The following is a 72,089-nucleotide window of genomic DNA, read 5'->3' as shown; positions in this document are numbered from 1 at the left end:
CTATTTGGAGTTCTGTAGGCTTCTTGTATGCCTATGGGTATCTCTTTTTTTAGGTTAGGGAAGTTTTCTTCTATGATTTTGTTGAAGATATTTACTGGTCCTTTGATCTGGGAGTCTTCACTCTCTTCTATACCTATTATCCTTAGGTTTGATCTTCTCATTGAGTCCTGGATTTCCTGTATGTTTTGGACCAGTAGCTTTTTCTGCTTTACATTATCTTTGACAGTTGAGTCAATGATTTCTATGGAATCTTCTGCTCCCGAGATTCTCTCTTCCATCTCTTGTATTCTGTTGGTGAAGCTTGTATCTACAGCTCCTTGTCTTTTCTTTTGATTTTCTATGTCCAGGGTTGTTTCCATGTGTTCTTTCTTGATTGCTTCTATTTCCATTTTTAATTCCTTCAACTGTTTGATTGTGTTTTCCTGGAATTCTTTCAGGGATTTTTGCGATTCCTCTCTGTAGGCTTCTACTTGTTCTCTAAGGGAGTTCTTTATGTCTTTCTTGAAGTCCTCCAGCATCATGATCAAATATGATTTTGAAACTAGATCTTGCTTTTCTGGTGTGTTTGGATATTCCTTGTTTGCTTTGGTGGGAGAATTGGGCTCCGATGATGCCATGTAGTCTTGGTTTCTGTTGCTTGGGTTCCTGTGCTTGCCTCTAGCCATCAGATTATCTCTAGTGTTACTTTGTTCTGCTATTTCTGACCGTGGCTAGACTGTCCTATAAGCCTGTGTGTCAGGAGTGCTGTAGACCTGTTTTCCTGTTTTCTTTCAGCCAGTTATGGGGACAGAGTGTTCTGCTTTCGGGCGTGTAGTTTTTCCTATCTACAGGTCTTCAGCTGTTCCTGTGGGCCTGTGTCTTGAGTTCACCAGGCAGGTTTCTTGCAGGGGAAAAGTTGGTCCTACCTGCGGTTCCAAGGCTCAAGTTTGCTCGTGGGGTACTGCCTAAGTCCTCTCCACTGTGGCAGCAACCAGGAAGATCTGCGCTGCTCTTTCCAGGAGCCTCCGTGCACCAGGGTTCCAGATGACGTTTGGTGTTTTCCTCTGGCGTCTGGATGTGCACAGAGTGCAGTCTCTTCTGGTTTCCCAGGCGTGTCCGCCTCTCTGAAGGTTTAGCTCTCCCTCCCAGGAGATTTGGGTGCAGAGAACTGTTTATCCGGTCCGTTTCCTTCAGGTTCTGGCGGTGTCTCAGGCGCAGGGGTCCTGCCACTCCCGGGCCCTCCCCTATGGGAACCCAGAGGCCTTATACAGTTGCCTCTTGGGCCAGGGATGTGGGCAGGGGTGGGCAGTGTTGGTGGTCTCCTCCGCTCTGCAGCCTCAGGAGTGCCCACCTGATCAGGCAGTGAGGTCTCTCCGGCATTGTTGTTCTTAATGGGGTTGCAAGCCCCTTCAGCTCTTTCAATGGTTTTTCTAATTCCTCCAACGGGGGTCTCATTCTCATTCAGTAGTTTGCTGCTAGCAATCGACATGGCTCTTTTCATACCCATAGTATGGTGCTGCTTTTAGTCAGGGTTGATGAAACTTTGTTTTCAATGGTCAAGAGTTATTTCAGAAACTCAAAATTAGTCAAATACTGGGAATAACTGACTGCTTACTGCAGTGCCTTAAGTGGGAAATCAATATCACCACATCTATTATTCTGAGTGAAATTTTCCAGAATCATCACTGAAAGAGAGTCTGATAAAACCAATTTCTTGTCCTCTTTCTACTGTCACTTGAGTGCCTCCCCATTCCTTGCTCAATCATCCTAACAGCGTATCTTAATTCTTTGTAACAGTCTCCTATCTTCACCATACAGAGCTCTTGAAAGGAATGAATTGGCCTGAAAAAGGCTGACTCCATGACTGGCTGCAAATTAGTAGTTCAGAAAACCAGGCCTGAGGTTCTACTTTCCAGATCTGGGCAAGTCAGACCAAACTGCAGGATTATGTAAGACAGACCCCCTCCTTAGCTTGTTGGCCAAACTTCTTACCAGTTTGCAAAAGAACAGATAGCTAAGCTTGCTACCAAGATGTCAAGGGCTACCACTCCTTGGCACTAAGCAAGAATACTTAGTCTGAATCATAGTGTCTCACCCACCCTCTCTCACCTACAACTCCCTAACGTTCCTCTTTGTGGCTTTAAAACAGAATTAGTGAATTCTGTTGGGGTCTTTTCAACTTTTTGTAATTCGGCCTCTGCATGCAGGAATTTGCTCAATAAACACTCCTTGCTTTTGCATATTGTTTGAGTCTGGGGTATCATTCTTCAGCGATTCATGGACCCTAAGACTCTTAGCTCTTCTTCACCAGTAAGCAGATCTGACTGAGCAGTGGGAGACTTGCATGTGGGAGGAAGATTCTTCAGAAAGCACTTGGAACCCATCATGGAACAATCAGGAATGATGATCACACTCGCCAAAAGGATAAACATGAAGGAAAGAGAAAATATCATGACAAATATCTATTTTTCTTTATTTTAGGAGAAATAAAGAAAGGATTAATAAAGAAATAAAGGAGAGGATTTAACTTTATTCTAGGAGATGTGAAATTCATTCACACACAGTTCACACACACACATGCAGAGTTGTTTTCCCAGGATCCCTATGGAGGAGCAAAGAAGACTGCAAGAAAACTATTCTGTTCCATACAATCCATACTTCTCCAGCAGGAGGTCTCTAAAATATAAAATCCCTGACTGTAGGGTCTAGGCATTCCCATACTTACAAGAAGTCCATGATCACAGAAACTACTAATAAACTCACAAACAAAAACCAACAGTTTGGTCAAATGATCATGGAGACAGTGCTTTTCTTGAACAAAGGAGACATTTTCCTGAAATAAATCAGCAATCATAATTATTTGAAAGGTGGTTTCTTATTTTGTTTTAATCTATACTGAGTTTTTTTATCTTTCAAATAGTGTGACTTGCTATCTTCCTTTCACAGCATGCATACTGGGTTGGCCTGTACATTGTTAGGTCTCAGAGAAACTCAAGAGGAATGGCTGAGGTGCCTATTAACATAGCAAAGTTGACATCTTTGGTTAGGTGCTTTTCTAGCTCCTGCTTCCCCTCTCCTTCTCTCCCCCTATTTTCTTCTTTTCTCCACACCCACCCCTCCTCAAATGGCCCAGTTCAGTCCTACCCTTTCCAGATGTCTCTGGCTGTATTTTCACTCATAGCCTGGTTCCTATAAGCAATCACCACCAATCCAAGAGCCAGGTGACTTCCTGGAATGCTGAGAGTTCTAGTGCTAGGGAAAATAGCAATGCCTCATGAGAAAATATAGTGATCTATAGGTTTGTCTTTATAAACTCCTGTAACATGGGACCAGAGTCTATCTCTTGGTCAGTATTTAACATTTAATAACCCTCACTCAAATGGTGGAATTGGCTTTCCTCCAGCAAACCTGAGCATTATTCTGACCTACAATAAGCCTCTTCAGACACATCTTGGCACAGTCATCTTTTCATTTTCACTCAGCCCTAAGGTGTAAAGTTAATAACTAAGCATATGAAGACACATGTCTGAATGCTGAATTTGCATCAAAGAGAGCATGAGTCTAAGATGGAAATCTAATAGAGAGTAAAACTTTTTTCAGTAAAAGTTAATGTTTACAGCCACAACTATGGTGTTTTACAATGTTTATATTCTGATTTAGTCAAATGTGCCCTGGTTCCTCATATGACTAATATCTACAAAGCTCTCTTACATTGGCCACTCTCATGAAGACGCAAATGGTGGGAAAGGGGAGTTAAGAAAGCATGGATGTATTTAAGATCGAGGAGCTTTGTGACTGCTGTAGCAAAGAGAACCCCATGTACAAACTGCACATACTGCAAATGATTACTTCAGGAAAATATTCTGGTAACCATTAAGAAATGAAAAAAAAAGTGCATTAAATCATAGAATCTCAAACTACCCCACAATGATAGATATCCACACCAGACCTGTGAGAGCAACATCCTTAAGACCTGCTGAGGAATACACACCCCTGCTCCACTTCAATCCATTTCCTAGCCCTGTAGCTTGTCTGGCCTGGGAGGTTCCAGGGCAATCAGGCTGGGGTTCTGACCACTGAGCAGCTGACTACTGACTCTCTCAAGCCTGCAGACAGAAACTACCTCTTAAAATAGTTTTCAGATTCCTAGAGAACCAGGCCTGGGTAACTCACCTGCAGTTGGGGGACCACTTGGCTCCTCAGGTAGAGAAGCAAATGGTGGATTTTCCTGTCAATCGGGCCTGTATCTTAGGAGTAGCTGTCCTAGACTCACCCACTACACCTCTGTTCCTGAAACATGTTAGTTCTAAACTTTTACAAGCCAAGTGCTTTCTCTTCCTTAATTACTTTCAAAAGTCCATCCTGCTACTTTCTTTTCCACTTCTCTCTCCTGGTCCTGTGAGAATCCTTCCCCAGCAGAGACTAGTCCCTCATACTCACCCTCGGGCTTCCTGCCACACAGCTCCAGCTGCCACACTGCCCTGTACCTTGCCTGCACAGCCTCCCCACATGCCTTTCATAGCCTAGACCTCAACTGGATATAGTAGCATGCTGATATCTGAGACTCATAGTGAATTCTGAACCCATCAGATAAAAGATAGGCAGCTTGGAAGACAAGCCTACTGGGCTACAGAGGCACAAAAGACAACCAACTAAACTCTGAGTTCTTTTCATATCATTCCCAACACAAAATACTAAAAATAAGTCAAAATGCATTGAACTCAGATCACAGTCATAGCTGTATCCCCTAAAATTAGCAATTTAAATAGTATCCCATTCAAAACTCAGAGTCCTGAAGGGCCTAATTATAGGTGAAGTGATTGATGTGCAATAAAACATGAACAAACAGCTGAATGAAATGAGCACAGGGTAGGATAAGAAAACTGAAATGAAATAGGAACAGCATAGAACACAAACTGAGATGGAGCAAGAAATTAAAAAGATGCAATAAGCCTAAAACTCAGAGACAGAATGTCAAGCTTGAAGACAAGATAAAAGAGGAGGATGATTCAAAGAAAATGTTTAATTTCAGTAAAATGCTCCACACATTTATTGCTTTGATTATTATGTGGCAGGAGGATTTTCCTTTTACTTCAATGTATTTGCTATCCTGTAAGCCTCTTGCATGTTTACAGGCGTGTCTTTCCTTAGGTTGGAAATTTTTCTTCTGTGATTTTGTTGAAAATATTTTCTGGGTCTTGGAGATGAGAGATTCATCCTATTCCTATTTGTCATAAGTTTGGTCTTTTCATACTGTTCCAGATTTTTTTGGATGTTTCCTGTCAGGAACATTTTAGATTTAACATTTTCTTTAACTAATGTATCAATTTCTCCAATTGCATCTTCTATGATTGAGATTCTCTCTTCCATCTTCTTTATTATGTTGGTGATACTTGTGTCTGTAGTTCCTGTTCTCTTCTCTAGGTTTTCCATGTCCAGGATTTTGCAGTTTATGTTTTCTCTATTGCTTCTATTTTCATATTCAGGTCTTGGACAGTTCCCTTCATTTCTTCCACCTGTTTCATTTTCCTGTAGTTCTTTAAGGGATTTATTAATTTCCTCTTTAAAGACCTCTATCATTTTTGTAAGAGTGGACTTAAGGTCATTTTTTTCTACTGTGGTTATGTTAGGATATCTAGGCCTTTCTGTAGTGGGATAGCTGAGCTCTGATGGTGTCATATTGCCCTGGTTTTTGTTGTCTTCTCACACAGTCCTTTAGCCATCCAATGGTCCCCAGCGTTGACTGGATATTCTTGATGTCAAAAGAGCTCCTATAGGAGACAGGAAGACCCGTGAAGCTGGACAGTAGAACTCAGGGTACAGCTTATGATCACCACTGCTTGCTGTACCCAGATGGAAATGAATGTTCCTGTTTTCACACAGGTGTCCTAGGTAATTGGTGTAGAGCCCTGACACTGGTAATGGAGATTATGGGACAGAATGCAGCTCACAACTGTTGCTTGTGCCCCAGGAGGATCAGGAAGGCAGGGATAGGATAGGTGTTCCTGGAACCTGGCATGCAGGAGATAATATCTGCATTAACAAAATCATTTTAAAAGGCAATATAACACCAGACACCGAGCAATCATTAGATCTTACTTCAAACGGCTCTAGTCCAGCAAATTGGAACATAGATTTAATTTACCAAAGTTATGTCAAGATCACATAAACAATATAAATAGTCCTATAACCTCTAAAGAAGCCCAACACATAACAAAGACACATGCTCCACTATGTTCGTAGCAGGCTTATTTATAATAGCCTGAAGCTGGAAAGAACCCAGATGCCCTTCAACAAAGGAATGGACACAGAAAATGTGGTACATCTACACAATGGAATATTGCTCAGCTATCAAAAACAATGACTTTATGAAATTCATAGGCAAATAGATGGAACTGGAGAATATCATCCTGAGTGAGGTAACCCAATCACAGAAAAACACACATGGTATGTACTCAATGATAAGTGGATACTAGCCCAAACACTCGAATTACCCTAGATGCACAGAACACGTGAAACTCAAGAAGGATGACCAAAATGTGAACGTTTCACTCCTTCTTTAAAAGGGGAACAAGAATACCCTTGGGAGGGAATAGGGAGGCAAAGTTTAGAACAGAGGCAGAAGGAACACCCATTCAGAGCCTGCCGCACATGTGACCCATACATATACAGCCACCAAACTAGGTAAGATGGATGAAGCAAAGAAGTGCAGGCTGACAGGAACTGGATGTAGATCTCTCCTGAGAGACACAGCCAGAATACAGCAGATACATAGGCGAATGCCAGCAGCAAACCACTGAACTGTGAACGTGACCCCCATTGAAGGAATCTTAGAAAGAACTGAAAGAGCTTGAAGGGGCTTAAGACCTCATATGAACAAAAATGCCAACCAACCAGAGCTTCCAGGGACTAAGCCACTACCCAAAGACTATACATGGACTGACCCTGGGCTCCAACCTCATAAGTAGCAATGAATAGCCTAGTAAGAGCACCAGTGGAAGGGGAAGCCCTTGGTCCTGCCAAAACTGAACCCCCAGTGAACGTGATTGTTGGGGGCAGGGCAGTAATTGGAGAAGCATGTGGAGGGGAACACCCACAGAGAAGGAGAGGGGGAGAGGTTAGGGGGATGTTGGCCCGGAAACCGGGAAAGGGAATAACAATCGAAATGTAAATAAGAAATACCCAAGTTAATAATGATGAAAAAAAAAAAAAAGAAGAAGAAGAAGTAGAACCAGTCAATAAAAGTCTTCCAACCAAAAAAAGCCAAGAGCCAGAAGGTTTTAGTGTAGAGTTCTACCAAACTTTCAAAGAAAAGCTAATATGATTATTCCTCAAAATATTTTTTAAAAATTTTATGAGGCCACAATCACCGTGATAACTAAACCACACGAAAACTCAGAAATAAAGTGATTTTCAGACGAATTTACCTTATGAACAATGATGCAAAAATACTCAACAAAATACTTTTGAGCTGTTTAAAAACAAGACATCATGAAACTTGCAAGCAAATGGATGGAACTAGAAATTATCATCCCGAATGAGGTTTCAGAAAGACAAACATGGTATGTACTCACTTATAAGTGGATATTAGCCATAAGGTACAGGATAACTGAAAGACCCTGGAGTGGGGAGACCCTCGCTCAAGTCTTGGGATGATGCGACCCCCCAAGAACTCACACAAAACTATCCTTGCTGTAATCACATGACGTTTATGGATAGGAACCAGTGCACTGGGGTGGAGACTCATATCTCACACAGGGGCAGTGGAGTTCGACCCTGAGAGGCTGGGAGAAAGGGTATTTAAAGGGAGAAACCACAACCCAACCTGGGCAGGGATGGCCTCATTGGAAAGTGCTGAGAAAACCAGTGAAAAATCACGAGGAGCTTCCTGTTTCTCAAGATTGTTCTCTAAGATTTTAATTTAACTTTATGGTCCGCTATTTCCTGGGAGAAGCTTCCTGTTATCTTTACTAGGTCAGGAATCGCATATCTAAGGGCCTTATCTTAAGTCCTTTCATCTAGTTCCTGGGAGAGCAGGCTCAAGAAATGTGACCTTTTACCTACTTTCAGGATAGAGGACAGGGTCTGGAATTTGAGGTATTTAAGGCTTCTTAGGGGTGAGATAGCATTTTTAAACTTCTAACTTCTTAGCTGTATTTTTTTTATTCTTTCATAACCAAGCTACAATCCACAGACCCAAAGAAGCTAAGTTACCAGGAAGGCTCAAGGGAGGATGCTTGCATCTCACTAAGCAGAGGAAAGAAAATAGATATGGAAATGGATGGAAAGAGGGAACTGGTGGGAGAGGTAGTGGGACTGGTAATAGAGGAGGAAGGGTACCTAGATCTGAAGGTAAAGTGAGTAAAAAAAGAAATTAGTGGGGTAGTACTAATTAAGGGAAAAGTGCTATTCCTCCTGCATAGTATATACTTATATAAAATATTTCAAATTTCTGACAGGGTAAGTCTTTTTGGAGAGATTTAGTGGGAAGGTGAATAAAACCATTTTCTACACTATAAAAATTAAGTGGCATCCTTTATCCTTTCCTTATGTATTATATTATATATTACAAGTAAGATATGTAGAATTACACTATTAGCAATATTGACTTGAGGGAAGACATTTCACAAACTCATGATTTTGAAAGGATTTAGCTTTCTCATAATATCAGTTGTCGGTCAGTCCATTGCTACCAACCTAATGATGAATTCATCCTGTCCTATCATGCTTTCACTGCTAGATGGAGATATTGTGATTTTCCTAAGTCAGAAACAAGTTTGTCTCCTGGGAAATATGCCAAATATGAGGAACAGAAAATTCCTGTTGAAGCTTGGGGCTGTCTAAGATGTGGAAATAACCAGTGTGTTTTCATGCAGCATTAAAAAATTCAGTTATCACCAACCACTGAGTACACATGAAGGGACCCCATGACTCCAGCCACATATGTAGCAGAGGATGTCATTGTCAATATCAATAGGAGGAAAATACCTTAGCCTTGTGAAGGCTCAGTTCCCCATGTAGAGTAATGCCAGCTGGGTGTTGAGGTTGGAGTGGGTGGGTAGAAGTGGGAGCATCCTCTTAGAAGCAGGGAGGTGGGAGAAGGGGTATGGAAGAAGGTAGAAAGGGGATAACATTTGAACATATAAAGACATAAAATGGCCAAGAAAAATAAAATTAAAACAATTCAGTTACATCATGCTCACAGACATATGGATAGTGAACACCTCTATATTGAATTAAAACTAGGCCAAGACAGAAATATAAAAACAAACTAAAACTGAAGAGATGTCATGCTAGCAACTGATTAGCACAAATGAAACTTTCACACACGGAAAAGTAGTCACACACAAAAGGAAGGGACATAATAACAGACATTAAGAAAATCCAGAGATTTGTAAGACATACTTTAAAAACCTCTACCTCAACAAATTGGAAAAATCAAAAGGAAATGATGATTTTTGTTGATAGGTACCCTATTCCAAAGTGAAAAACAACACATTAGGTAAACAAATAGGCCTACTTAACCCATAGTGAAATAAAAGTAGTCATTGAAAGTCTTCCAATCACAAAATCCAATGGTCACATAGTCTTAGTACAGAATTCTACAACTTTCTAAGAATACTTAAAATTAATATTCCTCAAATAGTTCCACAAAACATTAACAGAAATAACATCACCCAATTTATTTTATGAGACCTTAGTTACTCAGATACCAAACCACAAAATGCTGTTATAGAGAATTATAGAACCTTATGAATATACATGCAAAAATACTTATAAAATACTTCCAAGAACACATGAAAAAAGATCACCAAACATGATCAAGCAGGCTTTGTATCATAGATGAAGGGATACGTCAATCTACAAAAAACAATAAACATAATCCACCGTACTGAAAAAAAACTGAAAAATAGACATGATCATCTCAATATATGCAGAAATGTCCTCTGACAAAATCAAACACACCTTTTCTCCACAAACGTGCTGTAGAGATAAAATATTCAAGGGATATAACTGAACATAATAAGGACAGCATACAGAAAGCCTAGAAGCAAGATCAAATTAAATGGAAAGGAACTCAAACAATTCCAATAAAATCATGAACAAGCTGAGGATATCCACACTCTGCACATTTCTTCCACATAGAACTTGAAGTCTTAGCTAGAGCAATGTAACAGCTGAAGATCAAGGAGATATAAATTGGATAGCAAGGAAAGAAGTAAAGATACCCTATTTGCAATTGATATGATAGTATATATAAGTATCCCAAGAATTTCTACCAAGTAACTTCTATAACTCATAAATACTTTCCCTAAAGTAGCTAAATACAAAACGAATGCACCAAAATCAATAACCTTCTAATATACAAATGACAACCTGAACAAATGGGAAAAAAAAATCAGGAAAACAACACCTTTCACCATAGCCTGAAAAATTATAAATCATGTTGGTGTTAAATTTATGCTATTGAGGTTCTATCTTTTGCTTATATCGTAATGCTAAGTAGTGGCTCCAAGGCCTGGTTGCCCACCTACAGATCAGAGTCTGCAGGTACCCAGGTGATGCTCTTTAACCTTGCCCCACAGTATACCCTTGGTTGATAAATAAAGATACCTACAGCCAATAGATGGGCAGAAGACAGATAGGCTTCGGGGGTGTGTGTCAGAGAAGAGCCATGGTGAGAAAGAAGAATGTAGAAGCTTAGGAAGCCACCATGGGCTGAGAGTCTTAGGATAATGTCGTCTCTGTCTCTGACTCACAGAAAAAAGCAACACCACGACGTTCTTCTCAAAGTGGTTTATTCAGGAACCTTACAACATGCAAACAGGAATCTTTCTTTTCTTTTCTTCTCTCTCCCCTCCTCAGCCCCCGAGCACACTCCATTATATCCTCCCTCAACTCCGTCTCCTCAGTCCAGACTGCTTAATCTCAGTTCATAGGTCCACGTCACATGGCCTGATCTTGCATCATGGTGTGCCTGCGCAGCTCTCACAATGGACGTGGCTAGTTTCAGGTGTGTGAGGAAGTCAGGTGCTAGTCATGAGACTTAGCTGCAGTCCCGGGCGCCATCTTGGGATTGCTGCCACACCCGCTCCCCACAAGATAATGGTTATGTTTGCTGGCTAGTTGGAGTTAAAAGCAGCCCAGATATAACATAGCAAAATATAATAGGATTAATAGTTGGGAATTAGACATAATAATAGCATAAAGGATAGATATCTTCCTAAATCTAGTGCTGATAAAGGCTTGTTATAAAGATCGTGTGTGTGTGTGTGTGTGTGTGTGTGTGTGTTTCCTTGGAAGTGAATAATGAAAAGCTGGGTAGACACAATACTTGGGATTAAATATTTTCCACAACACATTGCAAGCAAATGAAAGTCTTTTCTTTGAAGAAAGAAATTGAAGAAGGTATTAGAATGTGAACAGATCTCCCATGTTCATGAATCAGGAGGATTAAGATGGTGAAATTGGCCATCCTACCAAAAGATATATCCATACTCAATGCGTTCTTTATCAAAATATCAGCATGCATGTTACAGGGCAGAGTAATAAAGTGACGTGCTGGCACAAATGCACTTTTCTTTCAAATTGCATGCACTACTATATCCATTATCCTTACCATCCTTATCTTGTCCATAAGTCCCCTGGGCATGGAATTTTAAGTACTATAAATCACAACAACTGAAAGACCCCTGGAGTGGGGAGACCCTCACTCAAGTCTCAGGATGACGTGACCCCCCAAGAATACACACAGGACGGTCCTTGCTGTAATCACATGAAGTTTATCGATAAGAACCAGGGCACTGGGATCAAGACTCGTATCCCACGCAGGGGCACAGGCGTTGGACCCTGAAGCTCAGAAACTTAGGGTTTATATAGGCAGAGGTTTGGGGGGGTACGGGGGTTCCTAGCGCTGGCCATGACACTATCAGCTTATTGTGCAAACAGGAAGCAGATCTGGGGGTCTGGGGGGAGGTCAGGCTTAATCTCCTGGGAACAGTCCTTGGTTCCTGTTCTCTATGGTGGATGTTTATCTGAGTTGATGAAACATCTGGTTAAACTCCAATCTTGGTTTCCTGGAACATTACCTGTAGGACACAATGAGGGCTTAAGCAAATATCATAAGATCAGGGGCAGGGGTCTGGACTCATTACTCACTTGAACATGTCCGGTGAATGTCTTTCTCAGGAATTTGCCGTGCTTGCCATTGTGTGTCCTCCCTATCTTCAATGGCCTGCTGGTCCCTGGAATATCTCCTTCTTTCCCCAGCCCATCTGAAGCCCTGGGGCCTAGGGATAATGAGTCAACCTGCCCTCCTGCATTTTTAACTGTTTGTGCTCATGAGTCAGACTCTGCTGCTATAAGTTTTAAACTACTCTAAAATCCCCTCTCTGAGATCACATATCTAGGGGCCTTATCTTAAGCCCTTTTATCTAGTTTCTGGGAGAGCAGGCTCAAGAAATGTGACCTTTAACCTACTTACAGGTAGAGAGCAGGGTCTGGAATTTGAGGAATTTCGGGCTTCTTAGGGGTGAGATAGCATTTCTAAACTTCTGACTGGCTGTATTTTTTTATTCTTTCACAGCATTTTATTTTTCCTGGCTATTGAAATTCTGTTGTGCTATCACTATATTTTCACTTACATGACCTGGGGCTTAAGCTGATGTTTTCATTGATGTTATGGTTATCCGACTATTTACAGGAAAATATTCATTCAAAATATTTGCATTATCTATTTTCTTTATTATTGTGACCATGATAAATCTGGTGGAGTTTAACTTCATCCTTGCTTTCCAACTGCCCTGTTCTACTGTTTGTTGTTTCTGAGTGATCTTTGTCCCTGGTGTTCCCTAGAGTTGGCACAGCTCCCCTCTCATCATTCTCTGTCCCACCCCTTTTTATCCACATTTTCATCTCAGTGGTCCTTTTCATATTTCATGTATGTTTTGACACATGCATTGGAAGGGAGCCAAACTTTTTGACTCATTTTTAGTATTGGAATCCTGGGTGTTGGCTGTATTTTGCTGTGAGTTTGTAGCCCAGGAGGCTTGTATTCCAATCTAAGAAGTTAGGCTGCCTACCTATTATCTGAGGGTTTCAGAACTCAGTATCAGATATCAGAGTGCAGTGTCTTCCCAGAACAGTTTCAGTCTAGGTTGTCAGAAAGCATGTAGGGAGGTTGTGCAAGCAGTTCCAGGGAAGCCTAACATCTGGAGCCCTGTGGCAGGAAGCCTAAGACTGAGAGGGAGGGAACAAAGTCCCTGGTACTGGCAGGAGCAGGACCTTGACAGCAACAGGAAAAACAGGGAGGAGTCTGCAGGAGTAATTATGGAGGAGAAAGTTTTTGAGCATAAAGTATTTAGGAGAACCACGTGACCAAAGCAATGGTTTGGTGGGCGGATCTAGGCGACCAACTCAAGAGATCCAGGCCAGAGTGACAGGAGCATCTACCAATCGTCTTGCTACTTTCCGGTTTGTACGTCCTAATTCTCTCTGGACCCGGAAAAGTTTCCTCAGACACAGTTCCTTGGTTGTGGGCTTGGTAGTGTCAGCAGTCTGCAGAATTGCAGCGGGAACCGCGGCCTGGAGTCCCTGGAACCTCCCAGGTCAGAGGAGCTGCGGGGCTGGGACACGGGAGGGAGCAAGCAGGGGGGTGTTTTCCGCAGCTGCTCTTAAGCAAGCCACTCTCACCACTCTGTGGGTATCTTAGGTTGTTGGGAAGATTCAGAGGAGCAGAGCAGTGGGATGTTTTCCGCAGCTGCTCTTAAGCACGCAGCTCTCACTATTCCGTTTTGGGTATCTTCCATTGTTGGGAAGATTGAGAGGAGCAGAGCAGTGGGGTGTTTTCCAAAGCTGCTCTTAAGCACGCTGCTCTCACTATTCCGTTTTGGGTATCTTACATTGTTGGGAAGATTGAGATTCTGTGAACTGGGAATTTATCGTGACTCTTTTTTTTCTTTTATCCTGCATTTACCAGAATACTCAGTCATAACATCACTTATAAAAAAGCAGTTTCATTATCTCCTATTTCCTAATGTGTCAGTGACAAAGATCATGGAAAGTAAATTCATTCTTGCTTTCTCACTGCCTTGCTTTACTAATTGCTTATTCAGGAGAATGAATACCTTTGGCCCTGGTTAATAGGCATCCCCAGAGAGCTTTGTATATAGTATTATATGATGAACCAGTGTAGATTTACTGAACCAGAAAACACACTTAATCGAGCACTACTGTTTATGGGTATAAACACTAATATTTACTAAGCAGACTTTTTAGTTGGTATGAAGGTTTCCTTTGAGTTCTGTGCAGTTTAGGATGTACGTAAAACATTCAGAAATGTGTCTTCATATGCTGTTTTTATGTTACACTTTAAGTCCAGGCCAGTATTGCTGTGTGACTGTGTCACACCACACTATTTGTATATTTAGAAAACTCACTGTAGATTAAAATAAAGTTTTAGAAAGCATCTTTTGAATAATTATGATCGCTCCCTTGTATCAGAACATCATATCCTTGGTTGAAGAAAACCACTCTGCTCTTACACATGTGACCAAATTGTTTTTTATTTTAACGTTTGTTTACATTCAGTGCTTTACATTTGGACGTATTGTATGAGCAGTGGGAATGCCTAGACCCTGCTGACAGGGCTTGCTTTATTAATTAATTAATTAATTAATTAATTAATTAATTTCGCGGAGATCTCCCTTTGGACAAGTGCAGTAGTCTCGTTTCTGTGGGTGATCATAGTTTGCTTGCAGTCTCCCTAGCTCCTCTTCAGGGCTGGAGGGAGAATGGCTATGCATGTGTCTGAGCATACGTGCTTAGGGCAAAAGGGACATTGTTATTTGTGATAGTTTCTCTCTCTTTCTTGTTTACCCTTTTGGAGGCATCATTTATTTTTGTTCCATGACAAGTTTTGGGTGCTTTCTGAAGACTCTTTCCCATATGCAGGGGTCATGCTCCTCAGCCAGTTCTGAGAGCTCTGGATGGTGATTCTGAGAGCCCTGGATGGTGATTCTGAGAGCCCTGGATGGTGAAGACAGGAAACTGTAGCAACTTATCCAGGTATATTAGAGGGATTGAAGAAGGGATGGGGAGGGGCTCAAGTCACAGTAGAAAGAGTATATGAGATTTGTTTTGCCAGATTCTATTTCCTTTAAAATATTTCTAGACAACTGCAGTGATCTTAACATCAGAATATTCCCATTGTTGGTATTAGAAGACTGTCTTTGCAAGAATTTATGTGTTCTTGTGTCTTCTATTGATGTCAGGATCCAGGTTCTTAGAGAAGAATTTTTTAAATTTTTAAAATTTGTATTGTTGTTATTCTTTAGGCTTTTTTCACAGTCCAGTCGCCATCTCCTTCATGGGCCATCCTCAGATGCTTCCGGTCCCCCTCCCCTTCCCCAGTCTCCAAGAGGATATTCCCACCCCCACCCCACCCTACCCCATTAGACTTTCCCACTCTCTGAGGCCTCAAGTCTCATGAGAGTTAGTTATGGAGAAGACATTTTTAAATCTGTAATCTTTAGTAGGTTTTAAGAATTTTTTCTTTGTTATCTAATTTAATTAGTTTTGAATGTGAGGGTTGCTGTCCCCCTCCCATTCACATCACTTATCATAACTTCTTACCAATATTAAGTAATTTCTTTGTTATCATTTTAATATGTTGTTTAGTCAGAACAGTTGATGCCTCTTAGTTTTTTCTCCTCATAAAGTTTTGGAGCATTTTGTAGTTCCTTTAAATTGTCTTATCTTTTATGGTTAATTTATCTCTTTCCCTAAAATAATGCCAGTAGGATTTTGATAAGATTTGTTTAATATCTTTGCATAGTATTAACCTCCGTATTACCTTCCCACTGATACCTGCTATTGTCTGTCTTCCTGTCAACTGTGTAAGATTTGTACTGCTATAATTTTAATATATTTTGAAATCATCCTTGGGTTTCATCCTTCTCATATATTTAAAAATATTTTTGGTTTCTCATTTTTTTTTTAATTTTTGGAATGATTTCTCTATATTTAAAAATGTCTGTATATTTTGGTATATTCAATCTTTGAAACATCCATCTATATTTATTTACATGTTTGAATGAGAACATGTTAGCAGTGACTCAGTATTCACGTCTTTTATGTGTTCTTGTGTCTTCTATTGATGTCAGCATCCAGGTTCTTAGAGAAGACATTTCTTTTCAATTTGTAAAATTTACATTATTGCTATTCCTTACGTTTTTTTCACAGTCTACTTGCCATCTCCTTCCTGGTCCGCCCTCAGACTGCTCCCAGTACCCCTCCCCTTCCACAGTTTCCAAGAGGACATTCCCACCCCCACCCCCACCTTATTAGACTTCCCCACTCTCTGAGGCCTCAAGTCTCATGAGAGTTACTTGTGGAGAAGACATTTTTAAATCTGTAATCTTTAGTAGGTTTGAAGAATTTTTTTCTTTGATATTTTTATTTTTTGAGACAGTCTTGATAGTCTTGGCAGTTTTGGAACTCTGTAGATAAGCCTACCCTAAGGCTATCCTCGAACTGAAAAATCTGCTGTCCCATCCTCTCCAGTGATGGGGTAAAGGCCTCCACCACCTGGCCTTGCTGACTTTTTCTGATATGGCCACACTCGAGAATTCTGCATGAAGTTTGAGAAGACTGTGTATCTTCTGCTGTTGTGTTTATGGTTTTCTGGAGGCCTCCACCTCATTAGTGGTTTTCAGTAGTGTTCATTGTTGTCTTTCTAAATGGTGGATATTGAAACTTATCTGTATCACCATCTCTCTGCTTCCTCTAGTCATGCCATGATTGTTTAATGCATTTGGAAACTTTTGTGAAATGCATTCAGGTTGATCATATAGTTTTCTGGAAATAAACCATCTGATCATTTGTTAATATTCTTTGTTTTTTCAGTTCATAGAGTTTGCTTTTCCTCTTACCTACCATACTTGTTTCCAACTCTCTTGACAGCAAATGCTTAAAAAACTTCATTGAGTCTTAGCAATTAGTATTCTTTTTTTAAAAATGTTTTTATTGGTTATTTTATTTATTTACATTTCAAATGTTATTCCCCTTCCTGGTTTCCCCTCCAAAAACACCCTATGTCACCTGCCCTCCTTTATACTTCTATGAGGGTGCTCCTCTAACCACCTACCCACTCCTGCCTTACTCTTCTAGTAAGTGTTCCCCTACACTGGGGCATCAAGCCTTCACAGAACCAAAGGCCTCCCCTCCCACTGATGCCAGATAAGGTCATCCTACTACATATACAGCTGGAGCCATGGGTCCCTCAATGTGTATTCTTCGGTTAATGATTCAGTCCCTGGGAACTCTGGAGGTCAGCAAGCACTTCTTGGTCTCTGTGATAGTGTCTGTGATTGGTGTCTGTATATGAGATTGAGCCCTAGGTGGGGCAGTTTCTGAATAGCCTTTCCTTCAGTTTTTGCTCCACCCTTTATCCCTGTATTTCCTTTAGACAAGAGCAATTCTGGATTAAAAAATTGGAGATGAGTGGTTGATCCCATCCCCCAACTGGGGGCCCTTGCCACTTTTGGTGGCCACCCCCCAGTTCCCCATGCCCCAATCTTATAATCCTTTGTTCAATTTCCTGACCCTCTATGTATCATCTGTGTCTCCTCCCATACCTGATCCTGCTCCCCCCTTTTTTTGACTTCCCTCCTCTTTTCCTCTCAAGTCTCTCTCACCCTCTATGTCCTGTGAGTATTTTGTTCCCCCTTCTTAGAAGGGCTGAAGCATCCACACTTTGGTCTTCCTTCCTGAGGTTCATATGGTCTGTGAGTTGTATCATGGGTATTCCCAGCTTTTTGCTTAATATCTTACTTATCAGTGAGTATATACCATATATGTTCTTTTGTGACTGGGTCAACTCAAACACGATGATATTTTCTAATTCAATCTATTCGCGTATGAATTTCATGAAGTCATTGTTTTTAATAGCTGTGTAGTACTCAATTGTGGTCTAATTTACCACATTTTCTGTATCCATTCCTCTATTGAAGGGCATCTGGGTTCTTTCCAGCTTCTGTCTGTTATAAATAAGGCTGTTATTAGCATAGTAGAGCATGTGTCTTTGGTGTATGTTGGAGCATCTTTTGGGTATATGCATAGCTGGGTTTTCAGGTAGTACTATGTCCATTTTTGTGAGGAACTGACATAGTGATTTCTAGAGTGGTTGTACCAGCTTTCAATCCCACTAACAATGGAGGACAGTTCCTCTTTCTCCACATCCTCAGCAGCATCTACTGTCACCTGAGTTTGTTTTATCTTAGCCATTCTGACTGGTGTGAGGTGAAATCTCAGGGTTCTTTTGATTTGCATTTCCCTGATGACTAAGGATGTTGAACATTTCTTTAGATACTTCTCAGCCATTCAGTATTCCTCAGCTGAGAATTCTTTGTTTATCTCTGTACCCTATTTTCAATAGGGTTATTTGGTTCTCTGAACTCTCTTGAGTTCTTTGTATATATTGGATCTTAGCCCTCTATCTGATGTAGGATTGGTAAGTTCTTTTCTCAATCGGTTGCTTACTGTTTTGTCCTAATGACAGTGTCCTTTGCCTTATAGAAATTTTAGATGCTTTGGTTTTGTATATGGGTTGGATTCCTTGTGGTCTCTGTTGGTCTGGGCATAACAATAAGCATGGATCCATTCTCATTCCTCTGGATGCAAACATCCAGTTAGACCAGCAGTATTTGTTGAAGATTTTTTTCAATTTGTATTTTTGTTTTATCAAAAATCAGGTGGCCATATATATTTATGTCTAGGTCTTCAATTCTTATTCACTGATTAGTGTATCTTTTTCTGCCAGTATTTTTTGAGGATTTTTAATATCGTAGTTTTGTAGAAAATTTAAATTAGGAATGTTGAGAGATCTCTAGAAGTTCTTTTATTGTTCAGGATTATTTTAGCAATTGTGCATTTTTTGTTTATGTATAAGAAAGTAGAATTGCCCATTTAAAATCCACAAAGAATCATGTTAAAATTTTAATGAGGAATACCTTGAATCGGAAAATTGCTTTTGGTAGGATGACCTTTTTTAGTATCTTAAGCCGCTTGATCCATGAGCATGGAGGATCTTTCCATCTCTTAATGTTTTTTTCAATTTCTCCAAAAATTGAAGGTTTTATTATGCAAGCCATTCACTTGCTTGTGGAAACATTTTCCATGATATTTTCTCTTCATGTTTATCCTTTTGGCAAATGTGTGCTTCTTTCATTTTGGTTCCATGAAAAGTTCCAGGTACTTTCTGAAGTATCTCCTTCCCATATGCAGATCTCCCACTGCCCAACCAGATCTGCTCACCTGAGAATCAGAACTAAGAGCCGTGGTCGGTGAAGACAGAGGATAACGTTGCCAAGGATACAGGTATGTTAGAATTCAGAGAGAGGTGGGGCTGAAGTGACAGTAGAAAGTGGATATGAAATTAGATTTTCCACTTTTTTTTCATTAATGGTTCTAGAAAATTTCATTGAGAATAATATTGTGTGTGGTAATACAGATTTCCAGTTGTAGGCTATACAGGAAACAGTCAGGCATTCTCAGTATTTGATTAGTTTGCAGGCTCTGAAACGACTGCTGCCTATTAGGTAAAGTGTCTTTTACCCAGACTGAAATCAGCACCAGACTGTGGTTGTGAACAGAAACATATGAACATGTACAAAGATCAGTAATGATTCCTTTGACATTTTTGACCTATGATATTGTTGACTTTTGGCCTGGTTTCTGAATAGGTCACACTTTTTTTTTCTGTACAGCTAACTTCAGATTGCACAAGAAAACTGTCTGTTACACACAAAATAATCTGACACCACTATTCCACCATCGGGTAGGCCTTGCCTGGTAGATTGGGATTGTAGCACACAGGATCCAAATCTGGGTATGGTCATTGATACCTCTGCCCCCTGCCCGGGTCTGCATAGCAGTTTTTTTGAGGCTTTGAATGTTATGAACAGTGAGTACTAGGTATTTGTAGACTGCGGGAGTGGTCTGATCTGAGTTGTGGTTGTTGTTTTTGTTGTTTTCTCAAGAAGTTTCAAATATTGACTTTCAATATTGTCCTCTTTAGCGTATTCTCTGTCTTTGAATTGTGTACTAATTGATGCACAGTGTTGAGTTAGGACGAGTTAGAATGGATTATTTTGTAATGTTCGCTTTGTCTCTTTGTCTTTATTATTCTGAGGTGTGTTCCTTCTGTTGTCACATTTTATCTTTATTATTCTGAGTTATGTTCCTTCTGTTCTCAATTTTTTATCTTTATTATTCTGAGATATGTTCCTTCTGTCCTCACATTCTTAAGAGCTTTCGTACTGTGCCAATGCCATAGTTTAGCACAGGGCTCTCATGTATCTCTTGTCATAGTCCCTTTTCTTCTTCTCTCACTGAGTCTATGTATTTGATATCTGACATTGATTTGTTTGTAAGTATTGAAACAGTATTTCAGTCTTGGTGTTAACTCAGCTTTCCTTCTATTTCAGTGTAGTTTAGACCAATCTCTGTGTCTGTAAATCATGGCAACTGGTGTGTGATTTTTCTCTCCATATGTTTGTTTGGGGTCACCTGTGTTGCCTGTCCAGATAACACCAGCTTTGTATGATGAGTTTCTAATGGTTCTCTCTGTGTTTATGGCATTATTCTCCTTTTGCCTTTAATATAAGCTTTGTCTAAGGAAAAGAGAATTCCATGCTAATCTGTCCAGTCCTCTGACACTTGGAGGAAACTCTTCCTGGTTCACTCTGAGCACTGCTTGATGCAATTCCACATTTTATACTGTAGGAGGTTGATTTATTCACTTATTTCTAGGAACTTTTCAATTGTGATTCACTTGTATATGATCTTCTTCTGTGCTGCATATGATATGGTAACACTGATGTCATTGTCATATATTGCACTGTTCTACTTTTAGCTCTAGTTCTAATACAGAGTGTCACTCTTTCAGTTTCCAGTAGATGAGCATTGCTTTGTCAGTAGTATAATCTCTGCCGAGACACACATCTATTGTATTGTATTATTTTTGAGTCAATTTCATTAATTCCCATATAACCCTATGGCTCCTTGTCTCTTCTTTTGGTTTTCTATATCCAGGGTTGTTTCCATGTGTTCTTTCTTGATTGCTTCTGTTTCCATTTTTAATTCCTTCAACTGTTTGATTGTGTTTTCCTGGAATTCTTTCAGGGATTTTTGTGACTCCTCTCTATGGGCTTCTACTTGTTTATTTATGTTTTCCTGGAATTCTTTCAGGGATTTTTGCAATTCCTCTCTGTAGGCTTCTACTTGTTTATTAATGTTTTCCTGTGTTTCTCTAAGGGAGTTCTCGTCTTTCTTGAAGTCCTCCAGCATCATGATCAAATATGATTTTGAAACTAGATCTTGCTTTTCTGGTGTGTTTGGATATTCCGTGTTTGCTTTGGTGGGAGAATTGGGCTCCGATGATGCCATGTAGTCTTGGTTTCTGTTGCTTGGATTCCTGCACTTGCCTCTCGCAATCAGATTATCTCTAATGTTAGTTTGTTCTTTTATTTCTGACAGTGGCTAGATTGTCCTATAAGCCTGTGTGTCAGGGGTGCTGTAGACCTGTTTTCCTGTTTTCTGTCAGCCAGTTATAGGAACAGAGTGTTCTGCTTTCAGGCGTGTGGTTTTTCCTATCTACAGGTCTTCAGCTGTTCCTGTGGGCCTGTGTCTTGAGTTCACCAGGCAGGTCGCTTGGAGCAGAAAAGTTGGTCTTACCTGTGGTCCTGAGGCTCAAGTTTGCTCGTGGGGTGTTGCTTATGAGCTCTCCGTCGGGGCAGCAACCAGGAAGATCTATGCCGCCCTTTCCCGGAGCTTCCATGCACCAGGGTTCCAGATGGCCTTTGGTGTTTTCCTCTGGAATCAGTAATGTGTGCAAAATGCAGTCTCTTCTGGTTTCCCAGGCGTGTCTGCCTCTCTGAAGGTTTAGCTCTCCCTCCCACGGGATTTGGGTGCAGAGAACTGTTTATCTGGTCGGTCCCTTCAGGTTCCGGCCATGTCTCAGACGCAGGGGACCCGCTACTGCTGTGCCTCTCTCTGCAGCTCTCTTATCTTCTCCCTCGGTGAAGCATATTCAAACCACTACCCTTGGTTCAGGCTGCTATAATCTTGCTCTCAGCATGCAAGTCTGGACATGCTGCCAAATTTTTTAAGCCTGCATAGGCTCTGCTTCATTTCTCTCTCCTTACTCTGAAAAATTGATTGTCCCTGTCCCACTGGTACCCATCAGTCTAGTGTAAACAGGGCACTTTCCACACAGCTCCAGCTGTCAGGCTGACGTGGACTTGCTCCACATAGACGTCTCATGCCTGCTGCCATCAGAGACCAGAATTGTATATGACATTAGTACTTGAAGTGTACAATGTGAACTGTCTTTTCGTTGTCCATGTTCACAAATTTGTGAATGTCTGTGAATAATTAGGAAAGTCATATAAATGTCATCAAGCAGAAGAGCCTCAATTCATGGAATACCTGAAATTGGCATCTTAGGAGTCTTTTCAGTGGGTTTCAATCTCCAGATACTTTGGGATTTTTTTAAATATTTATTTACATATCAAATGTTTTCCCTTTTACTGGTTTCCCCTGCACAACCGTCCTATCCCATCCTCCCTCCCCCTGCTTCTATGAGGGTACTTCCCTACCCACCCACCAACTCCTGCCTCACCACCCTCTCATTCCCTTATACTGGGTCATCGAGCCTTTCCAGAACCAATGACCACTCCTCCCATTAATGTCCAACAAGGCCATTCTCTGCTACATATGCATCTGGAGCCATGGCTCCCTCCATGTATACTCTTTGGTTGGTGGTTTAGTCCCTGGGAGCTCTGGGGGGTCCGGTTGGTTGATATTGTTGTTCTTCCTGTGGGTTGCAAACCCCTTCAGCTCCTTCAGTCCTTTTTCTTACTCCTCCATTGGGAACCCTGTGCTCAGTCCAATGGTTGGCTGTGAGCATCCACCTCTGAATTTGTCATGTCCTGTTGGAGCTTCTCAGAAGACAGCTATGTCAGCATCTTGTCAGGAAGCACTTCTTGGCATTTGCAATAGTAAGCCTATATTCAACAAAACTGGAAAATGTCGATGAGATGGACAATTTTCTAGACAGCTCCCAGGTACCAAAGTTAAATCAGGAACAGGTAAACCATCTAGGCAGTCCAATCTCCAGGCTCTTAAGGGGCAGTCCAGATACCTAGGTTTCCACAGTTTCTTGTCTCACGTTCATTATTCTTGCTTCAGCAGCAATTGATACATATTGCTATGTGATCATTGTATCATTGATAATATTTTAAGTTCATGTTTCAACAAACTCTTATACTAAGAATACCTTAATATTTGCAAATGGTATTTTCTTATTGCAGGGCTTTTGGGATCCACCTTGGATTTTACTAATAAAGAAATGGAGGCATCTGTATATTACGGGATTGATGTCCTTAACCTGCCATTGTATCTCTCCATGTGGCTCTCACTGCTCTACCTCCCTGCTCTTCTTCTCTGCTTCTGTCCAACTCTCTCTCATTCTTCCTTTCTTTCAGCCATCCCTAGCTCCAGCCTACAGCCTTTCTTACTCTAATGCAACACTTCTCCCACAAAACAGCTATTAGAAGAGTTGAAGAGATTCTTCCTCCATAGCAGATTGCCTTTCTTTTGGGCGGGTGAGAAAGTAGCAAACATTTACATACCCTGTTACCGTCGCACCCCCAGCACAGCAATTAACAGTTGAGAACACAGTGAGTGATACACTTTCATAGCCAGTTGATAAGATGTGTGGGTTTTCACAACCTTTTCCTATTTGTTGAATATGACTGTCTTCCTGCACTGAAATCCCTGAGAAATTTATGTAATGATATGGTTTCATTCTTTGTAGCACACCACCCCTTCTAATCCCACTATTTTTAGTATCAATATTCTAATTTGGTGTTTGAATAAATATTTCCTGAACATTTCTCAGTATGTCAAAATGATCTTCACATACTCTTGAGTAGTTCTAACCTTTGCATGCGCATGTATGCAATGTCTTATTCATATGTTATCTCTTAACATTACATGCTTTCTTAATATTTGTATAATGGACTCACAAGGAATTAAGTTGAAGATAATATTCTTAAAACATTTGTGTAAGTTTTATTTCATTTTGAATTTTCCGGTATGCTATAATACTAGTTTTGTTTAAAGAACTTAAGAATCATTTGAAATTTAATTGTTTTTGAGGGACTTGTAGGTTGGAATTTCTGAGATAACACAAGCCATAAGGACATCATAAGGTGTTCAGTATTTGCCTGTGGGCAGCAGTGTTCAGAGATTCAAAGGAGTATGACTCCATCATTGGGTCTTAGGTTTAGTTCAGAGGCATGAATACACATAGCTGATGTCTCTCACTGACAGTTTTGTGGGCATAGTTTCATTCATTTCCCTGTACTCTGCCATCTCTCCTCCTTGAATACAACAAAGAAGCCAGCCTCCTCTCTAAGGCCCCCTAAGCCTATACATTCTGTTTGTTTTGAGCCCCTATAACAGGACCAGGTACTATTATGGCACTAAGCCTGGAACAGTGAGCACTAACACTCTTCTCTAATTTAGTTGACATAGTTTCTATAATACCAATATTTTGGTGTACATGAAATTCAAGGAAAAATATAAATGTGATCATCACATGTTACATGAGGGTCATTTCCTGGGAAGAGGCAAAATGCATACTCATTCAGTATTGGAATTGACAACAGAACCAAATATGCATGCCACTGAAGTCCATCTTTTTGAACCAATGAGTTTTATTGGGGTTACATAACAATATTATGGGGGAGGAGCCATGTTCAAGAACAAAAGGGACTCAACAGATAATTGCCATCATGAAACTCTAAGCTACCACTGGATATAGCCTATGTACAGTGGAATCCTGGAGCACATTGCTCATCTGAAGTCATACCCACAATTTAAATGGTATCCTATCTTCCTGGCTTCAGGTCCTAAAAGCCACATCTAGTCAGCTTGACTAGTGTGAGTTTCTTCATGGCAGTTAAACATAGTGAATCTTGTCAGATTGAGAGATTTCATTGAAGCTATGTTTGGTGGGCTTTTTTTTTAACCTATCTTAATCAGCTTCCTATCAGGAGGGAATATTTCAGTCTCCAGGAAATTGCTACACAACAGCACATTCTTCAGATTCTCCATTTTTTATTCATCCTGATATATTTAATGTTGGAAAAATAAATTAGGAAATTTATTCCACATTGTCATATTTTTGTGCCAAAGGCCAGCTTCAAAACCACAGGGTAAACTGAGAAGTGCTGACTGTGGAGTAAGCAATTGATCACTCTGCAGACTTTTCTCTGAGGGAGTAAAGCTTGATTTACTGGGGCGTTCCCTGAAACCTGCAAGAAGTTGACTAGACTCTTTAAAATCTTTGGAGGCCAAAGATAATGAAAAGAGAAAAACTCCAAAAATTATAAGCACATACACAAACACACAGGCACACACACACACACACACACACACACACACACACACACACACATACACTCACACACAACACACATACACATTGAGTGAATGAAGTAAGATAAGCTCCAGTAACTTTACACATACATACTTGTACAGACAGACAGGCAGGCATATTGGATGGATAGAGTAAAGTTCCAACAAGCTGGCTCCAACCGTTTTACACATATACACGTATACATACATACATTTGGTGGATGGAGCAAACTCTAAAGAGCTGGCTCCAACAACTATATTTTTGTTAGCTTTGTAACCACCTAAGACTCTTTTTAAGCAAAATTAGTTCCTTATTGCCACAAGCTACATGTTCTTTAAAAACAATCACCACTGGGCTGGAGAGATGGCTCAGCGGTTAAGAGCACCCGACTGCTCTTCCAGAGGTCATGAGTTCAATTCCCAGCAACCACATGGTGGCTCACAACCATCTGTAAAGAGATCTGATGCCCTCTTCTGGTGTATCTGAAGACAGCTACAGTGTACTTATATAATAAATAAAATAAATCTTTAAAAAAAAAAATCACCACAAAACATATTCTTCAAAAACAGCTTTAAATCATTACAACAGAATTATGGATTATGTATTCTTCATTTGAACCTCATACCTAACTAGTCATTTTCCACCTATGTTTCTTTCCATAAGTTCATTGTAACCCTAAAACAGTAATTCTTTTGTCATTGATTAACAAAGTTTAAGCAAGCCAGTCTATAGTACCAAGTTTTTTCCTAAGCTTACTGGAAAACAATTGGTATTTATTTACCAACAATCAGATCATTATCTATCTTATAACATATTTTTGAAGTCCAGTTCAGCTAGCCTGGCCAATCCTCTATTGTCTACTCTTATTCTCAGAATGTATTGCTTTTAATTCATAACCCGGTCCTTTCCTGGTACACACTAAAACCTAGGGCCATATCCCTGTATCACAAGATCCATGTACTCATACTCACATTTTTCTAATCCAAGTATAGTTCCATGCTTGTAACTCATGAAAGTTCACTGTACTCCTATTCTAAATAATTCAGCCTTCACTACAAAGGAGGGGGCACACTCTTTTCTTAATTCTAAGTTTATTGTAATTTAAGCCAGCTCCTTAAACTTTATCAGTTACTCCCAACTTTCAAAAAGTATTTAAATCAAATGAGGAATTTCGTAAAATCATTAATTGTTCTAAACAATATTTTAATGAAAGTTTATTTTCATATTGATCTATAGAAAAATTGTCTAATAGAGTGGGCTGTCTCCCAAAAAGCTCACTTGCCCACTGCAGTTCTTCCTGCATGGCATCTGTTTTCAGAACTTTTCACAGTGTGAACTTTTGATATTTCCTAAGATTTGATCATTACATAAAAGGTTTGCACAAGTTTCTTATGTTCACAATGATTCTCTAGTGTGAAGCCTCTAGTGGTCCATAAGTTCATGGTTTGGATGAGCTCATGCCACATTATTTACTATGGATACTTTTCTTCATGGTATAAGTTTTTTTGATGTTTCCATAGGCATAAATATTAGCTCAACATTTTGTCATATGCCATACATTTATATGTGTTCTCACCTCTATGATTTTTCTCATGCAATCTAAGACAAGGCAGAGATAAAGGATTTCGCACATTCTCTACCTTTGTAAGATTTCTCTCCTGTTACAAATATCTGATCTTTTTAATAGATGATGGATTGTTAAACAATTTGTCACATTCCCTGATTTTCTAAGGCTTTTCTTCTGGGTGAATATCCTGATGGCTTCTAAGAGCTGAACCAACTGAAAGGACTTCTCACATCCAGTATATTTATAAAGTTTATCTCTTGAATGAATTGTCTGATGTGTCCTAAGATAATTCTCTCTAAATTTTACTTCATTTATTATTTTTAACCTATCCACTTTATATCTTGCTCACTGTCTCCCACCCAGTCACCCTCTCCGACAATTCTTTCCATGTCCTCTTTCCCCTTCTCTGAGCAGGTGGGGACCACACTGGGTATTCCCCTACTCTAGTACTTCAAGTCTCTGCAAGTCTAGGAGCGTCCTCTCCCACTGAGACCAGACAAGGCAACCCAGCTAGAAGAATATATCCCACGCACAGGCAATAGCTTTCTGGGCAGCTTCTGTTCCAGTTGTTTGTTACACACATGACATCTGCTACATGTGAGTGAGGATGCCTATGTCCAGCCTGTGTATATTCTTTTGTTGGTGGTTCACACTCTGAGACTAACAAGGTCCCAAGTTTCTCTCCACTTAATTTGAAGTTTGGTATTGGCTTGCTGTATATTTCTTTGATTATGTTTAGGTATATGCCCTGTATCCCTTATTTTTCTAATACCTTTAACATGAACAGGTGTTACATTTTATCAAAGGCTTTTTCAGCATCTAGTAAAATAATCATGTGATTGTTTTTCTTTCAGTTTGCTTATATAGTGGTTTACGTTGATGAATTTCCGTATATTTTACCATCCATGCATCCCTGGGATGAAGCCTAGTTGATCTTGAGGGATGATGTCTTTGATGTGTTCATGGATTCAGTTTGTGAGTATTAATGTTCATAAGAGAAATCAATCTGAACTTCCCCTTCTTTGTTGATCCTTTGTGTGGTTTAGGTATCAAGGTGACTTTGGCCTCATAGAATGAGTTTGGCAGTGTTCCTTTGCTTTCTATTATATGGAGTAGTTTGAGAACTCTCAGTATTAACACTTCTTTGCAAGTCTGATAGAATTCTGCACTAAAACCATCTGGCCCTGGGCCTTGTATTTTGGCTAGGAAAAATTTAATGACTACTTCTCTCTTTTTTTTCTGGGTTTATTGGACTGTTTAAGTAGTTTACCTGATCTTGATTTTACTTTGGTAAGTGATACCTGTCTAGAAAAATTACCGATTTCATTAAGATTTTCCAGTTTTGTGGATGACTGGTATTTGAAGTAAGACCTAATGATTCTTTGAATTTCCTCAGTGTCTATTGTTGTGGCTCCCTTTTCACTACTGATTTTGTTTATTTGGACACTGACACTCTGTCTCTTGTTAGGTTAGCTATGGATTTGTCCATCTTGGTGATTTTCTCAGAGAACCCACTCTTAGTTTTATTGATTCTTTGTATTGTTTTCATCGTTTCTATCTGATTGATTACAGCCCTGATTTTTTCCTGTCCTCTACTCCTCTTTGTTTTCCTTGCTTGTATTTTTAATTTTCTGTAGCTTTCAGGTTGTTCTTTAAAATTGTTCCTATAAGAACTTTCTAATTTCTTTATGGAGACACTTAGTACTTTGAATTTTGCTCTTAGCAGTGCTTTCATTGTGTCCCATTAGTATGGGTATGCTGTGCCTCTGGCGTTTTTGTTGTTGTTGAAGTCCAGCTTTAATGAATGGTGTTCTGATAAGATGCAAGGCATTATTTCAATTTTCTTGTATTTGTTGAGGCTGGCTTTGTGACCTATTCTATGGTGAATTTTGGAGAAAGATCCATGAGGTACTGAGAAGAAGGTGTTTTTTGTGTATGTGTGTGTTTGGGTAAAATATTCTATAGATGTCTGTTTAGTCCCTTTCATTTATGATGTCTGTTAGTTTCATTATTTCTCTGTTTAGGTTTTGTGTTGACGACCTGTCAGATGTTGAAGTCTCCCACTATTAATGTGTGGGATTCCATGTGCTCTTTAAGCTTTAGCAATTTTTTTTTGTATATATTTCTTTATTTACATTTCAAATGTTACTCCCTTTCCTGGTGTTCCTGTCCATAAGCTCCATATCCCCTCCCCTTTCCCCATAAGGGTGTTCCCCGCTCCATCCATCCACACTTACCACCACCCCATATATTCCCCTGCACTGGGCGTCCAACCTTGGTAAGACCAAGAGCTTCCCCTTCCACTGGTGCCCAACAAGGCTATTCTCTGCTACATATGCAGTTGGTGCCCTGGGTCAGTCCATGTGTAGTCTTTCCGTAGTGGTTTAGTCCCCAAAAGCTCTGTTTGGTTGGCATTGTTGTTCTTATGGGGTTGCAAGCCCCTTCACCTCTTTCAATCCTTTCTCTAATTATCCCAAAGGGGATCATGTTTTCAATTCAGTGATTTCCTGCTAGCATTTGCCTCTTTATTTGACATGGTCTGGTTATGTCTCTCACGAGAGATCTATATCCAGTTCCTGTCAGCATGTGCTTCTTAGCTTAATCAATCTTATCTAGTTTTGGTGGCTGTATATATATGGTTCACATGTGGGGCAGGCTCTGAATGGCCATTCCTTCAGTCTCTACTATAAACTTGACCTCCATATCCCCTCCTATGAATATTTTTGTTTCCCCTTTTCAGAAGGAGTGGAAGCATCCTTTAAAAATGTTTCTTTTACAAATGTGGGTACCTTGTGTTTGGAGCATATATGTTCAGGATTGAGAAATCATCTTGGTAGATTTTTCTTCTGATATGTATGAAGTGTTGTTCCCTGTCTCTTTTGATTAATTTTGGTTGAAATTCTATTTTATTACATATTAAAAATGGCTACTTCACAGAGAATAGCCTTGTTGGGGCACCAGTGGAAAGGGAAGCCCTTGGTCCTGCCAAGATTGAACTCCCAGTGCAGGGGAATATTGGGGGGCAGTAAGGGGAATGTATAGGGGACGGGAAGGGGAGGCAATGGGGGCTTATTTAAAAGGAAACTGGGATATGTAATAACATTTGAAATGTAAGTAAAGAAATATATTTAAAAAAATTCCTACTTCAGCTTTCTTCTTGGGTCCATTTGGTTGGAAACCTTTTTGTCCAGCCCTTTACACTGAGGTTATGCTTATTTTTTATTGCTGAGATGTGTTTCTTGTGTTGAGCAGAATAATGTATACTGTTTTCACATCCATTCTGTTGGCTTGTCTATTTTTATTAGGATATTGAGTTTATTGATGTTGAAAGTCTATTAGTGACCAGTGCCTGTTATTTCCTGTTATTTTGGTGTCGGTGCTATTAATGTGTGTGTGTGTGTGTGTGTGTGTGTGTGTGTGTGTGTGTGTGTGTTCCTTTCTATGTGGTTTCCTTGGTTTTGCTTGTATGGAATTACTTATTTCCTGTGTTTTCCTTTTGGGTTGAGGTTTTCCTTCTAGTATTTCCAATTGATCTGGATATGTTTGAATTTGGATTTGTGTTGAAGTAGTTTGTTTTCTACATCCAAGGTGATTGAGAGTTTTTCTGGGTCTAGTAGTCTAGGTTGGCACCTATTGTTTTTTAGAGATTGCAAGATACCTCTCCAGGCCCTAATGGCTTCTAGAGTCTCTGTCAAGAAGTGGGGTGTAATTCTGATAGGTCTGCCTTTTTATTTTACCTGGTCTATTCCCCTTGAAGCTTTTAATATTTTTTTATCCTATATGTGTTGTTCTTTGATTATTATGTGGCAGGAGGATTTTCTTTTCTGGTACAGTCTAATTAGTGCTCTATAAGCTTCCCATAAGTTTATAGGCATTGCTTTCTTTAGGTTGTGAAAGTTTTTTCCTATGATTTTTTTGATAATATTTTCTGTGTTTTGGAGCTGGGAGTCTGCAATTTCTTTTATTCCAATTTTTCTTAGGTTAGGTCTTTTTATGGTAGCCCAAATTTCCTTGATTTTTTTGGCCAGAATTTTTAGAATTAACATTTTGTTTGACTAATGTATCAATTTTTTCTATTGTATCTTTTCCAGGAGAGTCTCTTTTCCATCTCCTGTATTCTGTTGGTGATGCTTACATCTGTTGTTCCTGTTCTCTTCCCTAGGTTTTCCACCTCCAGGATTTCCTCATTTTGTGTTTTCTTTATTGCTTATATTTTCACTTTCAGATCTTGCAGTTTTACTTATTTCTTTTACCTGGTTAATTGTAGTTTCATTTCTTCCTTTAAGGTATTTATTTGTTGCCTCTTTAAAGACCTATATGTGCTTGATTGTATTTTCCTGTATTTCTTTAAAGTTTTTTTTTTTTTTCATTTCTTCTTTACAGGCCTCTATCATCTTTCTAAGATTAGATTTTAGGTCATTTCCTTGGTTTTGGTTATGTTGTTTATCCAAGGCTTGCTGTACTGGTTTAATTATACTTTTTAGGTATTTTTATTGCCCTGGCTTTTACTGATTGTGTTCATAAGAGGGCCTTTAGCTTTTAGGATAGTTTTGCTCACTAGATGTTCTTGTAGTAGGTACTGGGATGTGGTGAATCTTGATGGTCCTGGTATGGCAAGCCTCTGATGGGTATCCTTGATCTGTGTATTTCAGGAAGTGTCCCCTGTGCCAGCAAGCTGCTCAGGACAGCTTGGCATGACTAGGATGGCTCATAGAGCAGGGAAGATGGATGGGGGAAGGGAACTTACCTGTGTGGTTCAGGAGACTCAGATCTGATGAAGATGGGGGTGAGATGTAATGGAAGAATGGATATTTTCCTGGAATAGCAGGATACTCTGGGCGGTTTGGCTAGGCCCAGAGGGCTCAGCAAGGAGGGAAGATGAAAGGAGAAAGGGAAGCTTACCTGTATGGATCAGGATGTTCAGGTTTGTGGAAGATGTGGGGAGAGGCTTAGAGCATCTTAGCTTGGCCCCGAGGGCTCGGTGAATAGATAAGAAGGGCGGAGTAAGGGAAGCTTACCTGTATGTTGAAAGAGTCTCATGAGGATAGAGCAGAGGTGGTGGGAGAATGGAGGACCTTCTGGGATAACAGGCTGCTAAGGGCATCTTGGCTTGGCTGAGAGGGCTCAGCCAACATGGAACATGGGCACGGGAAAGGAAGCTTACATGTATGGTTCAGGATCTGCAGGTCTAATGCAAGTAGGGGTAGCAGAATTGAGGTCTCCCTGAGATTGCTCAGGGCAGCTTGTCTTGGCCCAGAAGGCTCAGGGTGAAAGCAGAGAACATAGGTGGAGGCAGATGTTTCCTGTTGTTGCCTCATCGTTGCATTTGTAAAGTTTCTCATTTGTATGAATGTTTTGGTGTAATCTAAGAGCTGAGTTAATAGTAAAGGATTTCTCATTCATAGCATTTATAAGGCTTCTCTCCTGTATAGATTGTCTAATGTCTCCTAAATTGTTTCTGGATAAATCCTCTGGAATATTTATTACAAAAGAATATACCTTCTTCTCAGCACCTCATGGTAACTTCTCCAAAACTGACCATATAATTGGTCACAAAACAGGCCTCAACAGATACAAGAAGACTGAAATAATCCCATGCATATAATCTCATGGACTAAGTCTAGACTTCAATAAGAACAATAACAAAAGAAAGCCCATATATTCATGGAAGCTGAACAACTCTCTACTCCGTGATAAATTGGTCAAAGAAGAAATAAAGAAAGAAATTAAAGATTCATTGAGAAAATATCTTTGCCAATCCTACTTACGATAGAGGGCTAATATCTGACATATACAAAGAATTCAAGAAGTTAGACTCCAGAGAATCAAATAATCCCATTTAAAAATAGGGCACAGAGCTAAAAAAAGAATTCTCAGCTAAAGAATAGCAAATGTACAACATCCTTAGTCATCAGGGAAATACAAATGAAAATAACCCTGAGATACTACCTCACAACAGTCAGAATGGCTAAGATCAAAAACTTGGATGACAATACATGGTAGTGGGGTTGTAAAGAAAGAGGAACACTCCTCCATTGTTGGTGGAATTGCAAGCTGGACATCGTTCTGGTGGTTCGTCAGAAAACTGAACCTAGTACTACCTGAGAATCCAGCTATGAAACTCCTGGACATACACCCAAAAGAAGCTCCAACATATAATAAGGACTCATGTTCCACTATGTTTTTAGCAGCCTTCTTTATAATAGCCAGAAGCTGGAAAGAATCCGGATGTCCTTCAACAGAGGATTGGATTCAGAAAATGTGGTACATTTATACAATGGAGTAGTTTTCAGCTATTAAAAACAATACCTTCATGAAATTCATAGGCAGATAGATGGACCTAGAAAATATCATGACTGAGGAAACCTAGTCACAAAGGATCACACATGGAATGCACTCACTGTTAAGTGGCTATTAGCCCAAAAGCTTGGAATACCTAAGAAAAAATTCATAGATCATATGAAGCTTAAGAATAAGGAAGGCCAAAATGTGGTTGTTTGATTTTTTCTTAGAAGCAAAAACAAAATATCCATGGGAGGAAATACAGGGACAAAGAGTGAAGGAGGGACTGAAGAAAAGGTTACCCAGAGACTGCCCCACCTGGGGATCCATTCTGTATGTAGCCACCAAACCCAATCATTGTTTTTGATGCCAAGACTTGCTTACTGACAGGAGTCAGGCATGGGTGTCTCCTGAGAGGCTCTGCCAGAGCCCTACTGATACAGATGAGTATGCTTGCAGCTAACCATTGACTGAACAAGGGGACCCCAATGGAGGAGTTAGAGGAAAGACTGAAGGAGCTGAAGGGGTTTTACGACACCATAGGAAGAACAACATCAACCAACCAAACCCCACCAGAGTTCCCAGGGACTAAAGCAACCAAAGAGTACACATTGAGGAACCCATGACTTCAATCACATATGTAGCAGAGGATGACATTGTCCAGCATCAATAGGATGAAAAGCCCTTGGCTTTGTAAAGGCTTCTTTCCCTAATGTAGGGAAATGCCAGGGTGTTGAAGTAAGAGTGGGTGGGTGGGAGTGGAAGCATCCTCATAGAAGTAGGGGGAGGAGGAGCAGGAGAGATTATGAGAGGGGGAGGGTGTATGGGAGAGGGAAGAAAGGTGATAACATTTGAAATGTAAATAAATAAAATATTCAAGAAAAATAAAATTTAGAAAAGAGTATTATCAGATTGGAGATACCTTGGGGGATGTTTGTAGTTGTTGAATTGAAAAATCATGTTTCAGAAATTATAATTTCAGAAAACATGCATCCTTGTTTTCTTATTCATGCAAAATGTTCTAAGTCTTACTTGCTCTTGATAAACACTGATACACTGTTATGAGTTAGTTTAAAGGCATTGCACATTCTTTTCTTTTGAGTACAGAAGAATGATGGAGGTTGTCTTTAAATTATGTAGTGATGGGTTAGGATGTTGGCTACTATCTAATTATGCTGAGGTCTGTTCCTTCTGTTTTCATATTCTTCAGTGCTTTCATAGTGAGCCAATGTGACGTTTTGCCTTGGGTCTTTCATGAATATGTTGACAGGGTTGGCTGTCTTCTCTCAATGATTATATGTATTTTGTGTCTTGAATTTTTTCTTTTGGTCTTGAAACACTCTTACATCATTGGCATGAAATCAACTTGTCCCCTTTCTCTATCCATTAAAGAGAATCTTTTTCGTCAGTGTACACCCTTTTAACTGGTCTATGATTTTGTTCCTTCATAAGTTTTTTTTTATTCATCTGGTTTTTTTAAGTCAGGGTAAAGTCAGCTTTGTGTGACGGCTGTCTAACATCTCTTTTCTTTCAGTGTTCTGCAGTATCCTCTGTGCAAGATAATTATAGATTTTTCCAAAAGTATTGGAGAATTCATTTCTCAGTTTGTACAGTCTTCAAACATTGTTAGTGTGGAGATGCTGTGTCAACACTTGCTCTTGTCTGGCCTAGTTTTATGACATAAAAGATTGATACCCACTTGCTCCTAGAAAAATCATCATTTTTCTCCTCAATGTTCATTAATATGGTTTGACTTTCCACAGTATGCTAACCACCTACTCTTTACCACTGTCACACTAAACTACCTGGGCATTGGCATAGAAAGATACCATCCAAGTGTCTGTTAAATGTCTAGAGAATTATTTGACATGAGAGAAACTTAAGAATACATAAAAAGAGTTGCATATATGCTAGTATAATGGTCATGATCATTTTTTGAAATAATATTTTAACATTCAGAATGAGTTCCTATTTTGGGGACATACATAAACATATGTATATATGTATGTATTTATACGTGTATTTTTATGCCTGTGTGTGAATGCATATGTATAGGTATACATGACAGGAGATCTATGTCATACATTTTTGCTTTCATGTGGAATTAACAGCCAGGTACTGAAGGGTCTCAATTGAGTCATATTTATTAATTAATAATTGAGGACCTAAGAGCTGCCTAGAACAATACTAATATACAGATTTATGCATATTGAGGAAGATGTTTTCATCCATTGTAGAATTTTGATAGATCTGACATAATGAATGAATCCTCCCAAGAACATACCCTGAAGTGATTCACTTTATCTCTATGCATATCCTCTTATGAGTAGCAACCATCAGAGAGTTTCTACCATGCCTGCTTCTTGATAATGCTCCCTTGGCATTGTCTAGAACAGTTCTCAACGTGACGATCGTGACCCCTTGGAGGGTCAATTGACTCTTTCACAGGGGTCACCTAAGACCACTGTTAATCATGTATTTCTAATAGTCTTAGGATGCGCCACTGCTACATCAACCTACATGTGTGTCTGCCACATGTACAAATATCAATTCATGAGTTCCTTGTACTGTATTAAAAGGTTGCAGCATTAGAAAGGCCTAGACCACTGGCTTAGAACATTTAGCACATGGACATTCCATTTAAATACAGATGTGTCCTGAATTGTAATATTCTACTTATAACTGCGTTCACATGGATTTAGTGATCAATATTCTCACACAAAAGTGTGCATGCATCTTAGAAAAGAATTCCTCATTGAAAGGAAGAGTAATTGAAAAGGTACATTTGACCTCAGGAACAATGTAAAGCCTTTGTAGATGATGAAGAAAATGACTGTAATTTGACGTGGTGATGATTTATCAGTTTGAAAAATCAATATATTTGGTGGACTGAATCTGTGTCTGTACAGCAAGACAGCAGGACACACATGGAAAATAGAGGTACTGTGTCTGCAAGGTAGAAAGAAATGAAATGTGCCCTAAGGGTCAGATACTATATTTTAGTTTGATGACTAATGAACCTCCATTTACTGCTAGGCATCCATTTGAGTCCCCAGTAGCCATTTGCCTCCGACTCTAGACCTTCAAAAGTTTACAAAAATAATTCTGAGCAGTAATGTTTTATAACAGGTATGTATGTGCTCTGTGTTTCTGCCTGGTGCCTGTTGAGGTTAGAAAAAGCCTCAGATTGTAGTCATTTTCATTGCCATATTGCATACATCATTCCATGCTCTCCTTTATGTAGGAATGTAGGAAGTTCTCTGGTATCATTTTCATTTTTCTGTCTTTTAAGTGGTTTAGTATTATTTATAATAGAGTTGTATTTATTTTAGCTTTGAATTTTTCAGAGAAAAGTAACAAGAAGAATGAATGCTTCTCTTGAAAATGCTCCTCAGGTCAGTGTCCTGTCCACATTTCTTTGAAATTCCTATTATTACTTAAACCATTTGAGACTTTAGCTGTCTACCTCTGGTAAAGTTATTGAAAGTATTTGGTGTCTGTAATTCATCTCTTTTCTTCTCCAGTGATCAAACTTAATCCTTTAGATCTTTTACATCAAATGGGATAAGCACATACTTGTCCTATTGTATTTTTACTGGATTTTATACTGTGAGGACATGAGTTTCCAAGGATTAAAGAGCTGCAGTTCTGATAGAGAATGTATTGTAGATGGTGCTCAAATAATATCTTGATGACTAATTTCTACACTGCATGGACCTGTGTCCTTTAATATTAGTGGGAAAGGAAGGTTTCCTATGCCACATAAATTGCATTTCCGGAATAGTCAGGTTTGCAGAAACAACTTTATGAATGTTGATCTGCAAATACATGGACACTGACATCATTGAGCAATGTATGGAAGTATAGAGCATATGGAAGAGAAGAATTAGAATACACACCCGGTCTTGAATCCAAATAACTATTTCAGTTCCTTTGAGGCATAGATGATGTAAAGAATATGTGGCTTTTTCTCACCATAACATCGATGGGTTTGTGAGGAGATGCAGATTGCAGTATTCTGGTATCTCTTTTTGGCATTTTATGTCACAGAGTGATCATGGGTGTGTCAACACGTGAAATTTGTTGGAAAAGTCTGCCCAGTGCTCAGTGGCGTCAGTTCTCAATATGCAGATGATTATTTCCTTTTTGTCCTTTGTTCAATTTTTTAGAAGTAGTATAAACATTGCAATATGGACCTTTGTACTGAAGCACATGGAATATATTAGTAAAATTCTTCTGGAGAGTATTGTCCTGGCATTTTATAAGCCATGAAATTTCAAGTATTTGTGAATGTCCCTCTTAATTTGTTTCTTCTGTTCTTTAATGGGAAGAATGCTCCATCCTTCCTGTGTTTTTCTTCTCTTGTAAGCTATGTATTATATAGGGAAAAACTGTGAAGGGTCGTAGTGCTGCTTTTTGTACAATATATTTTATTTTGTGATTAAGTATATAAGTGATCATCTGCATGTTTTTATAAATGACATGTTATACCCCTGAATCCATGAATTCAGCATCAAGCTCTTGGGACTGAAGTCAGGCCTGGTAGTTAGCAGCGATGGGCATAGAAAGAAAAGACAAGAAAGTTAAAATTAGAAGGTTTAAATATTCACTTAAGTCAATCTCACAAGCAATAATATATTTTAAAAAGTTAGTTTAATTACATCAACTTAAAACACAATTTGATCAATGGAAATTGTTGTACTTCATCTGAGTGCATTGTTACATATACCAGTTATTTACACATACATGTCTAATTATTCTGTAGTAAAAGACCATATGAAAGTTATGGAATTGTTATTATGTGTATTGGATATGTCCACTTTGAAAAACCTTTAAATAATTTTAATACTCTTTAATACAGTTTTTGTTTACTCATTTTACTGGTGTGAATATAATCTCATAAAACATCTTTACAAAGTACTTGATTGTGTTTCCTTTGGAATGTTAAGTGTGTTCATTAATATTGCACTCTTTTTCTGTTTAAAGAAAAAGCTGTGGTTTTAATTCATCCAACAATCCTGCATTTCACATTCTACCTCTTTGATCTGGACATGGTGCAGCATTGTACATAGGCCTCAGGATGTCAACTAAGTATTTTAGGATAGACTCCGATGAGATCCAGCTGCAGACAGGATTGATACCATGTCCATAGTAGAGCAAGGCTGACAGCTATACAATTTTAAAGCACAGTCTTACTCGTTATGTCTTGACCATCTGTGCTATGACACTAGAATCCTGTTTAATAACAGCCCTATACTTCATAATGGAACATTCCTGCATCTAGACCTTACACGGTGTGTTATGTTCCCTGAAAGTTTGATGTTTATGATTCTATTATGTAATCCTGTTGCAGAGAAAAGGGAAATAAAGACTATGACTATTTTAGGTAACATACTTTATTAAAATTAAATTTCAGTTTTTCTTCATATATGTTTGTACATTTGCCTGAATGTATGTATGTGTGCTGTATATTCCTCCAGCCTATAGAAATTAGAAGAGAGAATTAGATTTTAAAGGACTAGAAATAAAACTCTATTGTTTAATTCATGTGGGTGCTGGTAGATAATTAAGGATTACAGAATCCAAACCACAAAAATTTTTAAAATGAAGTGATGGTGGCATGTTTATTGGTTGCTAAGATCTTAGAAAACGTCAGAAAATTCATGATGGAGAGAGACTTTAGGAATGTACGTAATATAGTATGTCATTCTGTGCACTATCTAATAACTCCAGCAATGCTTAACTTCTCACACATTTCTATAGCACCTATAGATGTTTGTCCTTGAATATTTGCTATGACTTATACTTATTATGAAAAGAGAATTATACGAATTCTAGGTTTAGAAATATAAAATTAAAAGAGTTAGCCCCAAAAGCCACAAACTCAGGGCTAAGCCCTGCCGCCAGGAAGAGCAGGCCATAAAGATAAAGAAAAGGAATGCAAAAACCAGCTCAGGCTATCGAGGACTGACCCATAAACCATCCAGAGACATCCCCCCAGCTTACTCAGAGTCATACTTTAACCAGATGTCCTCCAGACCCTGATAAGCCCCTACTTGTGCTTTCTAGCCATTGTGTCCTACAGAGAGCATTCCAGGAAACCTGGCAGCCCAAGCCTAACCAGAGGTGTTTCAAATACAAATGCTCCATCAATTTTGACAAACTTTTAAAAATAATGAGGACCTGAAGACCCTACCCTTCTCCTGATTTAGTAGCTCTGTTCCAGGAACCAGGGGGCCATAAAACCTTCTGGCGTCCCCTTATCTCCTAGAGCCATAAAACAATCTTGTAACTTGTGGTGCATTCCCCTTTGACATCCCCCATCCCCTGGTGCTCACAGCCTCTGCCTTTAAATACTCTTTTTCCCAGCCTCTCGGGGTCGATACCTCTGTCTCCTGCGTGGGATATGTGTCGGCCCGGAGATCTCTGTAATAGGTCTCCGTAATAAACCTCACCTTTGCTTATTACATCCAAAATGGTCTCTCTGTGTCTGGGGTCCGCGATTTCCCAAGACTTGAGTAAGGGTCTCTCTGCGTGGGATCTTTCAATTACATGTCTCCTACTCTTTAGTTCTTTTTTCCCTAGGAAAACACTTTCATCCAGAAGCACATGGTAAATGGATAGTTTTTCATTACAGGGTCAGATAACATTCAAGGATGTGGCTGTGGACTTCTCACTGGAAGAATGGGAACGTCTTGACTATGCTCAGAGGGTGTTGTACATGGATGTGATGTTGGAGAATTACAAAAATCTGGGTTTTGTGGGTAAGAACATTTTTTTTTAAGAATTCCTGACTCATTATTTGAAATTACTTACTGTGTGCTTATATAAACACTCAGACATATCTAGAGACTCCCAGAATAAGGGAAATTCTGGCTACCAACATAAGTTCTTCATTATGTTTCCTTTATATTTCTCTCCATTCTTTGGAAGAGGATCTAGTGTTGTATTCTGTGTTCTCTCTTAAAATATCATATAGACTTTTAATCAAACTTCAAAGTTCAAAAACAATTGAATATTCAGAGCAAGAAAACATATTGCCATACCTGTGATAATTGGTCTTGAATTGCTTATGAATTTTTAAAATGCAGGAGGTTCTAAATAGAGAATTTTCTTCTTGCATATTTATTTAATTTTGACCTATTGTTTCTATGTTTAATTTGGTACAGCATGGCTTTCGTATCATGAGTTCCATGCCAATGTGGATTTCATAATGAGTTCCTAGCTGACCAAAGGCACACTATACTACTCTGTCACAAAATATAATCAAGAGAATAGAGAAACATTTCTTTACAGGATCCTTTAGAGAGATACGTTCTCAGAGCCCTTTACTCCTCTATCACCTACTCTTTAGCTTCTGCAAAGCACAGTGTTTAAATAAGAAATAGAAGGCTACTGTTTTCCTATCATTCGATGAGATTTGAGGTTGTTCTAAGAATCTATGTGGTGATTGTGAAACCAGAAAGACGACTTTTGAGAGCTCTATCCTTGAGAATCACTAATTTACATTAGAAATTTTCAGAGAACATGGGATATTGTCTTACTTATCCGCTAATTCCTGCCAACTCTAATTGTACTTTCTTTTTAGAGAATCATTTCAGGTGTCAAAAATATGAGAACATCTTGGATCGAGACACACAGCATATTGTCCAGAAGCATGTAAATATCCAAGGGAAGTCTTATAAATGTCATGAGCTTGGCAAAATCATTCATGAATCCATCCAAAGTACACCTTATAAAACTAACCTCAGGGATACATCGGTTGAATCATCAAACCTAAGCAGAAATGAAACTGGAAACAACAGAGAACCTTGCAAATGTAAAAACTGTGTAAACTGTTTAACTTCATGCTCTACCATGGGCTTAACTCAGCGAAACCTCAGAGGAAAGAAAGAATACAATGGTACAGAGCTTGATAAAGTTTTTGACTCTAAACAAAAATTCATGCTCAAACAAACTTATAATAGAAAGAAACCTTACAAATGTAGTGAATGTGCCAAATGCTTTCCCAAGAAATGCAAGCTTAGACAGCATCAGACAGTTCACACAGGACAGATACCTTACAAATGTAGTGAATGTGACAAATCTTTTACCCTGAAAGGCAATCTTAGAATTCATCAGCGAATTCACACAGGAGAGAAACCTTACAAATGTAGTGAATGTGGCAAATACTTTACCCAAAAATGTAGTCTTATTATTCATCAGAGAATTCATGCAGGAGAAAAACCTTATAAATGTAGTGAATGTGACAAATGCTTCATCCGGAAAAGCAGTCTTATAGTTCATCAGAGAATTCATACAGGAGAGAAACTTTACAAATGCAGTGAATGTGACAAATGCTTTACTGACGAGTATCGTCTTAGAAATCATCAGAGCATACATACAGGAAGTAAACCATATAAATGTAGCGAATGTGGCAAACACTTTACTCAAAAAGGCAGTCTTTCAATTCATCAGAGAATTCATACAGGGGAGAAACCATACAAATGTAGTGAATGTGGCAAACACTTTACCCAAAAATACAGTCTTATTATTCATCAGAGAAATCATACAGGAAAGAAACCTTACAGATGTAGTGAATGTGACAAATGCTTCACACACAACAGTTATCTTAGAAAACATCAGAGACGTCATACAGGAAAGAAACCTCACAAATGTATTGAATGTGACAAATGCTTCACCCAAATTGGTGATCTTAGAAAACATCAGAGAATTCATACAGGAGAAAAACCTTACAAATGTAGCGAATGTGACAAATGTTTTACCTTCAAAAGTGGCCTTAGGAGTCATCATAGAATACACACAGGAGAAAAAGCTTACAAATGTAGTGAATGTGAAAAATGCTTTACCCGTAAAGGTGATCTTAGAAGACATCAGAGCATTCATACAAGAGAAAATCCTTATAAATGTAGTGAATGTGACAAAGGCTTTTTCCAGAAACGCAGTCTTATCATTCATCAAAGAATTCATACAGGAGAGAAAGGTTATAAATGCAGTGATTGTGACAAACGCTTTACCTTCATAAGTGATATGAATATTCATCAAAGAATTCATACAGGAGAAAAACTTTACAGATGTAGTGAATGTGACAAATGCTTTACCAAGAAATATCGTCTTAGAATTCATCAGAGAATACATTCAGGAGAGAAACCTTACAAATGTAGTGAATGTGACAAATCTTTTACCCTGAAAAGCAATCTTACAATTCATCAGCGAATTCATACAGGAGAGAAACCTTACAAATGTAGTGAATGTGGCAAATACTTTACCCAAAAATGTAGTCTTATTTTTCATCAGAGAATTCATGCAGGAGAGAAACCTTACAAATGTAGTGAATGTGACAAATGCTTCATCCGGAAAAGCAGTCTTATAGTTCATCAGAGAATTCATACAGGAGAGAAACTTTACAAATGCAGTGAATGTGACGAATACTTTACTAAGGAGCATCGTCTTAGAAATCATCAGAGAATACATACAGGAAATAAACCTTACAAATGTAGTGATTGTGGCAAACAATTTACCCAAAAACGCAGTCTTACAGTTCATCAGAGGATTCATACAGGGGAGAAACCATACAAATGTAGTGAATGTGACAAATGCTTTACCTACAAAAGCAGTTTTAATTTACATCACAGAGTTCATACAGGAGAGAAACCTTACAAATGTAGTGAATGTAAAAAATGCTATTCCTACAAATGCGATCTTAGAAAACATCAGAGAATTCATGTAGGAGAAAAAACTTACAAATGTGAATGTGACATATGATTTACCCAAAAATTTAGTCTTCTTACTCATCAGGGAATTCATACAGGAGAGAAGCCTTACAAATGTAGACAAGTGCTTACCTGCAAAAGCAGTGTTAGAATTCATTAGAGAATTTATGCAGGAGAAAAACCTTAAAAATATAGTGAATGTGATGAATTCTTTTGCCAGAAACAATCTTAGCACACATCAGAGAATTCATACAGTAATGAAACTTCATGAATGAACTAAATGAGAAAAATTCATTCTCAAGGGAGGTTATCTTATAATTTATCAAGGAATACATATAGGAGAGACCTTACAATTGTAGTAAATGTACAAATATTTTACTGTTGACTCATTGATTAGAATACATCGAAGAATGCATACAGGAAAAAAAAACAGAAATGTAATGCATGAGGAAAGGTCTTTACTTAGATCTCAGATCTAAAAAAATACCTGGACATATTTAGACAGAAAAAAATGTGTCCACTGGAAAAATGTGGCATGTGCTATTGTTTGCAACACTTGAGTAGATAACTAGTATATATATATTCATATATATATGTATATGTACATATATATATATATTTATATATATATGTGTGTGTGTGTGTGTGTGTGTGTGTATGAAACTTGTGAAGGTATTAATTACTGCTCAAATCTTAGAAACTACCCAGAGTTTACACTGAGAGAAACTGAAAGTATGACAATGAAGGAAAAATTTCATTAAAAGTTTTTACTTGTTCACTTTCAATTATATCATAATGAAAACACAGTTGAGAAGCTAGAAGAGTATGGAATTGTATAAAGTTTCTTGGAGACTAAAATGATCTATTTCGAAGAGAAGCTATGAAATACATGCCTCAAATTTGCTAATGAAACTGACAGCATTCGGTATACTTTACTCAAATGAAGATACTCAGACACATTATACTTCTTAAAAGAGGATTTGACAAAGTGAGCCACAAAGATAGGGTGCTCTTTATCCTGTAAATATGCCTAGAGCTAGGCAGTTTGCTACTAGTGTCCAATACTCATATTCTGTATCATATGCTGGTTTTAAATTTCAGAATAGCAATTGTCTTTGAGTCCCTGAGACTCATTTCCTAACTCATTCATGTACTCCTCTATATAATTCCAATAAAGCTCATTGGTTCAACAAGTTGGAATTGGTTGTTTTCGATTTTCATTTGGGTTGGGTAGATGAACAGGTAGGTTGCGTCTCTCTAGAAAATGTCTGACTCCCCCCCCCCAAAAAATGTGCTGTACCTATTAATATTTTCTGCAAACTTGTAACATAAAATGAATATTCTACCAATGTTTGTCAACTTATTGGTAGCAACCCCTTTGAGGCTGGAGTGAAATTCTCACAGGGGTTACTTAAACATAAGAAAACACATATTTTCAGTGGTCTTAGAACTGAGACACTGTTTTTTGTCTCCTCGTGAGTCTGGCTATATAAGAGTTTTTTGGGTGAGAGAGAGACCCAACCGCCTGGTCAGGTGGGCACTCCTGAGGCTGCAGAGCGGAAGAGACCACCAACACTGCTCACCCCTGCCCACATCCCTGGCCCAAGAGGAAACTGTATAAGGCCTCTGGGCTCCCGTGTGGGAGGGCCCAGGAGCGGCAGGACCCCTGCCTGAGACACCACCAGAACCTGAAGGAAACAGACCGGATAAACAGTTCTCTGCACCCAAATCACGTGGGAGGGAGAGCTGAACCTTCAGAGAGGCAGACAAGCCTGGGAAACCAGAAGAGACTGCTCTCTGCACACACATCTCGGACGCCAGAGGAAAAAGCCAAAGACCATCTGGAACCCTGGTGCACTGAAGCTCCCGGAAGGGGTGGCACAGGTCTTCCTGGTTGCTGCCGCTGCAGAGAGCCCGTGGGCAGCACCCCACGAGCGAACTTGAGCCCCGGGACCACAGGTAAGACCAACTTTTCTGCTGCAAGAAAGCTGCCTGGTGAGCTTGGGACACAGGGAAGCAGAATTCCTCTAGGACCGGGCACGTTCTGTGTTTACCGGAAGTCCCACACCCTCGGATCCCGGCCCGCAGCAGCTCTCTGCCCCCAGACCCTGTGAGAGAGAGACCCAACCGCCTGGCCAGGTGGGCACTCCTGAGGCTGCAGAGCGGAAGAGACAGACCATCTGGAACCCTGGTGCACTGAAGCTCCCGGAAACAGCGGCACAAGTCTTCCTGGTTGCTGCCGCTGCAGAGAGCCCGTGAGCAGCACCCCACGAGCGAACTTGAGCCTCGGGACCACAGGTAAGACCAACTTTTCTGCTGCAAGAAAGCTGCCTGGTGAACTCAAGACACAGGCCCACAGGAACAGCTGAAGACCTGTAGAGAGGAAAAACCACACGCCGGAAAGCAGAACACTCTGTCCCCATAACTGACTGAAAGAGAGGAAAACAGGTCTACAGCACTCCTGACACACAGGCTTATAGGACAGTCTAGCCACTGTCAGAAATAGCAGAACAAAGTAACACTAGAGATAATCTGATGGCGAGAGGCAAGCACAGGAATGCAAGCAACAGAAACCAAGACTACATGGCACCATCGGAGCCCAATTCTCCCATCAAAACAAACATGGAATATCCAAACACACCAGAAAAGCAAGATCTAGTTCCAAAATCATTTTTGATCATGATGCTGGAGGACTTCAAGAAAGACGTGAAGAACTCCCTTAGAGAACAAGTAGAAGCCTACAGAGAGGAATCGCAAAAATGCCTGAAAGAATCGCAAAAATCCCTGAAAGAATTCCAGGAAAACATAAATAAACAAGTAGAAGCCCATAGAGAGGAGACACAAAAATCCCTGAAAGAATTCCAGGAAAATATAAATAAACAAGTAGAAGCCCATAGAGAGGAGACACAAAAATCCCTGAAAGAATTCCAGGAAAACACAATCAAACAGTTGAAGGAATTAAAAATGGAAATAGAAGCAATCAAGAAAGAACACATGGAAACAACCCTGGATATAGAAAACCAAAAGAAGAGACAAGGAGCTGTAGATACAAGCCTCACCAACAGAATACAAGAGATGGAAGAGAGAATCTCAGGAGCAGAAGATTCCATAGAAATCATTGACTCAACTGTCAAAGATAATGTAAAGCGGAAAAAGCTACTGGTCCAAAACATACAGGAAATCCAGGACTCAATGAGAAGATCAAACCTAAGGATAATAGGTATAGAAGAGAGTGAAGACTCCCAGCTCAAAGGACCAGTAAATATCTTCAACAAAATCATAGAAGAAAACTTCCCTAACCTAAAAAAAGAGATACCCATAGACATACAAGAAGCCTACAGAACTCCAAATAGATTGGACCAGAAAAGAAACACCTCCCGTCACATAATAGTCAAAACACCAAACGCACAAAATAAAGAAAGAATATTAAAAGCAGTAAGGGAAAAAGGTCAAGTAACATATAAAGGCAGACCTATCAGAATCACACCAGACTTTTCGCCAGAAACTATGAAGGCCAGAAGATCCTGGACTGATGTCATACAGACCCTAAGAGAACACAAATGCCAGCCCAGGTTACTGTATCCAGCAAAACTCTCAATTAACATTGATGGAGAAACCAAGATATTCCATGACAAAACCAAATTTACACAATATCTTTCTACAAATCCAGCACTACAAAGGATAATAAATAGTAAAGCCCAACATAAGGAGGCAAGCTATACCCTAGAAGAAGCAAGAAACTAATCGTCTTGGCAACAAAACAAAGAGAATGAAAGCACACAAACATAACCTCACATCCAAATATGAATAAAACGGGAAGCAATAATCACTATTCCTTAATATCTCTCAATATCAATGGCCTCAACTCCCCAATAAAAAGACATAGATTAACAAACTGGATACGCAACGAGGACCCTGCATTCTGCTGCCTACAGGAAACACACCTCAGAGACAAAGACAGACACTACCTCAGAGTGAAAGGCTGGAAAACAACTTTCCAAGCAAATGGTCAGAAGAAGCAAGCTGGAGTAGCCATTCTAATATCAAATAAAATCAATTTCCAACTAAAAGTCATCAAAAAAGATAAGGAAGGACACTTCATATTCATCAAAGGAAAAATCCACCAAGATGAACACTCAATCCTAAATATCTATGCCCCAAATACAAGGGCACCTACATACGTAAAAGAAACCTTACTAAAGCTCAAAACACACATTGCACCTCACACAATAATAGTGGGAGATTTCAACACCCCACTCTCATCAATGGACAGATCATGGAAACAGAAATTAAACAGTGATGTCGACAGACTAAGAGAAGTCATGAGCCAAATGGACTTAACGGATATTTATAGAACATTCTATCCTAAAGCAAAAGGATATACCTTCTTCTCAGCTCCTCATGGTACTTTCTCCAAAATTGACCATATAATTGGTCAAAAAACGGGCCTCAACAGTTACAAAAAGAGAGAAATAATCCGATGCGTGCTATCGGACCACCACGGCCTAAAACTGGTCTTCAATAACAATAAGGGAAGAATGCCCACATATACGTGGCAATTGAACAATGCTCTACTCAATGATAACCTGGTCAAGGAAGAAATAAAGAAAGAAATTAAAAACTTTTTAGAATTTAATGAAAATGAAGATACAACATACCCAAACTTATGGGACACAATGAAAGCTGTGCTAAGAGGAAAACTCATAGCGCTGAGTGCCTGCAGAAAGAAACAGGAAAGAGCATATTTCAGCAGCTTGCCAGCACACCTAAAAGCTCTAGAACAAAAAGAAGCAAATACACCCAGGAGGAGTAGAAGGCAGGAAATAATCAAACTCAGAGCTGAAATCAACCAAGTAGAAACAAAAAGGACCATAGAAAGAATCAACAGAACCAAAAGTTGGTTCTTTGAGAAAATCAACAAGATAGATAAACCCTTAGCCACACTAACGAGAGGACACAGAGAGTGCGTCCAAATTAACAAAATCAGAAATGAAAAGGGAGACATAACAACAGATTCAGAGGAAATTCAAAAAATCATCAGATCTTACTATAAAAACCTATATTCAACAAAACTTGAAAATCTTAAGGAAATGGACAATTTCCTAGACAGATACCAGGTATCGAAATTAAATGAGGAACAGATAAACCAGTTAAAAACCCCATAACTCCTAAGGAAATAGAAGCAGTCATTAAAGGTCTCCCAACCAAAAAGAGCCCAGGTCCAGACGGGTTTAGTGCAGAATTTTATCAAACCTTCATAGAAGACCTCATACCAATATTATCCAAACTATTCCACAAAATTGAAACAGATGGAGCACTACTGAATTCCTTCTACGAAGCCACAATTACTCTTATACCTAAACCACACAAAGACACAACAAAGAAAGAGAACTTCAGACCAATTTCCCTTATGAATATCGACGCAAAAATACTCAACAAAATTCTGGCAAACCGAATTCAAGAGCACATCAAAACAATCATCCACCATGATCAAGTAGGCTTCATCCCAGGCATGCAGGGATGGTTTAATATACGGAAAACCATCAACGTGATCCATTATATAAACAAACTGAAAGAACAGAAACACATGATCATTTCATTAGATGCTGAGAAAGCATTTGACAAAATTCAACACCCCTTCATGATAAAAGTCCTGGAAAGAATAGGAGTTCAAGGCCCATACCTAAACATAGTAAAAGCCATATACAGCAAACCAGTTGCTAACATTAAACTAAATGGAGAGAAACTTGAAGCAATCCCACTAAAATCAGGGACTAGACAAGGTTGCCCACTCTCTCCCTACTTATTCAATATAGTTCTTGAAGTTCTAGCCAGAGCAATCAGACAACAAAAGGAGATCAAGGGGATACAGATCGGAAAAGAAGAAGTCAAAATATCACTATTTGCAGATGACATGATAGTATATTTAAGTGATCCCAAAAGTTCCACCAGAGAACTACTAAAGCTGATAAACAACTTCAGCAAAGTGGCTGGGTATAAAATTAACGCAAATAAATCAGTTGCCTTCCAATATAGAAAAGAGAAACAAGCCGAGAAAGAAATTAGGGAAACGACACCCTTCATAATAGACCCAAATAATATAAAGTACCTCAGTGTGACTTTAACCAAGCAAGTAAAAGATCTGTACAATAAGAACTTCAAGACACTGAGGAAAGAAATTGAAGAAGACCTCAGAAGATGGAAAGATCTCCCATGCTCATGGATTGGCAGGATTAATATAGTAAAAATGGCCATTTTACCAAAAGCAATCTACAGATTCAATGCAATCCCCATCAAAATACCAATCCAATTCTTCAAAGAGTTAGACAGAACAATTTGCAAATTCATCTGAAATAACAAAAAACCCAGGATAGCTAAAGCTATCCTCAACAATAAAAGGACTTCAGGGGGAATCACTATCCCTGAACTCAAGCAGTATTACAGAGCAATAGTGATAAAAACTGCATGGTATTGGTACAGAGACAGACAGATAGACCAATGGAATAGAATTGAAGACCCAGAAATGAACCCACACACCATTGGTCACTTGATTTTTGACAAACGAGCCAAAACCATCCAATGGAAAAAAGATAGCATTTTCAGCAAATGGTGCTGGTTCAACTGGAGGGCAACATGTAGAAGAATGCAGATCGATCCATCCTTATCACCCTGTACAAAGCTTAAGTCCAAGTGGATCAAGGACCTCCACATCAAACCAGACACACTCAAACTAATAGAAGAAAAACTAGGGAAGCATCTGGAACACATGGGCACTGGAAAAAATTTCCTGAACAAAACACCAATGGCTTATGCTCTAAGATCAAGAATCGACAAATGGGATCTCATAAAACTGCAAAGCTTCTGTAAGGCAAAGGACACTGTGGTTAGGACAAAACGGCAACCAACAGATTGGGAAAAGATCTTTACCAATCCTATAACAGATAGAGGCCTTATATCCAAAATATACAAAGAACTCAAGAAGTTAGACCGCAGGGAAACAAATAAACCTATTAAAAAATGGGGTTCAGAGCTAAACAAAGAATTCACAGCTGAGGAATGCCGAATGGCTGAGAAACACCTAAAGAAATGTTCAACATCTTTAGTCACAAGGGAAATGCAAATCAAAACAACCCTGAGATTTCACCTCACACCAGTGAGAATGGCTAAGATCAAAAACTCAGGTGACAGCAGATGCTGGCGAGGATGTGGAGAAAGAGGAACACTCCTCCATTGTTGGTAGGATGTCAAACTGGTACAACTACTCTGGAAATCAGTCTGGAGGTTCCTCAGAAAATTGGACATTGAACTGCCTGAGGATCCAGCTATACCTCTCTTGGGCATATACCCAAAAGATGCCTCAACATATAAAAGAGACACGTGCTCCACTATGTTCATCGCAGCCTTATTTATAATAGCCAGAAAATGGAAAGAACCCAGATGCCCTTCAACAGAGGAATGGATACAGAAAATGTGGTACATCTACACAATGGAATATTACTCAGCTATCAAAAACAACGAGTTTATGAAATTCGTAGGCAAATGGTTGGAACTGGAAAATATCATCCTGAGTGAGCTAACCCAATCACAGAAAGACATACATGGTATGCACTCATTGATAAGTGGCTTTTAGCCCAAATGCTTGAATTACCCTAGATCCCTAGAACAAACGAAACTCAAGACGGATGATCAAAATGTGAATGCTTCACTCCTTCTTTAAATGAGGAAAAAGAATACCCTTGGCAGGGAAGGGAGAGGCAAAGATTAAAACAGAGACTGAAGGAACACCCATTCGGAGCCTGCCCCACATGTGGCCCATACATATACAGCCACCCAATTAGACAAGATGGATGAAGCAAAGTAGTGCAGACCGACAGGAGCCGGATGTAGATCGCTCCTGAGAGACACAGCCAGAATACAGCAAATACAGAGGCGAATGCCAGCAGCAAACCACTGACCTGAGAATAGGTCCCCCGTTGAAGGAATCAGAGAAAGAACTGGACGAGCTTGAAGGGGCTCGAGACCCCAAAAGTACAACAATGTCAAGCAACCAGAGCTTCCAGGGACCAAGCCACTACCTAAATACTATACATGGACTGACCCTGGACTCTGACCCCATAGGTAGCAATGAATATCCTAGTAAGAGCACCAGTGGAAGGGGAAGCCCTGGGTCCTGCTAAGACTGAACCCCCAGTGAACTAGACTATGGGGGGAGGGCGGCAATGGGGGGAGGGTTGGCAGGGGAACACCCATAAGGAAGGGGAGGGGGGAGGGGGTTGTTTGCCCGGAAACCGGGAAAGGGAATAACACTTGAAATGTATATAAGAAATACTCAAGTTAATAAAAAAAAATAGTTTTTTGAAGCATAAGAAAGTGATATAGAGCCCTTCTGGCCTGTGCCTTCTGCCGGGCAGATCACTAGCTTGTCTGGACTCCTTAGGACACCATGGCCTTAAAGCAATCACAGGAGTTCTGCTCAATGAAGGGCAACTGATAAGAGGCCCTCCCAAAGGCCCACAGCCACTGGGATCTCAATGCATTCATGACCCATGACCCGCAAAATCTGCACCTCCTGAATTACACTCCCCTTCTGCCTGGTGCTTTCTACCTTGGCAGATGACCAGCTTGTCTGATCTCCTGAAGATACTACAGCCAGAAGGTATCCTGTGAGTTTTGCTGCATATACAGCAACTGGTAAGGGACCCTCCTTCCCAAAGCTCCACAGCCCCTGGGAGCACAACTACCATCATTGCCCAGCCCAATTCATTTTTTTAAATTGAGCCAAGTTCTTAAGCAACAATACATTCAAATTAGTGAAGAGTTAATTCACTTTTTACTCAGCTTAATACATTTGTTTTACTCACAGATACTGAGGGCACTTGCCTTTGGCAAGTAATGGCCAGCACTCAGCAGGCAGAGGCAGGCAGATTTCTTTGAGTTTGAGGCCAGTGTAGTCAACCTAACTAGTTAAAGAATAACCAAGACTACACAGGGACACTCTATTTTGAAAACCAAAATAATAAAAGAAAACAAATTTGAATCTTGTAAATTCTCCTCTTCTTCACTACTTCAGCTCAATCATCTAACAGAATTGTAGTTTGCATAAATAATTACTATTTTTTATTTTTTATTTTTCAACAAATAGAAAATTACAGTTTATATACTGGCTCTGTCATGCACCAGAAATGTAAATCTGGGGACTGATAAGATGACTAAGAATTAAATGGCAGGACCTAGGACCAGTCAAGGGGTAGGACCATTCAGGTTTCTGCCTGCACTCAGAGCTAAAAGCCAGTCGCCAGGAGCCCCTCCACACCTGAGAACAGAGGTAAGACCAACTTTCCTGGTCCAAGCAATATACCTGGTGGCCTTAAAACACACAGAGTCTTCTGAGACAGGACACTTCTGGTTTCTGGCTGAACCAAGAGCAGAATTGCTCCTCTGAATACAACAGCCCTCTCTACCCAAATCCTATGGGGGAGAGAGCTAGACTCTAGAAGTGCGGACAATTCTGAGAGCTCAGACAAGACCTCCACATCTCACATTCCTGGCACAAGAGGAACCTGCCCTCTGGATATGGGAATACAGGAGCAGTCATTGGCAGGAACTTTCTAGTTTCTGCCTGAACCCAGAGCTGAAAGCCAATCTCGTAGAGTGCTGACAGGCCTGAGAGCAGAGGTAAGACCAGCTCTTCTGCTCAAAGTGACCTAGCTGAAGGCTTTAGGACACACAAAACCAGGAGCAGCTGTCTGTTCCCAGAACCGGCTGAAAGAAAAGAGGTCTACAGGAGTACTGACACACAGGCTTACAGCCGGGTCAAGCCACTGTCAGAGACAGCAAGACAAGCTAACATGAGAGAAAAGCTGATGGTGAGAGCCAAACACAGGACCGAAGCAAGAGAAACCAAGACTACTTGGTCATCAGAACCCAGTTCTCCCATCAAAGCAAATATTGGATATTTAAACACACAGGAAAAAGAAGATGTGAATTTAAAATCACATGATGATGATAGAGAACTTTAAGAAAGACATAAATAATTCCCTTAAAGAAATATAGGACAACATAGGTAATCGAGTAGAAGCTCTTAAAAAGGAAACAAAAAATCCCTTTATGAATTACAGGAAAACACAAACAGGTGAAGGAATAGAACAAAATTATCCAGGATTTAAAAATGGAAAGAGAAACAGTAAAGAAAGCACAAAGGGAGACAACCCTGGAAATAGAAAAGAGATCAGGAGACATAGATGCAAGTATCACCAATAGAATCCAAGAGATAGAAGAGAAAACCCCAGGTGTGGAAGATACCATTGAAAACATCAACACAACCATCCAAGATAACATAAAACACAAAAAGCTCCTAACCCAAAATATCCAGGAAATCCAGGACACAATGAGAAGATCAAACCTAAAGATAATAGGTATAGAAGAGAGTCAAAATTCCCAATGTAAAGGGCCAGTAAATATCTTCAACAAAATCATAGAAGAAAACTTCCCTAACCAAAAGAAAGAGGTGCCCATAAACATATATGAAGCCTACAGAACTACAAATAGATTGGATCAGAAAAGAAATTCCTCCTGTCACATAATATTCAGAACACCAAATACACAAAACAAAGAAAAAATATTAAAAGCAGTAAGGGGAAAAGGTCATGTAACATATAAAGGCTGACCTAACAAAATTACACCAAACATCTCACAAGAGACTATGAAAGCCAGGAGATCCTAAGCAGATGTCTTAGAGTCCCTAAGAGAACACAAATGCCAGCCCAGGCTACTATATCCAGCAAAACTCTCATTAACATAGATGGATAAACCAAGATATTCCATGGCAAAACCAGATTTACACACTATCTTTCTACAATTCCAGCCCTACAAAGGATAATATGGAAAACTCCATCCTAGAATAAGCAATATAGAAATCTTGCAACAAAACCAAAAGAAGATAGCAACACAATCATAATTCTACCTAACAACAAAAGTAACAGGAAACAACAATCACTATTCCTTAATATCTCTTGACATCAACACACTCAATTCCCCAATAAAAAGACATAGACTAACACTGGATATGTAAAGAGGACCCAGCATTTTGCTGCATATAGGAAACACACCTCAGAGACAAAGACCGACACTAACTTACAGTAAAAGCCTGGAAAACAATTTTCCAAGCAAATGATCCCGAGAAACAAGCTAGCATAGCTTTTCTAGTATCAAATAAAATCGACTTGCAATCAAAGTTATCAAAAAGGATTAGGAAGGACACCTCATATTCATCAAAAGAAAAATCTACCAAGACAAATTCTCAATCCTAATTACCTATGCTCCAAATGCAAGGTCTCCTACATTGATAAATGAAAGCTTACTAAAGCTCAAAGTACACATTGCACCTGACAGGATAATAGTAGGAGATGTCAACACCCCACTCTCATCATTGAACATATCATGGAAACAGGAAATAAACAGAGACATAGAAATACTAAGAGAAGTTATGAACCAAATAGATTTACCAGATATTTATAGAATATTTAATCCTAAAACAAAATAATATAGCTTCTTCTCAGCACCTCATGCTACCTTCTCCAAAATTGAACATATAATTGGTCACAAAACAGGCCTCCGCAGATACGAGAAGATTGAAATAATCCCATGCATCCTATCAGACCACCACCAACTATGCTTGGTCTTCAATAACAATAATGACAGAAAGTCAACATATTCATAGAAGCTGAACAATGGTCTACTCAATGATAACTTGGTCAAGGAAGAAATTAAAGACGTTTTAGTATTTAATGAAAATGAAGGGAAAATATAATAACCAAACTTATGGGACAAAAATATAAGCAGTGCTAATAGTTAAACTCATAGCTCTCACTGCCTCCAAAAAGAAACTGGAGAGAACATGCACTAGCACCTTGACAGCATAACTAAAAGCTATAGAACAAAAAGAAGCAAATACACTCAAGAGTAGTAGAAGACAAGAAATAATGAAACTCAGGGCTGAAATCAACCAAATAAAAACAAAAAGGACTACACAAAAATTCAACAAAACCAGGAGCTGGTTCTTTGAGAAAATCAACAAGATAGATAAATCCGTAGCCAGACTAACCTGAGGGCACAAAGAGTGTATCTAAACTAACAAAATAATAAATGAAATGGAAGAGATAGCAATAGAATCTGAAGAAATTTTAAAAAATCATCAAATCCTACTACAAAACACTATATTCAACAAAACTGGAAAATGGAGGAACTGGAAAATTTTCTAGACAGATACCAGGTACCAAAGTTAAATCGGGAACAAATAAACCATCTAAACAACCCATGACTCCTACAGAAATAGAAGCAGTTATTAAAAATCTCCAAACAACAAAAAAAAAAAAGACCAGGACCAGATGCGTTTAGTGGAGAGTTCTATCAGACCTTCATAAAAGACCCAGTACCAACACTATCCAAATTATTCCTCTAAATAGAAACAGAAAGAGCACTGTCTAATTTCTTCTATGAAGCCACATTTACACTTATCCGTAAACAATACAAAGCCAACAAAGAAGTAGAACTTCAGACCAATGTCCCTTATAAATATTGATGCAAAAATACACAATAAAATTCTTGCAAACTGGATCCAAGAACACATCAAACCAATCACCTATCATGATAAAGTAGGCTTCATCCCAGGGATGCAGGGATGGTTCAATATTTGGAAATCCATCAATGTAATCCACTATGTAAATAAACTCAAAGAAAAAAAAAAACATGATTATTTCATTAGATGCTGAGAAATCATTGCACAAAATTCAACACCCCTTCATGATAAAATAATTGGAATGATCAGGAATTCAAGGCACACACGAAACATAGTAAAAGCAACATAAAGCAAATCAGTAGGCAACATCAAATTAAATGGAAAAAAAATTAAAGCAAACCCACCAAAATCGGGGACTAGACACGGCTGCCCACTCTCTCCCTACTTATTCAATATAGTATTCAAAGTCCTAGCCAGAGCAATCAGACAACAAAAGGAGGTCAAATGGATACAAATTGGGAAGGAAGAAGTCAACATATCAGTATTTGAAGATGATATGATAGTATAATTATGGGACTCTAAAAGTTCGACCAGAGAAATACTAAGCCTGATAAACAACTTCAGCAAAGTGGCTGCGTATAAAATTAATTGAAATAAATCAGTAGCCTTCCTCTACTCAAAGGATAAACAGGCTGAGAATGAAATTATGGAAATGACACCCTTCACAATAATCACAAATAACATAAAGTATCTTGGGGTGACTCTAACCAAGCAAGTGAAATATCTGAATGACAGGAACTCCAAGTCTCTGAAGAAAGAAATTGAAGAAGATCTCAGAAGATGGAAAGACATCACATGCTCATGGATTTGCAGGATTAATAAAGTAAAAATGATCGTTTCACCAAAAGCAATCTACAGATTCAATGCAATCCCCATCAAAATTCCAACTCAACACTTCATAAAGTTAGAAAGAGCAAATTGCTAATTCATTTGGATTCACAAAAACCAAGGATAGCAAACACTATCCTCAAATACAAAAGAACTTCTGGGGAAATAACCATCCCTGAACTTAAGCAGTATTACAGAGCAATTGTGATAAAAACCATATGGTATTGGTACAGAAACAGGCAGGTAAATTAGTAGAATAGAATTGAAGATCCAGAAATGAACCCACACACCTATGGTAATTTCATCTTTGACAACGGAGCTAAAACCATCCAGTGAAGATAAGATAGCATTTCAACAAATGCTGCTGATAGTACTGGAGTTTAGCATGTAGCAGAATGGAAATTTATCCATTATTATTGCTCTGGAGAAAGCTCAAGAACAAGTAGATCAAGGACCTTAACATAATAACAGATACACTCAAACTAATAGAAGGAAAGTGGGGAAGAGCCTCAAACACACACATACTGGGAAAATTTTCTTGAAAAGAACACCAATGTCTTATGCTCTGTGATCAAGAATTGACAAATGGGACCTCATAAAACTGCAAAGCTTCTATAATGCAAAGGACACTATCATTAGGACAAAATGGCAATCAAAAGACTGTGGAAAGATCTTTATCAATCCTACATCTGTTAGAGGACTAATATCCAAAATACACAAAGGAATTAAGAAGGTAGACTCAAGAGAATCAAATAACCCTATTAAAAAGTGGGGCACAGAGCTAAACGAAAAATTCTCACCTGAGGAATATCGAATAGCTGAGAAGTACCTAAAGAAATGTTCAACATCCTTAATCATCACAAAGATGAAAAACAAAACAACCCTGAGATTCAACCTCACACCAGTCAGATTGACTAAGATCAAAAACTCTGGTGACAACAGATCCTGGCAAGGATGTGGAGAAGGGGGAACACTCCTTCAGTATTTGTGTGGTTGCAAACTAGTACAACCCCTCTGGAAATCAGTCTAGAGGTTCCTCAGAGAATAGGACATTGCACTACCTGAGGAACTAGCTATACCTCTCCTGGGCATACACCCAAAAGATGATCCAACATACAACAAAGACACATGTTGCACTATGTTCATAGCAGCATTATTTATAATAGCCAGAAGCTGGAAAGAAGCCAGGTGCCCTTCATCAGAGGAATGTATACAGAAAATGTGGTACATCTACACAATGGAGTACTACTTACCTATCAAAAACAATGACTTCATGAAATTCATAGACAAATGGATGAACTAGAAAATACCATTCTGAGTGAGGTAACCCAATCACAAAACACACACACACACACACACACACACACACACACACACACACACACACGGTATGCACTCATTGATAAGTGGGTATTAACCTAAAAGCTCAAGTTATCCAAGCTACAATCTACAGGCCACATGAAGCTCAAGAAGAAAGACACCCAAAATGCAGATACTTCAGTCCTTAAAAGGGGGAACAAATATATTCATGGGAGGAGATATGGAGACAAAGTTTGGAGCAGAGACTGAAGGAATGGCCTTTCAGTGCCTGCCGCACCTGGGAATATATATACACACCACAACTAGATAATATCTATGAAGCCAAGAAGTACATGATGACAGGAGACTGATATACATGTCTCCTGAGAGCCTGATCCAAAACATGACAATTAAAGAGGGGAATACTAGCAGCAAACCATTGAACTGAGAATGGGGTCCCTGTTGGAGTAATTAGAGAAAGGATTGAAGGGGCTTGCAATCCCTTAAGAACTACAAGGACTGCAGTACAGACACCACCTGGATCTTAAGGGACCTGATCAAAAGCTCCCTGCACCCAAATCCCGTGGGATGGTGAGCTAAACCTTCAGAGGAGCAGACACACCTGGGAAGCCAGAATAGACTACACTCTGCCCACATTTCTGACTCCAGAGGAAAACACCTAACACCATCTGGGACCCCTGTGCATGGGGGACCCAGGAAAAGGAGGCGCAGGCCCTCCTGGTTGCCGCACTTATGGAGAGCTCAAAAGCAGCGCCCCCACAAGCAACTTCAGTTGCGGGACCACATGTAAGGCAAACTTTTCTGCTCCAAGCAACCTGCCTGGTGGATGCAGGACACACAGAAGCAAAATTCCTCTGGGTTTGGACACTTCCTGTTTTTAGGCTGAGCCCCAATCTCACTGATCCCGGCCCACAGTTCCCTGCTCCCAAACCCCTTGGGAGAGAGCTCTCACCACACAGACAGGTGGGCACTCCTGAGACTATGGAGCAGGAGTGAACACCAATACTGCCCACCCCTGCCCACATTTCTGGCCCAAGAGGAATCTGTATAGGGTCTCTGGGTGTCCCACACGCGACCTCGCCAGCAAGAAAACACGCGGGGACATACGAATCCTTGTGGCAGCCAAAACCTTTTATTAAATCTTAAAGAGAGCCCCGCGCGCCCGCATGATTGCACGGCGCATCCACACCTGATTGGTTGCTCACCCATGATCTCATAAGGCACGCCCCAGAGTGGGCAAAGACCTGGCACGAAGGCACTCTTGCACATGCGCACAGTTAACTTCCTGAAAGGAAGTCGGCTGGCGCGGCGGAGGCCAGCGCCATCTTGTAATGGCGGAGGCTATCCTGGCCTTCCACGTGGGGCGCAGTGGAAGCCAGCGCCATCTTGTGGTGGCGAATGTTATTGTGGCCCTCTACATCTCCCCCTTATCATTTTATTAATTAATAACAGTAAAGTATTGTCTAGGCTGGTCTAGGTCCCTGTAGTTCCGTCCATCCGCTGTGGCTCCTGTCTTAGGTCGTTCCTCTATGTCACAGCCTTATCCATCGAAGGGTAACCCTATCACCACCGGGCCCCGTGTCTTAGATTGGTCTGTGCATGAGGAAAGTTGCCCGTCTCTGGATACCACAGTGCTGTGTGACAGTAACTGATAATGACCTAGGGCGAACTCTAAAAAGAGGCCAGCCAGAAGGTGAGTTAGTGGGGAGATCGTGATCACCCTATCGCGTGCAATGAGGAAACCTCAGCGATGTAGAAGGGCTGATCAAAGAATCATTGAGTCTCTCTCATCCCAGTGCAATGGATCCACAGATCCATGGGGTGCAAGAGCAGAGAACTCAGATACCGACTAATTTTTGAAGATAGATAACCAAATTTTAGGGGAGGCCCCTTGTTCAAATGGCCAGAAGTGCTTGAGTGATAACGGCCTTGTCATGTTTCTGTTGAGATCTGAGTTTGCAAACCAACCATAGCATGAACACTAATCCACAGCATAGGGCTGCACCAAACAGAGCCACTCCCGATAAGTAGTGGGCACCTCATCTGGTTCTCCTCAGCTGTTACCACCAAGGGCTGTAGTCAAGCCGCTCTTATAATAAAATTTAGAATTCCCAATTGTTAGCAACTACTCCAGAAAGTTCACCCACTGTGCTTGTCTAACAATAGATTGGGGGAGGATAACTCCAGACACTGCAGACACAATGTCTGCAGCAGTAATGGCTGCTACAATAGCAGCGAAAGTGTCAAGGTCTTTTCCAGGACAGTTCAGGATCAGTCATTTTTCTCTGGAACAACCAGCAGACAATGGAACCATTTCTGAGATCTGTACAACCAGGGCAGAGTTCCCCAGTCCACAGCAGCTTTACGCAGGTGGCATTCCTGTGAAGCTACAGTCTGTAAAATGACTAGTTAAGGCAGCAAGAGTCACCAGGGAATGAAGGGGGCAGCAACGGCTGGAGTCCAGTCTTCTCCAGCAAGCAGCAGTGCCCAGAGGGTCAGAGAGCGGGCCATAGTGGGACGGGACACACGCAGCGGTAACACTGACTGAAGCAACGCCAAAATCTCTGTGATGACAAAAGGTGAAGAGGAATCTTCTATCTTCCTCTCAGGGCAGAGGAATGACTCCAGGGACCCGAACCACGAAAGCTGAATCTTCATGCAACCAGGATCAGCAAGTCTCAGCAACCACTCAGGCAGCTGGCACACTCTTGTAGCATCCTGTAGAAAAAACACAAACATTCCCTCTTCCCCATATAAAATATCTAGACAGGATCATGTCAATATGTGGATCTTTCTATTTCACCTAGGCAGAAGTATGCCTAGTTGTAGGGTGCCATAAACTTTGGCATCCAAATTTTAAAATTGAAATAAAAGGAGCATTATTTAGCATACAGGAATAACTCCCCCTATTTATTTATTAAGATATAGTAAGAATATTATTTATTAAGGTAACTCCTCGAGGATTAAATTGAGGACACTGAGCACTTGTATTTATAAATTGACTTGTATACCAAATTATTGTCTCCAGCATTATTGTTTTGGATATATAAAGAATGAGATTTTTTTGTTCCTATGTAAGGACTATAATCTGTCTGGTATCATTGTCCTCCCTTGCTAAAGAGCCCAGGCAATCCAGTTTCAGTTCTTAAATGTCCTATAAAGGAACTGTACTTAGTGCTCTTAACCACTAAGCCATTTCTCTAGCACCTCACAAACTTTATTTACCTAAACATAAGCATTAATTAGAAATGTCAAATCCTGTAAATATCGTCCAATTTCAGTCTTACTAGAAATCCCTGAACTGGCAGGGTGAGGCTGGGAATAGAAAGCAAGCAAATGGAGTCTTCCTCTTTTCATATCAACTCCATTACCATTTTCAAAGAGGTGGGTCTATGGTTTTGTTTAGTTGTCTGAGCCAGAGCACTGAAAGGACAGTGAGTTGTCAGACAATTCACACTGAAATCATCACTCACTGATTTCATGTAGAAAACTTGCCTCTAATAAAGCATTAAGTAATTGAAATCAATTGTAAACCACAAGCCACACACTGGCTATCAGTATATGAATTGAAAGCTTGATTTAAAAATAGTGGCTAAAGCACGGAATTTAATAATCTGTGTTGAAGCAATAGAAACTCAAGAGAATAAACAAGTGATCCAATCATACATGTAGCCTTTTCATTAGATGAACCACCTATAAATACACTAAGCGCATTTCCTATGGGTTGCATGTACAAATATACAGGAAGTACAAAAGCATGCAAAGAGTAAAATTATCAATTTTGCCTGAAAAATTTGTATATGTAATAGGCCAAATATCAGTATTTTGTAATAACCAGTTAACTGTTGTTTGGAATAAGATATGTTTCATCAGGTTTCTTTTTAAAATACTTCCATAACTGTAGTTTACAATTCTGTATTAACACAGGTGAAGCTTTATCTCCAATGTGCATAACAAAGACCTAAGTCCTCTGGTAAGGTGAGGTACTTAGCCAATTAACATATCCTTAGAAGCTTGAAATTAGTTTCAAATATTCTTTTCTGGAGTAGTGCAACAGCTACTCCCCAAATATTAAAGCTCATTTTGAGAGCAAAGGTTTGTAGTAAAAATTTCCATATACATTGAAAGATTTAAAGTTATAACTTCTTATATTGAAGAAGCAACAAAATTACATAAATAAGGCTATTCACCATTCTTAATGATATCACTCTATGGGCTCTCTAAAATTATAAGCAGGCTCACGAAATGAAAACTCAAAATCAATCCTCTAAATCTATCTTGAAATGGCAGTTGGAGTAAGTAAACTGGCTGTAATGTTCTCACAAATTCCATAACCTCATCAATCCTTCGTGAATCTTGTAACAATCTCTACCTGTTTGATTTTACCTGTTTGATTTTTTCTCAATTACAAATAAGTTTGAGTTAGTCAATTTAACACTGGCAATCCTTAATCACAATCTTTAAGTTCTCTTTGTAACACCAGAGCACAGCCACAAGGTCACCTGAGTTCTGAGTACCTGACTAGGCAGCTGTCCTTGGGGCAGTGGAACTAGCATTAAAATACAGATAGCCTCAGGGAAAACCACGACTAGGGAGCAAAACTCAACCTCCAACAAACTAGTACAAAGTTTGACTGTCAATTCCTATATATGAATGCACGGTGGCATAGTCTCTAGTACCTCAACAAAGAGACATTGTCCTAAATTCTTTTAGAAGCCTGGTTTCTAGGATAAGAATTCCATAAAAATATTATCTCAATTTAGACCTGTTTCCCTGGGTTGGCTAATGCCACATGTTGTCTAGAAATTACTCCATCGAAATTACCAGCTTTATGTCAACTTTCTATTACCAATATTATACCTTTTCAACCATATCTAATAACTTGAAAGCCAATAGTCCATAACCAAGGCAAGTAGAGCATATTTACACATTTAAACCAATGAGAAACAAAATTGAAGTGGCTACACATATCTTTAATATTTAGACCAAACACCATTTTTACCTTTTTAGCTATGATTTTAAGAGAAGCACCTTGTCACTTGTTGAGTAAAATAATAAGTCAGGGATTTCTCTAAGAGAAACAGCTCTCAGCTCTTGTACCAAAGAAGCTGAGAAGCTGCTGGCGCCTTTAAGATCAGCTCGTGCAGACGCTTAGCCTCTGGGCAGCTTCTCCAGCTAACCTAGACTCCTGGCTGCAAGTGTAGGGCTCTAAAGGCCTGATTGAAACTGTTTTTTATTCATTTGTTCCCTTTTTGAAATGAGTTAAAACCAAATCAAGGTGTAAACGACCGGCAGATAAAGTTTTTACCATTTTTTTCTTTTGAACATGAAACATAAAACATTTAAACAACGAGAAACAAAAACCACAGACATACACTGACAGACATGGGGACATCCTGGTGCACCAGGGACAAACAATAGACAAAGAGGGAAAAAAACCAGATGGTGTTCACGGTGACTATCCACTCGAGTGGAGTCGATATGGACGATGGATTGTCTCAATTCCTGGACTAGTCCATCAACGTGTTGAAACCCAATTCCTATAAGATACTGAGATATATTATCTGAGCAGCATGACTGACATTCGCCAATGGTATGGAAGTGAAACACAGTCCTGAGTATTTTCACTCACAACCCAATTACATTAACTCCATCAAGCTGTGCATGGGCATTGAGATGTCCTTTTGTTTGATTCTCCTGAATAAATTTTCAGGCAGTCTGCTTCTATCAAATCTGATCAGTATGACTCTGTAAAGCTGTCGTGTCAGCGCACAGACGTCCCGAGAGCCGGTGCCAGAGCTTAAGCACACCTTTTACAGGCACAAAGACAAAATTTTTCTCCCAAAATGCTGTGTTCCTTTTATCTCCTCCCTTCTCACCCGGGGCGTTCTTTCCCCAACCTTTCGCCTCTGGTGGTGGTAAGACCGCAGAGGGGCCTGGTGCTTGAGATCGATCAGTTTCATTTCTTCGTTGCAACCTTTCACTTTGCTCTGTTTCTGACACGCCGCTGCCTTGCCCTTCCCCCAACACTCTCCGCTTTGCTGTTACAGCTGGGCAGTTCCCACGCGACCTCTGACATTGTCTGGCGGTAACTAGAAACCCAAAGGCTAATAGAAACAACCCTAGGGCAGCCAGAACAACCATCGAGGCTCCTGCCGCATCCGGCAGAGGAGTGAGTTGGAAGAGATCAAGGCTAAACATAGTCTCTCAGAGTCTTACCCGCATCCCAGTTTCTGGATTTCTTCTGTGAAATGGAGGCTCCCCTTGGCGCCAGCAATGATGAGGCTTTTGTCCCGGGTTCTCGGCACCAAATGTCCCACGCGTGACCTCGCCAGCAAGAAAACACGCGGGGACATACGAATCCTTGCGGCAGCCAAAACCTTTTATTAAATCTTAAAGAGAGCCCTGCACGCCTGCATGGTGTGTCTTTTATACACCCTAGCGTGGCGCATCCACACCTGATTGGTCGCTCACCCATGATCTCATAAGGCACGCCCCGGAGTGGGCAAAGACCTGGCACGAAGGGACTCTTGCACATGCTCACAGTTAACTTCCTGAAAGGAAGTCGGCTGGCGCGGCGGAGGCCAGCGCCATCTTGTAATGGTGGAGGCTATCCTGGCCTTCCACGTGGGGTGCAGTGGAAGCCAGAGCCATCTTGTGGTGGCGAATGTTATTGCGGCCCTCTACATCTGGGAACCTGAAGATAGGGGCACTCAAGGGGCATGTCCCCTGCAGTTCAGACACCGCCCAGAACTGAAGGGACCTGATGAAAAGCTCCATGCACCCAATTCCTGTGGGAGGGAGAGGTAAACCTTCAGAGGGGCAGACACGCCTAGGAAGCCAGAAGAGACTACACTCTGCCCACATTTCTGGCTCCAGAGGAAAACACCTAACAGGGGCCCGGGAAAAAGATGGCACAAGTCCTCCTAGTTGCTGCACTCACAAAGAGCTCAAAAGCAGACCCCCACAAGCAACTTCAGCCAAGGGAGCAGAGGTAAGATCAACTTTTCTGCTCCAAGTGACCTGCCTGTTGGACTCAGGACACAGGCCCACAGTAACAGCTGAAGATCAGGAAACAGGAAAGACTACACACCCAAAAGCAGAACACTCTGTACCCATAACTGGCTGAAAAAAGGTCTACAGCACTCTTGACAAACAGGACCATAAGACGGTCTAACCAGTGTCAGAAATGGCAGAACAAGGTAACACCAGAGACAACCTGATGGCAAGAGGCAAGCGCAGGAACCCAAGCAACAGAAATCAAGACTACATGGCATCATCAGAGTCCAATTCCCCCACCAAAGCAAACACTGAATATCCAAACACACCAGAAAGGCAAGATCTAGATTTAAAATCACATTTCAACATGATGATGGAGGACTTCAAGAAAGAGATAAAGAACTCCCTTAGAGAAATGCAGGAAAACATAAATGAACAAGTAGAAGTTTATAGAGAGAAATCACAAAAATCCCTGAAAGAATTCCAAGAAAACACAAACAGGTGAATGAATTAAAAATGGAAATAGAAGCAATCAAGAAAGAACACATGGAAACAACCCTGGATATAGAAAACCAAAAGAAGAAACAAGGAGCTGTAGATACAAGCTTCACCAACAGAATACAAGAGATGGAAGAGAGAATCTCAGGAGCAGAAGATTCCATAGAAATCCTCAACACAATGGTCAAAGAGAATGTAAAACGGAAAAAACTACTGGTCCAAAACATACAGGAAATCCAGGACTCAATGAGAAGATCAAACCTAAGGATAATACGTATAGAAGAGAGTGAAGCCTCCCAGCTCAAAGGACCAGTAAATATCTTCAACAAAATCATAGAAGAAAACTTCCCTAACCTAAAGAAAGTAATGCCCATAAACATACAAGAACCCTACAGAACACCAATATATTGGACCAGAAATGAAACTCCTCCCGTCACATAATAGTCAAAACACCAAGTGCACAAAAAAAAAAAAAAAAGAATATTAAAAGCAGTAAGAGAAAAAGGTCAAGTAACATGTAAAGGCAGACCTATCAGAATCACACCAGACTTCTCATCAGAGACTATGAGAGCCAGAATATCGTGGACAGATGACATACAGACCCTAAGAGAACACAAATGCCAGCCCAGGTTACTGTATCCAGCAAAACTTTTAGATTGAGAAACCAAGATATTCCATGACAAAACCAAATTTACACAAAATCTCTCTACAAATCCAGCCCTACAAAGGATAATAAATGGTAAAGCCCAACATAAGGAGGCAAGCTACACCCTAGAAAAAGCAAGAAATTAATCATCTTGGCAACAAAACAAAGAGAAGAAAAGCACACAAACATAATATCACATCCAAATATGAATATAAAAGGAAGTAACAATCACTATTACTTAATATCTCTCAACATTAATGCACTCAACAATAAAAAGGCATACATTAACAAACTGTATACGCAATGAGGACCTTGCATTCTGCTGCCTACAAGAAACATACCTCAGAGACAAAGACAGACAGTACTTCAGAGTGAAAGGCTGGAAAACAACTTTCCAAGCAAATGGTCTGAAGAATCAAGCTGGAGTAGCCATTCTAATATCAAATAAAATCGATTTTCAACTAAAAGTCATCAAAAAAGATGAGGAAGGGCACTTCATATTCATCAAAGGAAAAATCCACCAAGATGAACTCTCAATCTTAAATATCTATGCTCCAAATACAAGAGCACCTACATACATAATAGAAACCATACTAAAGCTTAAAGCACACATTGCACCTCACACAGTTATAGTAGGAGATCTCAACACTGCACTCTCATCAATGGACAGATCATGGAAACAGAAATTAAATGGAGACATAGACTGCCTAAGAGAAGTCATGATCCAAATGGACCTAACAGATATTTATAGAACATTCTATCCTAAAACAAAAGGATATACATTCTTCTTATCACCTCATGGTACATTCTCCAAAATTGACCATATAATTGGTCATAAAACAGACCTCAATAGATACAGAAAGATAGAAATAGTCCCATGCGTCCTATCAGACCACCACGGGCTAAAGCTGGTCTTCAACAACAATATGGGAAGAACGCCCACATATACATGGAAGTTGAACAATGCTCTACTCAATGATAACCTGGTCAAGGAAGAAATAAAGAAAGAAATTAAAGACTTCTTAGAATTTAATGAAAATGAAGGTACAACATACCCAAACTTATGGGACACAATGAAAGCTATGCTAAGAGGAAACCTCAAAGCTCTGAGTGCCTGCAGAAAGAAACAGGAGAGAGCATATGTCACCAGCTTGACAGCACACCTAAAAGCTCTAGAACAAAAAGAAGCAAATACACCAAGTAGGAGTAGAAGGCAGGAAATAATCAAACTCAGAGCTGAATTCTACCAAGTAGAAACAAAAAGGACCATACAAAAACCAACAGAACCAAAAGTTGGTACATTGAGAAAATCAACAAGATAGATAAACCCTAAGCCAGACTAATGAGAGGACACAGAGAGTGTGTCCAAATTAACAAAATCAGAAATGAAAAGGGAGACATTTCAGAGGAAATTCAAAAAATCATCAGATCCTACTTCAAAAGCCTATATTCAACAAAACTTCAAAAGCTGCAGGAAATGGACAATTTCCTAGACTGATACCAGGTACCAAAGTTAAATCAGGAACTGATAAATCACTTAAACAACCCCATAACTCCTAAAGAAATAGAAGCAGTCATTAAAGGTCTCCTAACCAAATAGAGCCCATAGTCATAAGGGAAATGCAAATCAAAACAACCCTGAGATTCCACCTCACACCAGTGAGAATGGCTAAGATCAAAAACTCAAGTGACAGCAAATGCTGCTGTGGGTGTAGAGAAAGAGGAACACTCCTCCATTGTTGGTGGGATTGCAGACTGGTACAACCATTCTCGAAATCAGTCTGGAGGTTCCTCAGAAAATTGGACATTGAACTACCTGAGGACCCAGCTATAACTCTCTTGGGCATATACCCAAAAGATGCCCCAACATAAAACAAAGACTCATGCTCCACTATGTTTATAGCAGCCTTATTTATAATAGCCAGAAGCTGGAAAGAACCCAGATGCCCTTCAACAGAGGAATGGATACAGGAAATGTGGTACATCTACACAATGGAATATTATTCAGCTATCAAAAACAATGACTTTATGAAATTCGTAGGCAAATGGATGGAACAGGAAAATATCATCCTGAGTGAGGTAACCCAATCACAGAAAAATACACATGGTATCTACTCATTGATAACTGGATATTAGCCCAAATGCTTGAATTACCCTAAGTGCACAGAACACATGAAACTCTAGAAGGATGACCAAAATGCGAATATTTCACTCCTTCTTTAAAGGGGAACAAAAATACCCTTGGGACAGAATAGGGAGGCAAAGTTTAGAACAGAGACATAAGGAACACCCATTCAGAGCCTGCCCCACATGTGGCCCATACATATACAGCAACCAAATTAGATAAGGTGGATGAAGCAAAGAAGCGCAGGCGAAGACGAACCGGATGTAGATCTCTCCTGAGAGACACAACCAGAATATAGCAAATATACAGGCAAATACCATTATTAAACCACTGAACTGAGAACGGGACCCCTGTTGAAGGAATCTTAGACGGGACTGAAAGAGCTTGAAGGTACTTGAGACCCCATATGAACAACAAAGACAACCAACCAGAGCTTCCAGGGACTAAGCCACTACCCAAAGACTACATGGACTGACCCTGGGCTCCAACCTCATAGGTATCAATGAATAGCCTAATAAGCGCACCAGTGGAAGGGGAAGCCCTTGGTCCTGCCAAAACTGAACCCCCAGTGAACATGATTGTTTTGGGGAGGGCAATAATTGGGGGAGCATGTGGAGGGCAACACCCACAGAGAAGGGGAGGGGGAGAGGTTAGGGGGATGTCGGCCCAGAACCCGGGAAGGGGAATAACAATCGAAAAATAAATAAGAAATACTCAAGTCGATAAAGATAAAAAAATTAATCTTCCTCAAATAGTTCAACAAAACATTAACAGAAATAACATCACCCAATTCATTTTATGAGACGTTAGTTATTCAGATACCAAACCACAAAATGTTGCTATAGAGTATTATGGAACCTTATGAATACAAATGCAAAAATACTTATAAAATACTTCCCAGGACACATGAAAATGATCACCGAACATGATTAACCAGGTCTTGTTTCACAGATGAAGAGATAGTTCAATATACAAAAATCAATAAATATAATCCACTATATTAAAAAAAGCTGAAAAAAATCCATGATCATCTCAATACATGCAGAAAGGCCCTCTGACAAAATGGAACACACCCCTTGTCCACAAACATCCTGTAGAGATAAAAGATTCGAGGGATATAACTGAACATAGTAAAGGCAGCTTACAGCACGCCTAGAACCAAGATCAAATTAAATGGAAAGGAACTCAAACAATTCCAGTAAAATCATGAACAAGACAAGGATATCCACATTCGGCACAGCTATTCCACATAGTATTTGAAGTCTTAGCTAGAGCAATGTGACAGCTGAAGGAGTTCAAAAAGATACAAATTGGATGGCTAGGGAAGAAGTAAAGATACCCTTGAAGAAGGTATTAGAATGTGAAAAGATCTCCCATGTTCATGAATCAGGAGGATTAAGATGGTGAAATTGGCCATCCTACCAAAAGATATATCCATACTCAATGCATTCTTTATCAAAATATCATCATGCATGTTACAGGGCAGAGTAATAAAGTGACATGCTGGCACAAATGCCCTTTTCTTTCAAATTGCATGCACTACTATATCCATTATCCTTACCATCCTTATCTTGTCCATAATTCCCCTGGGCATGGAATTTTAACTACTATAAGTCACAACAACTGAAAGACCCCTGGAGTGGGGAGACCCTCACTCAAGTCTCGGGATGACGCGACCCCCCCAAGAACTCACACAAGACTGTCCTTGCTGTAATCACATGAAGTTTATCAATAGGAACCAGTGCACTGGGATTGAGACTCGTATCCCACGCAGGGGCACAGGAGTTGGACCCTGAAGCTCAGAAGCTTAGGGTTTATATAGGCAGAGGTTGGGGGGGGCGGGGCTTCCTAGTGCGGGCCATGACACTATCAGCTTATTGTGCAAGCAGGAAGCAGATCTGCAGGGAGGTCAGGCTTAATCTCCTGGGAACAGTCCTTGGTTCCTGTTCTCTAGGGTGGATGTTTATCTGAGTTGAAGAAACATCTGGTCAAACTCCAACCTTGGTTTCCTGGAACATTACCTGTAGGACACAATGAGGGCTTAAGCAAACATCATAAGATCAGGGGCAGGGGTCTGGGCTCATTACTCACTTGAACATGTCCGGTGAATGTCTTTCTCAGGAATTTGCCGTGCTTGCCATTGTGTATCCTCCCTATCTTCAATGGCCTGCTGGTCCCTGGAATATCTCCTTCTTTCCCCAGCCCATCTGAAGCCCTGGGGCCTAGGGATAATGAGTCAACCTGCCCTCCTGCATTTTTAACTGTTTGTGCTCATGAGTCAGACTCTGCTGCTATAAGTTTTAAACTACTCTAAAATCCCCTCTCTGAGATCACATATCTAGGGGCCTTATCTTAAGCCCTTTTATCTAGTTTCTGGGAAAGCAGGCTCAACAAATGTGACCTTTAACCTACTTACAGGTAGAGAGCAGGGTCTGAAATTTGAGGTATTTAGGGCTTCTTAGGGGTGAGATAGCATTTTTAAACTTCTGACTGTTTGGCTGTATTTTTTTTTTATTCTTTCACAGCATTTTATTTTTCCTGGCTATTGAAATTCTGTTGTGCTATCACTATATTTTCACTTACATGACCTGGGGCTTAAGCTGATGTTTTCATTGATGTTATGGTTATCCAACTATTTACAGGAAAATATTCATTCAAAGTATTTGCATTATCTATTTTCTTTATTATTGTGACCATGATAAATCTGGTGGAGTTTAACTTCATCCTTGCTTTCCAACTGCCCTGTTCTACTGTTTGTTGTTTCTGAGTGATCTTTGTCCCTGGTGCTCCCTAGAGTTGGCACAGCTCCCCTCTCATCATTCTCTGTCCCACCCCTTTTTATCCACATTTTCATCTCAGTGGTCCTTTTCATATTTCATGTATGTTTTGACACATGCATTGGAAGGGAGCCAAACTTTTTGACTCATTTTTAGTATTGGAATCCTGGGTGTTGGCTGTATTTTGCTGTGAGTTTGTAGCCCAGGAGGCTTGTATTCCAATCTAAGAAGTTAGGCTGCCTACCTATTATCTGAGGGTTTCAGAATTCACTATCAGATATCAGAGTGCAGTGTCTTCCCAGAACAGTTTCAGTCTAGGTTGTCAGAAAGCATGTAGGGAGGTTGTGCAAGCAGTTCCAGGGAAGCCTAACATCTGGAGCCCTGTGGCAGGAAGCCTAAGACTGAGAGGGAGGGAACAAAGTCCCTAGTACTGGCAGGAGCAGGACCTTGACAGCAACAGGAAAAACAGGGAGGAGTCTACAGGAGTAATTATGGAGGAGAAAGTTTTTGACCATAAAGTATTTAGGAGAACCACGTGACCAAAGCAATGGTTTGGTGGGCGGATCTAGGAGATTAACTCAAGAGATCAGGCCAGAGTGACAGGAACATCTACCAATTCTCTTGCTAATTTCCGGTTTGTATGTCCTAGTTCTCTCTGGACCCAGAAAAGTCTCCTCAGATGCATTTCCTTGGTTGTGGGCTTGGTAGTGTCAGCAGTCTGCAGAATTGCAGCAGGAACCTCGGCGTCGAGTCCCTGGAACCTCCCAGGTCAGAGGAGCTGCCAAGCTGGGACATGGGAGGGAGCAAGTAGGGGGTTGTTTTCCGCAGCTACTCTTAAGCAAGCCACTCTCACCACTCTGTTGTGGGTAACTTAAGTTGTTGGGAAGATTGAGAGGAGCAAAGCAGGGGTTTGTTATCCACAGCTGCTCTTAAGCATGCCGCTCTCACCACTCTGTTGTGGGTATCTTAGGTTGTTGGGAAGATTCAGAGGAGCAGAGCAGGGGGATGTTTTCCCCAGCTGCTCTTAAGCACGCTGCTCTCACTATTCCGTTTTGGGTATCTTCCATTGTTGGGAAGATTGAGAGGAGCAGAGCAGTGGGGTGTTTTCCAAAGCTGCTCTTAAGCACGCTGCTCTCACCATTTTGTTGTGGGTATCTTACATTGTTGGGAAGATTGAGATTCTGTGAACTGGGATTTATCGTGACTCTTTTTTTCTTTTATCCTGCATTTACCAGAATACTCAGTCATAACATCACTCATAAAAAAGCAGTTTCATTATCTCCTATTTCCTA

The 72,089-nt window shown here is 39.9% G+C and overlaps 1 pseudogene across 1 annotated transcript; it reads left to right on the top strand.

Moving 5' to 3' along the window:
- The first annotated feature begins 13,495 nt into the window (after positions 1-13,495).
- Positions 13,496-42,827, top strand: Znf845l-ps1 (zinc finger protein 845 like, pseudogene 1; annotated as a pseudogene). The gene is made up of 6 exons (XR_015649464.1): positions 13,496-13,586; positions 14,932-15,045; positions 19,264-19,356; positions 36,662-36,709; positions 39,952-40,078; positions 40,903-42,827. The product of XR_015649464.1 is annotated as a zinc finger protein 845 like, pseudogene 1 (transcript).
- Positions 42,828-72,089: the final 29,262 nt, after the last annotated feature.

This window comes from Rattus norvegicus, chromosome 1 (assembly GCF_021556685.1).
Source record: "Rattus norvegicus strain SHRSP/BbbUtx chromosome 1, alternate assembly SHRSP_T2T, whole genome shotgun sequence".
Taxonomy (NCBI): Eukaryota; Metazoa; Chordata; class Mammalia; order Rodentia; family Muridae; genus Rattus; species Rattus norvegicus.
The sequence above is the reverse complement of the archived record's forward strand: the minus strand, read 5'-3'. Positions and strand labels throughout refer to the sequence as shown.